Source organism: Parasteatoda tepidariorum, chromosome 4 (genome assembly GCF_982258835.1).
Source record: "Parasteatoda tepidariorum strain Cologne lab strain chromosome 4, Ptep-v5.0, whole genome shotgun sequence".
In the NCBI taxonomy this organism is placed as follows: domain Eukaryota; kingdom Metazoa; phylum Arthropoda; class Arachnida; order Araneae; family Theridiidae; genus Parasteatoda; species Parasteatoda tepidariorum.
The window spans coordinates 18,611,744-18,683,832 of NC_141758.1; the positions used below are offsets into that span (position 1 = coordinate 18,611,744).

Here is a 72,089-nt window from a genome sequence, read left to right on the forward strand (position 1 = left end):
TTGATTTTTCCTGCATTCACACGAGATTCTTTTTCATCTTAAATCTCTGAGTAATGAATGAAAATATCGTGAAATTCGCAAATCTAAGCTTCAAAGAAATCCTTTTTTCTCCAAAATATATCTTTTTATATATGTTGTTAAGATGAATAAAAAAGAAAAGCATAAAATAAGGTATATTAAAAGAAATATGATATCCCCGAGGGTTTGTAAAACAAGGATAAACAATGTTGGTAAGGTTAAGCGGCTTCTCCGTATGAAGTTGTAAAAAAAGAGATTTTTTTGATTGCCATTTTAACACAATGTAGACCAGTTAAAAATGTTGAATTATAAGAATTTAGAACAAAATATTTATTATATTATCATTTAACTGAGACAGACCCTCTTAGACTCTAGTTAATCATAGTATTCGAAGTGTGCTTAATCATAGTATTCGAAGAGTGCTGGTTCAGGGAGCCAGATTCGTGTGACCCAGATTCGAATCCCAACGTGGGTTGGTCGATACAAATTTTGCTCTCGACTCACACCGACCACAGTGCAGACAGAAAATTAACCTCAGTGGACAGACAGATCATGAACAAGAATCCTTTATAAATCGGGCTAACCGTGGAAGTTTTTCGTGTTTTACCATTCCATGTATTGCAAATGCAGTTTAACTCCCTCAAAACGCCCTCCATGAAGGCTAGTTTATCCCAATGCTTTTTTCTGGACTTACGTTATCTTTTGGATTGGGTCAAAGTTACAAGGCTACGGAAATAAACATTGACAGTCGTAGCAGGATGCCAAGGGTGACTAAAACTGAAGGAAGTGGTAGAAACTCAATTCATCTTTATTTATTTATTTAATAGTTTAATTGTAACTACCACCATGATGTACAATTCAAATTATCTATATTTAAAAGGAGTATCTAAAAATTAGCTTGATATACTAAACTGCAATGTTTCTTGACAATGGAGAAATATGCTGAGGGCAAACGAAGAAAATAGTTCCCGGCGCGATGTCTGTATTTCGAGGTAAATTACGCATTTCACAATTGAAATATGATAAGTTATCTTAACCCACACATATATAGCGTTAATTTGCTATAATTTTCTTAAAATTTTATATATTTTCAAATTTACGAGCGGCGCATCGCGGAATGGTATCCTTATTTAGTTTTATTTCTTCTATATAACGACTGAACTTATTTCTCCTTCTTCCTCCGCCAGCCGTGACGTCATTGTCAAGAAACTTTGCATTCTAGTATAGTAGAAGTACACTTATAACACAAATACAATATAAATAAACATAGCGGCAGATAGTCATGAAAATAAGTGTATAAATTTGTAAATATTTCTTAGTGCCCATTTCATAACATTATTTTATAATACTTTTACTATTCTATATCTCATATATTATACTCCATTTCATTTATTATATTAGACAAGCAGAATTAGTTAATGTGCTCAATTTCATTACTCTAAAATTAGGAGCTTGTTCCGACCCAATTTTCTTTATTATATGTCTTCATGTTTTATTTTATGTCTCTTAGACTAGACTAGACTTCATATACTAGAATACGACGAATCGGTTTTAAATCAGCAGTGGGGACAAGTGAGGGAATGACATATTGATATATTTTAATTACCTAAAATAAATAAAAAATAAAAATTCATAATTTTATTTTTATTCTTTTGTTAGCTTGCATTCTGAAGGACACTTTCCCTGAATTTTTTTTCTTCGTAAGCTGTAAAACAAACATAAAATATACTGGGGACATGAAAATGACTGTTTTTGTGAGAATGACCCATATATATATATATATATATATATATATATATATATATATATATATATATATATATATATATATATATATATATATATATATATATATATATATATATATATATATATATATATATATATATATATATATATATATATATATATATATATATATATATATATATATATATATATATATATATATATATATATATATATATATATATATATATATGAAACGCAAAGAAACACAAAATAATTAAATAAATGAGAAGAGAGACTAATAAGGAAGCTGCTCGTCCATAAAACCTATAAAAATAAAATAAAGTAGGAAAGAAAACAATACTTTATTAAGAGAAGAGGAAAAATTATTAATAAATAAAAATTTTCCAATAATTAAAATTTTTAAAAAGGTGTCGGAAAAACTTTCATTAAAAAGTATAGTTGCTGGCCGTTATTGTTTCGTTGTTCATTTTTCATAGTTTTACGTAACATATATTAAACATATTATATATCTATGAATTAAATATTAGAGTTTAAGAATGATAAATATTTTATGCTTGGGAAGCACGTCTTAAACAACGTTTAGAACACTTAAATCTAATATTTAAAATTAGGATAGCTTCCACTTCATGAAATATATTTATCTTTTTATTAATTTAAAATTTTTTCCAATTAAGTGAATAGGAGAATTTTAATTGCATTTTATCTAAGTATTTACTGATTATAAAAATAATTGGTGAATACCAACATTATAAGTATAAGTTAATTTAAATGCTTAAGAGCATACTTTTTACTGTGCGTTTCTCGTGAAAAAAATCTATCGTAATTCGAATATTTTGTATTACCGGCGTTCAACAGCCAATCCAATTTTTGGGATTAAGACTACTAATATTTAACTTCCTAGCCTTGTAATTTTCATCCCCATCCGGAGGATAAGGGAACTTTTGGATTAAGCGCTAGGAGAAATTTGACTTCCTGAAGGACTTTTTGATGGAAGTAAACCGCCTTTGCGACAGATGGAGAGGAAAACCACAGAAACCTCCCACGGTTAGCCTAATGGCAAGAGGTCTTTTACCTATGATCCGTCTACCACGGAGGATATTTTACATCAGCACTGTGGTCGGTGGACGCCGGATGCGAAATTCTTATCGACCAGCCATTGAGTAGGATTCGAACCCTGTTCACCTCATTGGAAAACGAACGTTCTATCCTCTGAGCATATATGGCAGTACTTTTACTTTCGTTACTTGTACCGCCGGTACAAGTAAAAAGTACGTACTTTTACTTGTACTTCGTTACTTTTTAAATTTAGTACTTTTACTTGTACTTTCGTTACTTTTTTAGGGAAAAAGTGCAAGTATTTGTAACGGAAATGTCGAATGAAATCGTTACTTTTTTCTAAAACTCGATAAGCTTTCTAAAATAAAAAAAAATAAAAAAATTAAATTAAAAGAAAATGCTTATGTTTTTTTAATTTATTGATTAATTAACGGATTTATTTTTAATTAACGGAAAGCATATCAATTTTGAATCGATATCCAATCGTAAAAAAATTATATGTGAAATATAATACTGCAGTACCTTCTAGTGCTCCCGTGGAGCGCTTATTCAGCGTGGCTAAGTACGTTCTGAGAAATTCTCAGTGACACCACTTTCGAAATGCAATTATTTTGCAAAATGAATAAAAATATTAATTAGCAAATTATTTTCATTCATTTTCGAGTTTTATGCATTTATTTAATACATTTCAAATAAAAAAATTTCGGATTTTGTTATTACGTTTTTCAATTTTCTTTTTGTACTCACTAATAATACATTTTTGTGTTAATACATTTTTTACTAAATACATTTTTACCTACTACATTTTATACTAAAATTATGTTTATGCCCGACTTTGTCAAACAACGCCCAGTCAAATCTCTAGGAACTTCAGAACTATTTGTGCTATTGAAAATTATTATAATTACTATTTTAACTCTTGAAAACTCGAAGGTATTAATTTAGCCGCTGATACTAAAATTCGTTTACAAATTTTAATTATTCCGTTAGGCAGAAATGTTCGGAAAATGATTTTCTCGTACGACTTTAGCATAAGCCATTGTTACGAATAAAACTGTAGACTGTTCTGTTTCAACTTATACTGCACATTCAATTATTTTTTACTAGCTCAAAGATCACAAAGCTATCTGAAACCCCGTGTTTGCTTTGTTTATGTTTGTGCTTTTAAAACGCGCTTCTATAGAATAAAACAATTTTAAATTAATGGTAATTTAAATAAATAAAAATAATAAACTAAAAATTAAAATAGATAAAATTTCTTCCATGAAAAGTTTGATATTAAAATTATATTTGATTTTAAAATCATATTATACGATTATATTATAAAATTATATTATAATATTCCTCCGAATTTAAAAATAAAGTAATGTCCATAACTTTCAAAATTAAGAATAATTAAATAAATAACAACAATTTTGCAAAAACATTAAAGAATATTATTCAATAAAATTTTATGTTACTTTGAATTTTCGATTTCATAGAAATGTACTTTTAAATCGTTACTTTTTTTGTTTAGTACTTGTACTTTTACTTATACTTTTCACTCGTTACTTTTTAAAATAAGAACTTTTTACTTTTTACTATTTTTAAAAATACTTGTACTTTTACTCGTTACTTTTTAAAAGTAACGTTGCCATATATGCCTCTGAGATAATATAATTTCTTTAATATTATTTTATACCTGTCATTGGACATCCGACCCAGTTTTTTGGTTTACGGCTACTATATATATCTATATTCTTATTTGCCAATCAGGCTGAAATTCGCTGTCGTAAGGAATAGTATGCTTTTATATATTTGTTGTAATTACTTATATGTAGTGGTGGTCAAAGTGATTTCAAATTATTATTATAATTCAAAAAGTTTAGAGAAATAACATGAATTTCGCTAGCGCTTTAAATATGAAAATAAAATCTTCCGGGAAAACCGGAAGAGTAGGCAGCTATGTATATTTTATTGTTATCGATGAAACTTTGATTATGCCGTGATCAATAAATGAACTTTGGTAACAGTTACCCAGGTTCTCTCTCAAATAAATGCTAGAATGAAATGTCTGATTTTAGCTACCATTACATTTAAAACATATACATACCCTCCAACTGCTACGGAATTTCCGTAGCTTCAGAAATCTTCTTTTCAGACGGTAGCAAAATTAATGTCTTAATATTTAAAAAAAATTAATTTTAGCGTAACTTGTCCACTATTACTTATAAAAGTGCAGGCCATATGGCTAGATTCTTAAGTTCTGATAAAAGTTTTATGAGAGATCCATTTGCTTTAAAAATTTCTACTTTGGTTCGCTACCACTAGAAAGAATTATTTTCAAAATCTTCATAAGTTGGAGGGTATGCATATATAACAAGTAAGACTATTAAATCGCTTGGGCTGTTTATTTGCGCTGACTAAATTATAAGGAACAGCTCTTAATCTATATTGAAATAGAGGTTTCGCTAACTATTACGTTTGTTGCTAAATATTATTTAGAATGCTAATCGTTTAAAAGCAAACACTTTCTTTTTTTTGTTGGTAATTATGCTAATATTTTAGAAGTCTCAACACCAAAGTGGCGTAGTGTATGGATTTTTTAATTGCGTGGAAAGGAAGTTTAAATTAGTAAAAAATAATATATGAACTTGTACCACTAGAATAAATGTTTTCAAAAAGGGTAGAAAGTTGGCAACTTTAAAAATGGCATTTCCCTACCACTAGGGAGATACTTTTGTATAAAGAGTAAAAGTTGCCATGTAAGACTGCTTATGGTATTATAAAAATATGGCTACTTACTTAGCCTCCAACTACTACAAAAGTTTCGTATAAACAGAATTTTTTTCTTCCTGAAATCTTTCCCTACGATCTGAGTGAGAGCGAGCATTTTTAAATTTTAAATTAAAGATTTTCTTTTCAGTAATTCCATGTTCTCAATATTTAGCAGTTTTATATTTTCCTTGAAAAGTAATCACTGTTTAACATAATAGTTGAACTTTTTTGTTCATTTTCCCTAAGTAATTCTCGAGATATTATTTTATTAAATATTTCTAAGTAAATAATTTTATTGTAAGTAATTGATATTTGATTCTTTTAAATAATTTTAACTTTTGACTTAACATATAAAAGCATATTTAGTTCATATTTTTATTTTAAAAAAATAATAACTTTCCATTTTGAGAAATTTTGTCTAACTCACTTTGCCAAATTTGTATTGTTTTTGATAAACTTTTTTCCAGTGGTAACAAAGGTTATATTTTTTTTGTTTTAATTTTTAGCTCATTTAAACTTATTTTTCGCAGCATTAAATGTAAATTATCTAAAAGTGTATAGTGAGGCTCTTTCAATGTTGGAAAAATTAACAAAAACTACGAAAGCTCACGTTTACGTCAGCCACACCATTAAATATTTCGCGAAAAGCCCAGCTGGTGCGGTCGGCCCGTCATTGTTAATTTTAAAATTTGTTAATAGCAACAATATCTAAGGGATTAACTAGATTAAAAACTTCATTTAGTTCAGAAATACACAATTTGGAAAAAATAGTTGAAATGTTACAAGCGAGCAAAAATAGACAACAATTTTCAAGATTTGCTAAACGTGTGTCAGAAGAATCAAAAGTGAAATGAAATATAAAACGTAAAGTTGCCAACAAAAAATGGTACAGTAAAGGTTATAAACAAAAATAGAAAGAAACAAAGCAGACGAGAAATAAGAAAAGATGAAAAACAGAACAAAACAAAAAACCATAATGGCCGAGAGGAGCAAATCAAGGTAAAATACATTTGCACGCGCTACGGTGAGGTGGAATGGAGAGATTCATCAATTTAACAGATGTTATTTTGTTTTCCAATTTCTTGCTGGCAACTTTACATTTCAAATTTCAAATCATTTTTTTTTTCTTTATACAAGTCTTGAAAATGGGCCCCTATTTTGAGAGTTTAAAAAATGTCGACCCTTATTTTTGAAGTTCATAGTCAACTTATAACTAATCGCTTCAGTTTTTTGAAATTATTTATTTAATCTTAGGGTGTTGTTTTAAATCCAATTATGTCTATTCTTTAAGTAGTATTACTTCAATGATTTCTTTCACTTATGGGTGCAACATACATTTGCAGGCTTGTGTGCTCCATTTAAGGCTTATAAACCTTAGTCATGCAGAAGGACAGATAGCATAATACCGAAAAGGATAGCATAATACCGAAAACGGCAGCACGAAGATGCATCCAGGGTGGCTGCAGGATTCGAACCAGCTACCTCTACGCTTTGCACAGTGTTAAGCGGGCGATACAGTCTGGTAAGGAAGGACCCTAAATGATTGCATTTTGCTTCAGTTGACTTTGAAAAATCTTTTGATGAAGAAGGCTGTTTAACCCTTTAGAAGGCCGTAGGAAGTATACTTCATACCACTTTTAGTTTAGGTTTCCATTTGTTTACATCAGTTTTCTTGAAGTGGGTTTGAATAAAATTGGTAACCATTTGTTAGTCTAAAAAAACGTATAAGAGTTATAAAACACATAATTGCTTTTGAAGTTTGTAGCATTTATAAAATTTATTTTTATTCTTAATTTTATAAATAAATAAAAATAAAAATCAATAAGTTCTTTATAGGTCGTGTTAAATATATTTATCACCAAAAAAATGGCATTTTCATAAACTAAATGATTTTTTTTTCTTATATCAAATACTATTCTTAAAACAATTTCAATTCCACATATATTTTAATTTATCTTTACTAGAAATAAATGGCCCATGAAAGGGTAAAGGCAAAAATTTAAATTTCCTTATTTTATAACGATTTTGGATTTTTAATAAACAAATCGAAACATATAATTGGCTGTTCTTGCTATGGAAAATTTTCCAAGCCAAAAGGCGAAGTTAAAAAACTACCATTTAAAAGATGGACGCTACTTAAAAATATTTATTACTAAAAACTGAAAGTTCCACATTACAGTTGTTTTTGATTTAAAAAAAATTTTATCATTACATTTTTGCCCATTGTTTCACTAAAATATACACTTATCTTTTAAAGATCATTTTTAAATTTCTATCCTAATATATCAGATTTTGCATTTTTTCACCCGAATTAGGTAAGATCAAGTACTTGCCTAATTGTATAAAATAAAATTTTCACCCCTTTAATTAACTGTTTATTTGGTAAATTTGAAGAAAACTGATGCTGTTCACCGCTATGCATAAAGATTTCAAACATTTATGTGGAATGTTGATTGATTTTATTTATATCGGAATGAGGCTTCAAAAGAATTAGCAAAATAAAAAAAAAACTCTGAGCAGTATTTTAGAGTAAATATCTTTTTAATCACAAAATATTTGCAGAGAGCAGTAAAGTTAGATTTAGAGGTAGGATTGGAATTATGATTTAGCGGTTAATGTGGCCTTTACTTGCTCACATTTCTACAAAGATAATGACCTTACATCTAATTTACAAATGGCTATTCTTTGTTACAGGTGGCAAAGACAACTAAAAAAGCAGAAAGTTGTGAGTAAGAAAATTTTAATAACAGAGATAAAATTATTCAATTTTTCAATCATATTCGCTATTAAAATAGCATGCAAAAAAATTTTTTTATTGCTTCAAGGATGAAAAATTTAAAATGTAAGTTTTTATTTTATAGTAACTAGAAATAAACATATGTTTATTTGGTATATTTATCGTATTTTCTCAAGATCTATTCTTTGTTTTATATATATATATATATATATATATATATATATATATATATATATATATATATATATATATATATATATATATATATATATATATATATATATATATATATATATATATAAACAAAAAATAACGAAAAGTGGTGAAAATGAAACGGATGTCGATATTTTAATTTCTGAGGAACCATTACTAAAAATTGCTTTCTACAGAAAGTACATATGCATGAAATTCGTGCTTTCTAAACCACCTAACGATTGAGTGGTAACAGTAAAGTAAGAATGAAGCCTTAAAAGAATTAGGATAATAAAAAAAAATAAAAAAAAAAACTCAGAGGAAGATTCAGCGTAAATACCTTTTTAATCACAAAATATTTTTCTGATAGCAGTAAAGTTGGATTTAGCGGTTAACTTGGCCTTCACTTGCTGATATTTTTATGAAGATAATGCCCTTACATATAATTTACAAATGAATATTCTTGCTATTTCTCAAGAAACACCTTTACGAAGATAAAAAACCAATTATCAACAGCTCACTGACTTTGTACGTGGCAGTATAATACGGCAGCGAGAAGGTGGATTTTCTTTCCGCGATATTGTGCATTAACACAGGAGAGAATCGTATTCAAATTGCATGATGTTTAATAACAGTCGTTGACATACCTGCCAACTTTTACGCATTTGGCGTAAAATTTTATTTTTATATTTAAAGTGGTAGTAAATATATAAAATTTTTCTTTTAAAAACATAATTTTTAAATGATTTTGATCACCACTACTTTTAAAAAAACTTACGCATATATATTATTATGCGTTACTCTCAATTATTTTAGCTCAAGTTTTTTCAATTACAACGTGTTTCGTTGCTTAAAATTGAAATTTTAATTCCGTTTTAATACCACTGGGAAAAGCATAATTGGAAGAATTAAAAGTTGGCAGGTATGGAATAGTCGACCCAATCTTTCGGGTTCACGACTACTAATGTTTAGATCCCTTGAAACTAATTGTAAAATTAAGACAGCTGCCACTTTATGAAATATATTTATCTTTATATTAATTTAATTTTTTTTGTCTATTCAGCGCAGTTTGAAACATAGTTAATAATTTTAGCAAAGTATTCACTAATTATAAAAATAGTTGGTAAGTACAAGCAATTACGAATAAGATTTAACTTAAAAGCTTAAGAACGTAGTTTACACTGTACGTTTCTTTACACGTACGAAGCTTTCTACGGTTATCCCGTGATCCGCCTACCACTGAAGATATTTTAAGTCAGCATTGTCGTCGGTGGAAGCCAGGTGCGAAATTCGTATCGACCAGCCAGTGAATGGAATTCGAACTCGGTTCACCTCATTGGAAAGCACGTATCAATTTTTTCTTATTATTTTATACCTGCCATGGAACAGCCGACACAGTTTTTGGGTTCACGAATGATCAACTCCATAGACTTTCAATTTTGAACAAATCCAGAAGACCAGGAAACTCCTGGATCACTACCCCCAGAGTTGTGATTTGAACATGTAGGAATTTGTGACTCTACAGATATAACTTGCATCAGTCAGCATTTACTACACTGGGAGTCTTCGGTCGGCGGAGATCGAAATTCAAGGATCCCACATCAAAACATTAAATATAGGTACTACCTTGAAAAGTATCGCCGACAAAGCGTAACAGGTTGGCATCGCCGTGATCGTTTGCTTGACAAGTGATGGTAAGCCGTCTTTGTAATGAGTACACAAGCCTGCATATGCATGCGTAACAACAAATAAGTAAATTATTCAGAACGCAAGTCAAATCTTGCTCCTTCTATGTCTCATGAACATGATCTCTGTCAGGCCTGAAAGCGAGACGGAAACGAGAATATACTGGTAAGAGAACTATTTCAATATTAGATAATATTCGGGAGGAGTTAATCTATTCTCAACAATAAACAATTCACTGAAATTAATTTTGTCTCGGCGATGATTCAATTCAATATAAAACAGTTGGTAGTTATGGATTTTTATTATTTCCGAAAAAAAGCTCAAAAATGAAATTTATTTGTTACCACTTTTTACTCTTTTCCGTCCTGATATATATAGGCTTTCAGCCCTGATCTCGGTCATGATATTCTGAATTCTTGATGTTCGATATTTAAAAGAACCATTTTTAATTTTGAAAATAAGCAAGATAATAATTACTTATCAACTTAATATAACACTTTCAGGCAGTTTTCGGAGTTTTTTTCTGAAATTAACACTTCGAGTTGAAAACCACATGTCTAATTGCATTACTATTTTCTTTTCTTTGCTAAGAGCCACAATGGTTAAAAAAGATCGGTATTTCTTGATTACAGAGAGGCGTAACAGGATGCTACAGCTACGCTGCTCTCTCCTTACTTTTATGCTACCGCAGGAAGCTTAACGTCAATGGGTTCAGCATACCTGGCAACATTCACTCTTTTCGAGAATAGATTATCCAAGTGGTAGTAAAACAATTACCGAAAAACTATTTTCCTCAAAAATATATTTTTATTTCAATCAGGATGAAATTCGCTCTTGTAAGGACTAATCTGCTTTTATATATTTGTTGTAATTATTTATATGTAGTGGTGGTCAAACTGATTTAAAATTATTATTATAATTCAAAAAGTTTAGTGATACAACATGAATTTCGCTAGTACTCGTGTTTGCAAGAAGACCTGTGGTTTGCTTCCAGTTGACTTCTGCCAATTGGAAGAGACAGCTTACATAATGTACATACAGAATACATAAGGAAATAACGTACCACGTTTGTCACGGCAACTTTTTTGCATATTGGACTAATTCCCTCTTTTTGGAATATAGTAATATCACTAATAATATTGAGCTAAAATTTGTGAAATTTAATATGCAAACTAAAACTATTTGATATGTGAACTAAAATTCAAGTTAAATGATTATCAGATCTATTTCCGATCAATTAAGAAACATTTATTTTCTTCTCAAAAGTTAGAAACTAATTCACGTTGACGTCGATTCAATTTCAAAACTTCAAACTTTTTTCAAACACAACGTATTTTTTGCTTACAATTAAAATTTTAATTCCATTTTACTACCATTGGGAAAAATCATAAAGGAAGGCACTAGAAGTAGGCAGGTATGCATTTGATAGGCTACGGTTGACATAGTTAGAAACAAGCTATGCTAAAGGTTTCTAAAATATAAAACGCATGTAATAAAAAATAAAAAATAATAATAAAAAATTTAAAAAATCCGAGAATGTTAAAAATTATTCAAAATATTTCTGAAGTACTGCGAAAGGTTTCTGGATATTACAGAAAGAGGTTTCTAAAATTAAAAAAAAACTGTTTTAAAATTTACATGCTCCGTATATACTCAGAAACGTTTAAGGATGTTTTTACAGTGTACCATGATGTTCAAAGTTAAAAGAATTTCCATGCATATTTGGCTGAATTTCCTGAAAGCCGAAATTTAATGGGTCCCGTTTCCAGGTGGCATTACAATAGCGAGGTGTTTGGAAGAAGATCTGCTGTTTGCATTCCATTGATTTCTGCCAGTCAGAAGAGTCCACTTAGCATTGTTCACAGATTGGAGCTTGCATGGTCGGAAGTTCTCTTCACTGATTCGTTTCCTCACTTCAGATTCACCACTGATTCTCGACATACTTTCACAAGGAGAACTGTGACCCATGTCCGAGAAATCCACCGCTATGGGGCGAAAGTTTAATGCTCTCGGAAGGCATAATGCCAGAATCCCGCTCACCCCTTCTAGTCTTTAAAGGAGGTATTGTGACTAGTGTGAAAAATAGGAAGGAAATCTTTGAGTCCTATGTTTCTGCCTTTTAAGAGATACAGAGGATCCTGATTTCACTTTTATTGAATTTACACTTTTATTGAATTTACAGTAAAAGAAGAGCTGCTAAAAAATATTGGCCATGAAAGGACAGACAACAGCTGAGGATATTTATACGACGTTTGTAACATATGCAAGTTTGATAAATATGCCTCTCTGGAAATTGTCTCAGTTAACCACTAATGAGGCACCAGCAATGGTGGAAAACGTGAATGGTTTTATTGCTCTCTGTATAAAAGATGGGTCATTTCCACATTTTATGCCGTATCACTGCATTATTTTGTGCAGTAAATTACTACCATTTGGACGCGTAATGAAAATTATTACCAAAATAATCAACTTAATTCAAGCAGCTCCTTTGCAGCATCGACTTTTCAAGGCCATTTTTCAAAATCCTGATGATGCTGACCTCATTTTACATACTGAAATACGCTGGCTCAGTATAGATAAAGTACTTGATAGATTTATACATTTTAGTTGAAGAAATAAAAACTTATCTGGCAGCCAAAACTCAAATATTTTTAGAACTAAGAGATCTTCTTTGGCTAGCAGAATTGTCTTTCGTAACAGACATAATGGAAAAACTAAATAATTTAAATTTGGGGCTGCTGGGAAAGGACAAGCATATAGCAAGAATGATAGTGGCTATAAACTCGCATTTGTTATCAAACTCCAATTGCTTTGCAAACTCCAAATTTGTTATCAAACTCCAATTTTAAAAAATTCAATTTAGTAGATTTCAAATCACCACTATTTCTATAAAATTCGTAGGCTAATATAATTCACTACTTCAGAGATATAAGTCAGGGCTGTCCAACTGGCGGGCCGCATCTGGCCCACCACCACATAATGCGCGGCCCGCCAACTTCTTATTCAGGCTGATCGCCCTCAGTTTTCCCATTAAAATGTAAGCAAATTGTTTTATAACTAATAGTTCAACTATTAATTGTTATTGTATAAGAGGTTATTGTTCAACTTTTTCAAACTGCGGCCCGCCAGGTGATCAGTGACCGGAATTCTGGCCCGTGGGCTCTTTGCAGTTGGACTGCCCTGATATAAGTTATGCTAGAGCATTTAAAAAGCAATAAAAAATTGTCAAGTAATTGCAATATTTAGTTTGTAGTTATTTACCGTTTTTTCTATTATTTTGGTGTGTCTGCGTTTTAAATCTTGAAAGACGAAGATCTTTATATATGAGCAATAGAGTTTAGTTACTTCGTTCTTAACATATATGGCAGTACTTTTACTTTCGTTACTTGTACCGCCGGTACAAGTAAAAAGTACATACTTTTACTTGTACTTCGTTACTTTTTAAATTTAGTACTTTTACTTGTACTTTCGTTACTTTTTTAGGGAAAAAGTACAAGTATTTGTAACGGAAATGTCAAATGAAATCGTTACTTTTTTCTAAAACTCGGTAAGCATTCTAAAAACGAAAAAGAAAAAAAAATTAAATTTAAAAAAAAATTCTTATGTTTTTTTAATTGCATCTTGTACCTTGCATTTTAATTGTACCTTGCATCAAATTTAATTGGTTGGAAGAGAAAGCTAGGGAGGAGGCTACAAAAAAATTTGAAAGATTTGTCCAAGCTGAACACCCTGCTATAACTAATAATGTAACAGAAAAAAAACCAGGGATTTTAAATTTTCTAAAGCTTAAAACATCATGCCAATGACCAACGACAGAAGAATATATGGCATACATGAGCTCAAATGTCGAAACGGAAAGCATATCAATTTTGAATCGATATCCAATTGTAAAAAAATTATATGTGAAATATAATACTGCTGTACCTTCTAGTGCTCCCGTAGAGTGCTTATTCAGCGTAGCTAAGCACGTTCTAAGAAATTCTCGCAGCAGGCTCAGTGACACCACTTTCGAAATGCAATTATTTTTCAAAATGAATAAAAATATTAATTAGCAAGTTATTTTCATTCATTTTCGAGTTTTATGCATTTATTTAATACATTTTAAATCAAAAATCATGGATTTTGTTATTACGTTTTTCAATTTTCTTTTTGAACTCACTAATAATACATTTTTGTCTTAATACATTTTTAGCTAAATACATTTTTACCTAGCACATTTTTTACTAAAATTATGTTTATGTTTACCTTGTTAAGTAACGCCCAGTCAAATCTCTAAGAACTTCAGAACTATTTGTGCTATTGAAAACTATTATAATTACTATTTTAACTCTTGAAAACTCGAAGGTATTAATTTAGCCGCTGACTAAAATTCGTTTACAAATTTTAATTATTCCGTTAGGCAGAAATGTTCGGAAAATGATGTTCTCGCATGACTTCAGCATTAGCCATTGTTACAAATAAAACTGTAGACTGTTATGTTTCAACTTATACTGCACATTCAATTATTTTTTACTAGCTCAAAGATCACAAAGCTATTTGAAACCCCGTGTTTGCTTTGTTTATGTTTGTTTGTGCTTTTAAAACGCATTTCTGTAGAGTAAAACAATTTTAAATCAATGGTAATTTAAATAAATAAAAATAATAAACTAAAAATTACAATCAATAGGTAAAATTTCTTTTTCGTGCAAATCCATAAAAAGTTTGGTATTAAAATTACATTTGATTTTTAAATTATATTATACGATTATATTATAAAATTATATTATAAAATTATATTATAATATTCTTCCGAATTTAAAAATAAATTAATGTCCAAAGCTTTCAAAATTAAAAATAATTAAATAAATAACAACAATTTTGAAAAAACATTAAAGAACATAAGAATATTATTCAATAAAATTTTATGTTACTTTGAATTTTCGATTTCCTAAAAATGTACTTTTCAATCGTTACTTTTTTTGTTTAGTACTTGTACTTTTACTTGTACTTTTTACTCGTTACTTTTCAAAATACGAACTTTTTACTTTTTACTCGTTACTTTTTTTAAAAATACTTGTACTTTTACTCGTTACTTTTTAAAAGTAACGTTGCCATATATGGTTCTTAAAATATAATTATTAAAAAATACTAGCTATTTTTTACAAATTTTTTAAATCATCATAAATTAAAATAATCGAAAAGGCTAAAAAAAAATTAGCGACATATTGAAATAGAAATGTTATTAATTTAGTCATTATTTTTTTTTTTGCTCTTCTACGAATCTGAGTTGAAAGTTTGTTAAATTTTATTTTTTTGATCCGCATAAGTCTGTTTAGTCTGTATGGAGAAATCTTATGTTCTCTTATAATCTGATAATGAGTAACATCACAATAACCTGACACATTTCTATTTTTTTCTTAAGCAGTTTTGCATAATTGAAAGAACTGATCACTGTAAAAATATTCTTTGTATATATGTATATATAATTGAAGATTCGAAATAGTTTCAGTATATTAAGTTTATTGGTCTCCATTTTACTGAAATTCATTCATATAATCATGAAATAATAAGGATTTTGTTTTTTACTTTATTTTCCGGCGCTTTGGACGTGGGTCCGGTTCATTTCATCGACAATCGCTTCATTGACAGGCCATTTCATCGACACCACTTCATTGACAGGCCATTTCGACACCACTTCATCGACAGGCCATTGCATCGACTAGGTCATTTCGTCGACAGACCGTTTCTTCGACAGGGTTGTTTCCTCGACAGGGTTGTTTCGTCGACAGGTCATTTCGTCGACAGGGTCATTTCGTCGACAAGTCATTTCGTCGACAGGGTTATTTCATCGACAGGGTCGTTTCGTCGACAGGGTCATTTCGTCGACAAGTCATTTCATCGACAAGGTCATTTCATCGACAGGGTTATTTCGTCGACAGGGTCATTTCGTCGACAAGTCATTTCGTCGACAGGGTCATTTCGTTGATAGCGTCATGCGTAATTCTGAAACTATTTTAGAGATTTAATCTAAATATTTCTATTATTAATTAGAAAAATGTAATTATTTAATTTTTATACTAAAGTAAAATTCTTTATGGCTGCGTATTGTTCCAATTGCACTAAAGAAGTTCGCTTTTTAAATTAATTAATAGGTAGTTGAGAAGCGTTTAAACGGTTGATGTATCGAAATCTACTTTTCTATATCTAAATCGTAATAGCTTGACACTTATTTTCAGGATAGGTAAGGATTGTCTTCAGAACATTAGCAAGCATGATATCCGGACCGTGGCCAACAGTTAATATAGTGTGAAGTTAGCAATCAAATTGTTTTTAATATCAAATCAAATTAATAAAATATATTTTCAGATTTAAAAGTAATAAAAATATATTACAATGAAAATTTAGACATTATTTCAAGAAGGGGGAAGCTGAATTTATTGCTGTAAAAATGTTCAATATTTTCACATAAATTTTAACAAAAACATAGACTTCAGTCGAATTTTCACAGTTCTTTTTGTTCAGCATCTTTAACATTAGGGCAGGAATACGCTTATTCGAACAATCGAACTGAGTCTTAGTTTCGTTACTAGTATTAAAGATTTCGAAGAACAATAGGAACGCAAACTTGATGTTTAGGTATTTACCGAGGCGGTTGTAGATTCCTACAATATTTAAAGTGCTACTCACCTTACCAAAAATTTTTAGAAGCTCAGGCGTAACGTTGCAAGCGTGTTAGTGTTTGCTTTTCACAAAATGTGTTTTTTCTATGAATAGAGAATTTAATAATAGTACTAATTATTAAATTCTAATCTAATACTATCAAATTATACTATTCTTGAATTATACTATTATTATAATTAAGTAGAAATAGTATATTTTAATGAAGGTAATAATAGTAGTAAATAAATGATGAATTAATTCAATTTTTACTTGCAGGAAGAAAGAAAATTAACAAAAAGTCAAACCTAGAATTTAAACGTAAGAATAAATAACTCTTACTCTACAAAAAAGAAAAAAAAATCTTGCAATTAAAATTTGACCAATTTTTTACTAGTATAATTGCTGACATTTTTAACTGATTTTCTGTACAGGATGAAAACACAATTTTCAAATGCTTACTGACCATTATTAGACTTGTCGAAGAAATGATCCTGTCGACTAAATGACCCTGTCCTCGAAATGACTTGTCGACTAAAAGACCCTGTCGTCGAAATGACTTGTCGACGAAATGACCCTGTCGACAAAATAACCCTGTCGACGAAATGATTTGTCGATGAAATGACCCTGTCGATGAAACGATCATGTCGATGAAATAACCCTGTCGTAACCTTGGCAAAGATTTGACCCTGTCGACGAAATGATCCTGTCGACGAAATGACTAGTCGATGAAATGAACCTGTCGATGAAATGACCCTGTCGACGAAATGACCCGGTCGACGAAATGACTTGTCGATGAAATGATCCTGTCGACGAAATGACCCTGTCGACTAAATGACTTGTCGACGAAATGACCTTGTCGACGAAATGTCCTGTCGACGAAACGACACTTTCGACGAAACGGCCTGTCGACGAAATGACCTAGTCGATGAAATGGTCTGTCGATGAAGTGGTGTCGATGAAATGGCCTGTCGATGAAGTGACTGTCGATGAAATGAATGCGACCCTTGGACGTACAGTGCGCCAAAAAATAAACGGTCCACCCTAAAAACCTTTTGATCTAATGATTGAATCTTCACGTTCTAGGACTAAATCTTAATGGTTTAAGGGGGTGACCTCAAATAAGCTAATGCAAACGATATTTTAAAGAACGAAATCAGACAGGATTAGGAACCTTTTCAGAATAAATATACTTTTCGTGGGATGGATTTGGATTTCTGAGCTGGATTTCTGGGGTTGCCGCAATCAGAAAAATATGCTCCCAATCAATATGGACAGGTCAGCGAGCCAAAGTTTGGACCCTTTAATGTTAATTTCCCTTTTTGCGTATTTCGAATTTTATTACGTGAATTGAAAATTTCTTTGCACGAAATTAGAAAATTCGCTTAGCCACAGATAATTCCATGCGAAGAATAAATTTTAGTGCTTATATATTATGTTTTATTTGATATCAGTCGAAAACATTTTCTATCAAAAATTGCAAAATTTTCATATCATTTTAAAGAATGTAATTTTAAATTACAAAATTTGAGCGAAATCGGTCGAATAGTTAGTGAGAAATCGTATTTTTAAAAATTCGATCTTTCAGGAACTTTCCGACAGATTTTGCTCAAATTTTGTATTTTGCCATGTAACAATACATTTTTTGAAATGATGTTTAAAAATTGTTTACCTTGCAAAGAAAGCAAAGAACACTTGTAGCTGTTTTGAAGTTGATAGAAACAAAAACATAAGCAACCAGCTTAGATAAGTGTGTTTTGAGTTGACAGTTTATTTTATTTTTCAACACTTCAAGCAAATAAGTAGATTTGAGGTGTGATTAATTTTACCGAATTTCAATTTAAAGTATTTTTGAGCTATATATGAAGTTGATTTTATGAAATGTAAATATGTGGAATTAAGTTTTATTGATTTTTTTTTTGGTGCAAAACATATCCCAATAATATAGTTCGAATAATATACATTAAATATTTACATGATCGAGTAAGAGGCTTAACTGTAACAAAGTGGTGTATTAAATAAGCCTTTGAATTATTTAGAAATATTGGTGATTATTATTTACTCTGTAAGTCGAATTTACAAAGCCAAAAATAATACATTAAAAGACTACCATTCGAAAAGATGTGTCCGCTGTCCGGAGCAAGTTCTCTGCATCCCTGCAAGTGTGTTTTTTCAGCCTTAAAACAATCTCAAAAACAACTTTTTTTGTTAGGAGATTTACATTTCTCGAGATATTTGACCGCTTCCGAATCTTTTTCACACACTCTATATACTTTATGCGCTATGCTAAATCTAATATAGGAGAAATTTTAAAATTTTTCTTTGCTTTCTTAAACAAAAATAAACTAAATAAATAAAACAAAAAAGAAAAGACATAACTTTTTTGTTTTATTTATTTAGTTTATTTTTGTTTTATTTATTTTTGCGTTGCATACTACGTTACATTACATATTACATATAATATGCTACATATTAAGATGTTGCATAGTATGTTATATATTTTGTTCTATTAATTTATTAGTTAGTTTCGTTTTATTTATTTTTACGTCTAAAGAATATTACTTATTTTTTTGGGCCGGGATAGCCTGGTAGGTAGAGTGTTTGATCCATGTCTAAGTGGTCGTGAGTTCGAGCCACGCGGCTGAATGTCGATAAATGGGGACTGGTGCGCGTTAAATCTGTCGTGTAACAAAGTCGTCCATGTTGTCATAACAAGTCATTTTTCAGGGGGTACTGATTTGAAGATTGATCATTCTCTGGTTTAGATTAAAATTAAGATATGTTGATGAATTATATATGGATGGGTCCGCCCCCTGAAATGGGCTCTGACATGCGTGTGACTGAAATCATGTACTTGGTCACAGTTGGCATCACTGAAAAACAAGAAACGCATCATCTGCCTTAAATTCGCTTGGTTTCACTAACGTATCGACAGGTCTTAAAAAAAAACAATAACACTTATTTTTTTAATTCGATTATCGTTTTTTTGTGTTATTCTCTTTTTTTTCTCCTTATTTGAAAAATTGAATTTTTGTTATTTCTGTTATTCTCACGCTTTCTATTTCTTTTTTAAATAACTTAAAAGAATGTATTTTTTCTTTTTGAGTTTCAAATAGGTTTTACTAGATGATTATTAAATACATTCTTGTTGTGGTCTTAACTGGTAGGTGCATGAATTTAGACTCACTTTAAATCTAGTTTACTCAACTAAAGGTCAATCGTCGAATTTCAAATATCAGAAAAACTTCAATAAAAGCCATAGTTGCTGTCCGTTATTATGTCGTTATTTATTTTTCACAGTTTCACATAGTTTCCCTTATGGTTCCACTTTAATATAAAAAACCGGGATAAAACGGGTTAAATATTAATACTTAAAACTGAGAAATATTGTATGTCTGGGAGCCACGACTTAAAAAATTTTTAGAACAGTTGAAAATAATATTTAAAATTGAGATAGCTACCACTTTAATAATTATATTTATCTTTTTAAACATTTAATAATTTTGGAAAAGTATTACATTTTTAAATTATCAGTTTAAAAGTTTATCTAAGTATTTGCTAATTTTAAAAATAATTGGTGAGTACCAGCCTTTACAAATATAAGTTAACTTAATTGCTTAACCCGTTTTGTCCCGAATTTATATATTGAAATGATACAAGAAGTGGTTTTATATAATTATATTATAAAGGTGGTATAATATATTATCGAAATTAATTGGTTTTTTGACTGTTAGGGCAATCAAAAAGTCATTGATAGATCAAAAAGTACTTGCTCCTTATAATTCTAGATCTAATCAGAAATAACTAAATCATTGTGGTATCTGAGAATCTTTTAATTCACCCAGATAAATGAAAATGCTGAAAAAAATTTCCCACCACAATGAATGTCTTTGAAAAAAGGAACTGTCCTAAATATATGACGCTGGGCGTTAACTGGTTAAGATCGTTGTTTTTACGGTACGTTTCTTGTGAAAAAAATCTATCCTAATGTGAATAATTGGGGTTCAACAGCCGGTCCAATTTTTTAGGTTTGTTACTACCAATGTTTAACTTCCAAAACATGTACTTTTGAACACCATTAAGAAGATAAGGGAACTCTTGGATCAAACGTTGAGAGAAATTTGAATCCGTGGAGGACTTTTTAATGGAACTAACCCGCATTTGCGTGCATGGTGAGGAAACCCTAAAACGGTTAGTCTGACGACTAGGGGTCTCTAACAAATCATCCGTCTATCACCGAGGACAATTTACGTCGGCACTATGGTCAGTGCGAGCCGTATCGTGATTCGTATTGAACAGCGACATTTTTTGGCTGAAAAGTTTGTTTCCATTTTTTTTGCAACCATTTTAACCTATTCTCTTAATTTTATTTCAAGCAACAAAACTGAGTAAAATTTAACTTCTAATTGATTGTGAAGATATTTGAAGCAGGTCAGTCTCAAATACAGATTTTATTTTATATTTTACGACTGTCGTTGAACAGCCAATCCAATTTTGAATTTACGACTACCGATATTCAACTCCGTAACCTTGTAAATTTTGAATCAAATCTTGAAGGCAAGGGAACTCCTGGATAAAGTATTGGACGAAAAATTCCTTCGATCAGGATTTTTCTTCGGAACTTACCAGCAATAGCTTTATATGTAGAGGAAAAGACCCTAAAACCTGCCACGATTAGCCAAATGGTAACGGGACTCTAACATATGATCCGTCTACCACTGAGGATATTTTCCGTCAACCCTGTAATCGGTGCGAGTCGAGTGCGTAGTTCGATTCGTATCGAACAGTGGTAAAGGAAGATCGGTATTTCCTGATTACAGAGAGGCGAAACAGGATACTACATCTACTCAGCAATTTTGCTACTTTTATGCGGCCACAGGAAACTGAACTTCAATGAGTCCTGTTTCCAAGTGGCATCACGATAGAGAGGTGCTTGCAAAAGGACCTGGTGTTTACATCCGGTTGACTTCTTCCAATCAAAAGAGTCCGATTAGGATGGTTCACAGATCATACAGATAGAAGCTTACATCAATGGTCGAAGGCTCTCCTCACTGATTCGCTTCCTCACTTCAAATTCTCCACAGATTCTCGACATACTTTCATAAGGAGAACACGTCCGAGAAATCCACCACTAGGTCGCCGGAAGTTTAATGCTCTGGGAAGACATAATGCCAGAATTCCGCACACCCCTTCCAGACTTTAAAGAAGGTACTGTGACTAGTGTGAAATATAGGAACGAAATCTTTGAGTCCCATGTTCTGCCTTTTAAGAGGTGCAGATGATCCTGACTTCACTATAATGGGAGACAGAGAACTTCTGATGATCGATCATTTTCTGGAAAAAGAAGATATTTACTAGACCTCAAACCTAAAGAACGTGCCTGGGACGCTTCGATAAGCCAATCGTAACATATAACACATTCCGAGAACCATCCACAGGACAGTCAACTATGCGTTTTGAAACATTTTTTTCCAGAGGTACCTTAGTAAATGTTGTAATGTATTATTTTATTATTGACCTAAACTTATTTTTGACACCACTATTTATAATTGTTTTTAAAAACTGATATAAGAGTTTATTTTACTAATTTTATACTCTATAATCAATAGAAAACTCACCTGGAATGATAACATCAAACGCACAATAGATAAAGCAAATGCTGCAATAATAGCCATACAACCATTAATATATAATCAGAATATGTCACTTAAACTAAAGAAGCTACTATATACAGCAATGATCCGCCCAATACTTACCTATGCCTCACCTGCCTGGACAACGATACCTCAACATCTACTGAAGAAATTAAACCCATGCCAAAACAAGATCCTTAGAAAAATAACCTGTGCAAGATGGTTCATCCGGAATACCAATATACATGCAGACCAAAAAATACCAACTCTATCACAGCATATATACAAGCTAAATGCAGATTTTTTCGATAAAGCCATAGAATGTAAAACAGCAAATTTTAATTAAATCTTTAAATTTGAAAATTATATCAAAGATAAAAACTACAGACCAATAGCTGCACATTTCACCGCCGACTCCTCATATCATAACTATCAAAACAAATAATTTCATCAACCTTTCTGAAAATAACGTTTACTCATGCTGATACAATTCTGAACAACTCCAAAATCAAACAAACACAGTTTAGAGCAAGCTGCTCAACTTATTTTTGATTCCTATTTAGTTATTCAAGCAAAGAGCTTGAAACATTCATAAAAGCAACTCCTTTGCCTGCTTACCTCATTGCTCAACCAAAACTGTTCTAAAATTCCAGATGAATGGGATAGGGGCCGCTTCGCGGACCAGGTGCCCAATAAAATCAAAACACTAGGACTAGAATTTTATACTCTTCTCGTTCGATTTCCCGTTTTCTCACGTTTTTTAATGTACACTTAGCTAATACCCTATCTCGCTTCTGATTGACCGTCACTCATTCAACTCAACGAAACAAACGCTGTAAATAATTTTTATATATATCTTTTGATATCAGCACCTACAACTGTATATATTATTAGGACTTTATTTTGTAAATAATATTTATTCGGATCCCTTTTTTAATCGGACTTTATTTTTCACAGTATATATTTTTTGTTTTTATTTTTTCTTGTATATATTAGAACAACTTTTGTATAATCAAATTACGATTAATACGCTCGTTGCTTACGCAAATAAATTATGATGAAGTGGCAAGTGCCGAAAGGCAGGTACAGTGTTTATAACCATTACATTAAAGCATTAAACATTAAATTTTATACAGAGGAAAAAATAAACTTGTTCGAGAGAATCTCTTTTCTCTTAAGCTTTTTGATACAATACGACCTTGAAAGTGATATGCACGAACATCCGCATTTATTATAACTGTTTCTTGGTAATTATTGTTAAATCATAATAATGTTCTTAACACATTACATGCGAATTAATATTCCGAAAGAGTTAGAGGTTCTGTATCTATCAATACAGAACCTCCAACTGAAACCGTTATGCACAATTTGTCTCAGTTGTAATGAAGCAGAAATTCATGAAAGAAACAGATATATATATTTATATGAAATGTAAAGAAACAAAAAAATAATTAAAGAAAAGTAAAGAGAGATTAAAAAGGAAGCTGTTCGTCCATAGATCCCATAAAATAAGATAAAATAGGAAAGAAAACAATATTTTTTTAAGTGAAGAAGAAAAATTATTAATAAATAAAATTTTCTCAATAATTTAAACTTTTAAAAAAGATTTAAATAAAAATTAAAAAGCCGACAAACAAAATAAGTAAAATATACAATATCATCGTCAGTTCACATGATTATATCAACTAAAAAGCACTTTTTAATGTTTTATTAATTTGCCAAAGCAAAATATATCAATACAATAGTGTAGTAACGTTGCGATTATACCTTTTCAATATTTCTAAGGATTTTTATTAAAAATATTAATCATGAATAATTTTTCTTCGTTTCGTTAAAAAAAAAAATATTTTTGACTTATATATATATATATATATATATGTAAGCAAACAATAAATTATTAACTATTCTTGTAATTCTAGGAATTATAAATGTTTCATGACAACAATAAGTTTCATACTATAAAAACTATTTTTTTTTTACTTCCATAAAAGATTCCCATTGATCTGACCCTCTAGAATTTAGACTCGCTCTAAACCAAGTTTATTTAACTAATGGCTGTGTAATACAGCTGCGAGAAGGAGGTTTTTATTCCGCGATATTGTGCATAAAAACAGGGGAGAATTGTATCCAATGTGCTTGATTTTTTATAACCGGTGTTCACACAATATAATTATATAACCACACAATAAAGTATTCATAAATTATGTTTGTAAATTCAAAAATTCTTTAGCAATTTACTTCTGATCGGGGTTATAATTGTATGATTTATTTAATTCTTCATTATTGTAGTTCAAAATAAAATTATTTAGTTATACTTTGAGCTAACATTGATTACGTATATGATTAAACTAACAATAATTCAAATAAAAGCAAAGTAAGTCTGTCAAATTAGCAACGACTACGTTTAAGTTACCGTTTTTTATTTAATTACATCCTAATTCTGATTTAGTACGAATGCTTTTCTGAATCACCTGTCCCCAAGAGGTTAAACGTTTCTAAATATATGCGGTACCTACTGAGCTTGAAAATTTTATAACATTTTTTAAATATTTAGGGAACCTCTTTCTGTAATATCCAGAGACATTTCGCAATACCTCAGATAAATTTTAAATATTTTTTAACATTTTCGGATTTTTTTTACTGTTAATAACAGTATTATGCGTTTAATATTTAAGAAATTTCAGCATGGCTTTTTTCTGAGTATGCCAATCTTGACCAATCAAAAGGTATCACGAAATAGAAAGAGTAGACAAAAAGATGTGACACTAATTTTTTAGTTTCGGTTCAGTTGATTTTCATTCTTTATGTACTCGTAAATTAAAATTTAACAATTTTAGTGGTAGCTTTACTTTCAAATTGAATCGGCTTCAATGCGATTTAGTTTTTCATTTTTGAAAAGAAAAAGGAATGTTTCTTAATTGATCGTCAATGGAGTATTAAACTAAGTTTTCTAATATTTTCGAAAACCTTTTTACCGGGTCAAAAATTAGTTACTGAAAGTTTTTACAATACATGTCGCAAGAAAGAATAACTAAAAATGAATAAGACTGCACATATTCCATTTAAGATAAATATATGTATTAAAAACTAGAAAAGAAAATGCAATTAGACATGTAATTTTTAATTAGACATGTTATATTCAGAAAAAAATCCGAAAACTGCATGAAAGTGCTATATTAAGTTGATAAGTTATTCTTATATTGCTTATTTTCGAAATAAAAAAATGGTTCTTTCAAGTATCGAGCATCAGGAATTCAGAATATCAGGACAGAGATCATGTTCATGAGAGATCGAAGGAGCATGATTTGACTTGCGTTTTGAATAATTTATTTATTTGTTGTTATGCATGCATATACAGGCTTGTGTACTCATTACAAAGACGCCTTACCATCACTTCTCAAGTAGAAGATCACGGTAATGCCAACCTGTTCCGCTTTGCCTGTGATAGTATTCAGGTAGTACCAATATTTAATGTTTTGATGTAGGATCCTTGAATTTCGATCCCCGCCGATCGAAGACACCCTGTGTAGTAAATTGTGACTGATGCAAATTAAATCTGTAGAGTCACAAAGTCCTTCATGTTCAAATCATACGTCAGGGGGTACTGATCCAGGAGTTTCCTTGTCTTCAGGATTGGTAAAAAATTACAAGGTTATGGAGTTGAACATTAGTTGTCGTAAACCCAGAGACTGTGTCGGTTGTTCCATGACAATTATAAAATAATATTAAAAAGTTGGACATGCTTTCCAATGAGGTGAACCGGGTTCGAATGCCACTCAGTGGCAGGTCGATACGAATTTCGCATCCGGCTTCCACCGACAGGAATGCTGACTTAAAATATCCTCATTGGTAGACGGATCACGGGATAGAGTACCCTAATCGTCAGACTAACCGTGGAAGGCTCATTATGTAACGCAAATGCGGGTTAAGGCCTGGTTTCTTAGGACAGGACGCCGTCAGCTGGAAATCAGCGCTACCCTCCGATTGGTCCATTTGTGAGTTTGATAGTATACGTCATCGAGTTCAAGATGAGCGTTCGATGACGTATACTATCAAACTCACAAATGGACCAATCAGAGGTTAGCGCTGATTTTCAGCTGACGGCGTCCTGTCCTAAGAAAACCAGGCCTTTAGTTCCATCAAAAAGTCCTCCGCGAAATCAAATTTCTACCCATCGTTTGATTCAAGAGTTTCTTTATCCTCTGGATGTGGTTCGAAATTACAAGGCTAGGAAGTTAACCCTCTGACGGTTAAGAACGAGTTCGGCTCGCAATCAAATCGTGCTTCATAGTGCGAGCAAACGAGTTCCGCTCGGTTGAGAGATTTATGGTTAGTAACGAGCACTACTCGCGTAGGGAAATTTTTCCCCGATGCGAGCTGGCGAGCTGAGCTCGTTCGCTATTATTATTCTGCATTGACTGTGCTTAAAACGAATCCGACTCGCGAAACATAGTTTGTTTACTCCCTACAGATGACAGTACGGGTTCCATAAATTTCTTTTCATAATGAAGGGGGAATTTATTTTTTTACCTTGTTCTTTTCATGCGTATTTTGGGGCTTTTTTTAGGGTGTTTGTAAAGTAAAATGGTGGAAAAGCGAAAGTAAGATAATTTTGATGATGATTATGATAAAGAAAGCATATCAAGTTTTGAGTCTGATGAACTGTCCTTCTCTAACGACCACCACTTTATTATAACAATTCCAGGAAGTGTAGCAGTTGGCATCGCCAGAGACGGGTGACATTTTCGGAAGAACAGCGGGGAAAAACAGATGCCACTTTCAACTATCCTCTTTATACTCGTTCTACTGCGCGAATTAATGAAACGAAAACTGCTCATTTTCCTAACCGTCAAAGGGTTAAACATTAGTAGTCGTAAACCTAAAAATTGAATCGGCTGTTGAACGCTGGTTATACAAAGTACTCACATTATGAGAGTTTTTTTCACGAGAAAAGTACAAAAAAATCATAGGTCTTAAGGCTTTAAGTCAACTGATATTTGTAAATGCTGGTACTCACCAATTATTTTTATAACTAGCGAATACTTAGGTAAGCCATTTCACATGTTGTAAAACACAGTAGACTGGGTGAAAAAATTAAATTAATCAAATGATAAATATAATTCATAAAGTGGTAGCTGACTTAATTTTAAAAATTAGTTTCAAGGGTTCTAAACATTATTAGACGTTAACCCGAAAAATTAGGTCTGCTGTTCAACTGCAGTTATAAAAAATGCACATTCAATACAATTCTCCCCTGCATTTATACACAATATCGAGGAAAGAAAATCCACCTTCTTGCAGTCGTATTACACGACTAAGTTCGAAGTCAGTGAAATCCGGATAATTGGTCATCTTGGCCATCCGGTCTCATCTTGGCAGCGCACCGGAATAAAAACTGGTAACAAGAAATTTCATTTTTCAAGTTTTTTTTCCGGGAATAATAAAAATCCATAACTACCAATTGTTTTTAACGCATGCAATTTTTATATTGAATTGCTTCTTCGCCATAGTAAATTTCCTTACAGTAAATTGTTATTGTTGAGAATAGATTAACTCCTCCCGAATATTATCTAATATTTAAATAGTTCTTCTATCAGTATTTTCACTTTTCCCGGCGTGAGCGTGTTAAAGCAACCCTGATTTGAACGTTCGCAGTGGTGCTTCTACTGCCGAACTTTCATGTCAAGCGCAAAATTTGAATAAACATCATCTTTTAGTCGTCTTTTCATTATCTTTTAGTCGCCAACCAAATTTGGAGTAAATTGTTGTGAATCTTAGTTTTCCTAATTTTTTTTTGTTTTTGTCACTTTTCTTTTTTGCATTTACAGAGTTCAGCGGTCCTTGAAAAGTCTTAGTAGTGGTAGTAAATTTAGGATAATGCTAGAGGATATTTCATACTTTACTGTACCACTTAATCGTTAGGGGGCCGTTCAAAAAGTACGTACACAAAAATGGAGAAATTTTAAACCCCTCCCCCCCTTCGTACATTACCGTACATAAGGTCTTACTCCCTCCCCTTAGAGTACGTACATTTTATTAGTCTACCCCCCTTTTTCATAAAAATTAAAATAATTATTCTAATATATCAAAACTGCTCTATTGAAAGAGTTCGGTATCAACCCTTTGCTTACGACTGCCACAATAATTGGACCAGAATGGTTGCATCATACTAAGCGCCATAAACAAAGGATTATGCAAATAGACTTAACAACTTGCAACTGAATACTAAGGTAACTTTACTAAATTAAATCCTTAAATCAAACTGCCGCTGCAATAGAAAATCTACATTTCAAGTATTTTTAATTTATTCTATAATATTCAGAGAAAGATATTTTCATCGACTGATTTGAATTTTTGTATACTGTTGATGTCAATGAAAACTAAAACTAATTAAGATCTAGTAAAATCAACTAAAACTAGATAAAATTAATTTCCTACCTCCATCTTGATTTTTTCAGCATTCACACGAGATTCTTTTTCATCTTAAATCTCTGAGTAATGAATGAAAATATCGTGAAATTCGCAAATCTAAGCTACAAAGAAATCTTTTTTCTCCAAAATATATCTTTTCATATTTGTTGTTAAGATGAATAAAAAAGAATAGCATAAAATAAGGTATATGAAAAGAAATATGATATCCACTAGGGTTTGTGAAACAAGGCTAAACAATGTTGGTGAGGTTAAGCAGGATCTCCATAAGACGTTGTAAAAAAAGAGATTTTTTTGATTGCCACTTTAACACCATGTAAACCAGCTAAAAATGCTGAATTATAAGAATTTAGAGCAAAATATTTATTATATTATCATTTAACTGAGACAGACCCTCTTAGACTCTAGTTAATCATAGTATTCGAAGAATGCTGGTTCAGGGAAATAGAGCTCCCGCCTCCCAATGATGTGACCCAGATTCGAATCCCAACGTGGGTTGGTCGATACAAATTTTGCTCTCGACTCACACCGACCACAGTGCAGACAGAAAATTATCCCCAGTGGACAGACAGATCATGAACAAGAATCCTTTATCAGTCGGGCTAACCGGGGAAGTTTTTCGTGTTTTACCATTCCATGTATTGCTAATGCAGTTTAACTCCCTCAAAAAATCCTACATGAAGGCTAGTTTATCCCAATGCTTTTTTCTGGACTTACGTTATCTTTTGGATTGGGTTCAAAGTTACAAGGCAACGGAAATAAACATTGACAGTCGTAGCAGGATGCAAAGGGTGACTAAAATTGAAGGAAGTGGTAAAAACTCAATTCATCATTATTTATTTAATAGTTAAATTATAACTACCACCATGATTTACAATTCAAATTATGTATATTTAAAACGAATATCTATGTAGTAGCTTCAACCACCACAAAGATCGCTGGTTCTACCCCAACAGAAGTCACTTTTTCCAAACAGCTTCAGAATTCCAAACAGCTTCAGAATCATCCTTTCTTCCAAAATTACAGCAGAATCATCGCAGTGAATAAAATCATCGACGTCAGAAAAAATCACCAACATCCTCAAAGCAACCTGAACTTCATCAACCATAGCCATTCTGCAGCTCATCCAAATCATTTGTGAAAAATCAAAAATATAAACTATGAACTCTATAGAACACTAAAAATAATATAATATAATAAATCAATAGAAATATCCTGCTACAAATTATATCACTATGTAAATAAAAATCACAATCATAATTTCACATAATGTAAATAATCAAATTTTAATATCTATGTTAATTTTTTTTTCTTTTTTTACTTTTATCATTGCATACCATAATGTTGCAAAATCAAAATGTTATCACACAATGTTTTTAATTCATGATGTATGGGATAGGGGCCGCTGCGCGGCCCAGGTACCCAATTTTCTGTTAATAAATGAAATGAATGTAGTAGCTTCAGAGGTACCGGTCTCGAAAAAAGATGTTTAATCCTTTTGTTGATTTATGTTTAATCCTTTTGGTGAGTAGTTCTTAATAATTCTCTCGAAATTATGTCTGGACGTGGCAAAGTTTGAAGCTCTTAGTTTAAAGAAAGTACAAATATTAAGTTTAAGTTTATTCAATTCAATTTTTAAAGTACTGCATAATGAGTCTTCGACGTTGCGGACGTGGTGGAAAGACAAGCACGCCTACCGGGCGTCAAAACCTCAGTGACTCTACGACGGATGAGGAATCCACAGAATTTGACAACAAAATCAAATCCAGCAATATGGCTACATATCAAAATCATCCACGTGGCGGAAAATGGCAAACCGAAAAGACTTCACGAGAACCAACGGTAAATGTGGAAAGCTTGAGTCCAGGTGAACGAAAGTTATAAGAAGAATGGATGGAAATGATAAGGATGACCAACGAAGAAATTGAAACAACAGCGAAAGTGCTCTAGGATTGCTCGCAACTCAAAGCTCAACTTATGGAAACTCAAGATGCTGGCCAAAATTTAGAACAGAAAAGCGAAATGACAACCGATACAGAAAATACAGCTAAAAATAATACAGAGCCCCCTACAAAAAAGCAAAAAAGGAAGAAGAAAAAGCCAAACAAAGCCAAAAATATTGAGGATACACAAATCATGGTTACAGAAAGCACCTCTTCTTCACCAATAGATGCCGCCACCTCCTTGCCACTACCTGATGCAATAGTCAACTCCTACATAGCTCCACCTATAGAGGATGAGATTGAAGCCGCAGTTCTGCCCACATCTTCAGAAACCGTTCAACCAGTCAAGCACATAAAAGTTCTGGTACGTGGACTTCCAGAGGGTTTCCCTACAGATTATATCTACCCTGAATTGGACAAGAAAGGCATTAAATCACAGAAAGTAATTCAGTTCAAGAGAAAAGTGGGCGAGACCTATCGGCTCCTCCCACTTTTTCTCATAATACTAATAGAATCTGAAAATAACCGACAAATCTACTCAATTAACAGCATATGCGATGTCCCGGTGAAAATGGAAAGGTTCCGCGGAGGGAACAGTCCAACTCAATGTTTCAAATGCCAAAACTTTGGTCACACTCAAAGAAATTGCTGTTCTCCTCCCAGATGTGTTAAATGTGCCGCGGATCACCGATCCTATTTGTGCCATAAGGACATCAACATACCTCCAAAATGCTGTAACTGTGGAGAAGCACACACTGCTAAGTACACGGGATGCAGCTTCCGTCCCCCCAGGAGGGGCCATCGTGTCACTCCAGCTATAGTTCCCACTTCAAAAGCAGGCAAAGCTCGTAGACTGGTCTCAATTTTAAAAAAACTACAAGAACTATTAAAAGACAGAGAAGTTTTCCAACTACTGCAAACAATCATGTCCACTTCTGAATAATGTCTCCCTCTGACTTTTTTTCACTCAACATAGAACTCTATTCTACAGAACTTATGAACTGGTAAATTCAACACTAAATTTAATACTGCTTATTGCCACGCTAGATGGGGCCACTAAGGAAATGCAAAACTTATGCTAAAACTTCATGATTTTGTTTCATTTCACATTTGTCTTACAAATCACGTAATTCTAACTTGATTCAATGCCAAAATGTCAATTGTATTTGTATATATCTTGATTCTATATCTTTAATGCTCATATTCAATTTTCTGTACATATTTATGGCAATTAATGCAAATATCTCTGTTCAAGTTGTAATTTTTTCTGATCAAGGTTATATTTTCTGTACATTTTTTCATGGCAACTACTGTAAATATCTCTGTTCAAGTTAGTATTTTCTCTAATCATGGTAATATTATTGTAAAGCTACCACAACGACTGCTTGTATTCAAAATGTTTAACTCATTGTTGTAATTTCATGATGAATGGGATAGGGGCCGCTGCGCGGCCCAGGTGCCCAGTTGTTTTAAATAAAGTAAGTAAAGTGTAGTAGCTTCTAATATATAATCAGAATATGTCACTTAAACTAAAGAAGCTACTATATACAGCAATGATCCGCCCAATACTTACCTATGCCTCACCTGCCTGGACAACGATACCTCAACATCTACTGAAGAAATTAAACCAATGCCAAAACAAGATCCTTAGAAAAATAACCTGTGCAAGATGGTTCATTCGGATTACCAATATACATGCAGACCTAAAAATACCAACTCTATCACAGCATATATACAAGCTAAACGCAGATTTTTTCGATAAAGCCATAGAATGTAAAACAGCAAATTTTAATGAAATCTTTAAATTTGAAAATTATATCAAAGATAAAAACTACAGACTAATAGCTGCACATTTCACCTCCGACGCCTCATATCATAACTATCAAAACAAATAATTTCATCAACCTTTCTGAAAATAACGTTTACTCATGCTGATACAATTCTGAACAACTCCAAAATCAAACAAACACAGTTTAGAGCAAGCTGCTCAATTTATTTTTGATTCCTTTTTAGTTATTCAAGCAAAGAGCTTGAAACATTCATAAAAGCAACTCCATTGCCTGCTTACCTCATTGCTCAACCAAAACTGTTCAAAAATTCCAGATGAATGGGATAGGGGCCGCTTCGCGTCCCTGGTGCCCAGTAAAATCTAAACACTAGGACTAGGATGTAGTAGCTTCTTCCTCTCCAAGGAGCGGAAAAGTGTCTGAAACAACATCATCGATTCCTGAATAGCGACGAATCGGTTAAAGCCGCTACGCGGCTGTGCACCGAGATACTTCTAATTTCTAATGTTCTAATGTAGTAGCTTGCATTGAGAAACGAAAAAAAGTCTTGAAAAAGTTACTAATTTAAGTCTTTTTTAAAGATTTTTCCTATTTCCCACATTCATCGGTAGGCTGGTTAAACCCAGGTATGAAAAGAATTGTTGATTAGTTAATTATAAAATATTTCATGATAATAATAAAAGCTCGAAAAATCTTGTGAGCGATTAATGTATTGAAAACAAATATTTTAGGAAAAAGAATAACAGCTGTTTTACATTAAAAATGGTAGGCAAGATTTCATAACTTGTCACTGTTGCTACAACTTCAATGTAAAAAACTTACTACGAGCGATTGTACATATATACTGAATCATTTATGTTTGTCCAAATCACGAATGGATAAGTTTTTTAAAAAACGGAACTTAAGCAAAGTAGTTTTGCTACTACTTTTTAAACTTTTGAAGGAATCGAAGAAAGATCTAAAATGTATTTTTACGTGATCCGCCTTCAATGTGTTAAATAATAAGAAGGTGACCGTACTGTTTTGTGATTTTTTTACACATAATTACTGCTAACTGGATGATTTTGCCCAGTTTTAAAGTTATATTTAATTCTCTTTTCAAAGAACTCTAAAATAGATAGCTAGTTATTTCATAATTATTTTTTACCAGAGAATGTCAATCAACTATGATTTTAACATATTATTTGAACAAATGTAATATTTATTAATATTTAAACAACTTTTAGGCTATAAAAAAATATGATTTAACACTTAATTAATTAATGAAATTATCATGGGCTAACAAAATAATTACTAACTTAATTTGAGCATCAATGGAGAACCATTTTTTGTATACCAGCCATTCTCATTGCAATAATTATTATTCTTAGGAGCAATTTTTTTTTTCATTTTCTGTTGCATAAGATTTTGAGCAGATCTTAAACATTTCGTGACGCCAATTACAAATCTGCAATTAGTTTTTTTTTCTACAAGATGCAGTAGTTTTTATGCAATTTAATAATGTATTTCAAACCAGAAACTTCCAAAATTTCTTACGTGTGACTGCTAAGTGTCCCTACTTCTCGACTAAGTAAGGAATAGCTTGAAGAAAAGTGATAATGCATTTCAGTTTATGATGCGTTATGTTATCGTTCTCTTTTTCTTGCTTTAACCCTTTGGCGCAGATGGACACTAGTGTTCCTTTTATATGTTTCTTTTTCTAACGTTCTAATTACAAGCAAAAATATGTTTTGGTATTTTTTAGATACAAAAAAAAAAATCCAATAGTTGCTAAAAAGTTGATCAGGTGTGGCAGCTGGGTATGTAATCTAGGTCAATCGTTGAGCAATCATGGACCACATGTTTTCTATCGGCGAAAGATCCGGAGAACGAGCTGGTCAGGGAAGCAATTCAATCTGGCGATTGACGTAGAATCCTTGGACAATGCGTGCGCCGTGTGTTTGCGCAATATTCTGGGGAAGGACAATTGGCTCCAGCCCCTCGGAGATGTAGCGTTGGTTGTTTAAAGTACCGGCAATGCGTACTAGAGAAGTGCGAGAGTGATATCCAATACAGCCCCGTACCATAATACCCGGTGCAAGACCAGTGTGGCGGACCATATTGCAGGCCTTAAATAGTGTTTTGAAATGGCGCTACAAGCGCGTGTAATGTGCGTCTGCGTTAATATACACACCAGGGGTGAAAGCGAGACGGAAAAGAGGAAAGGCTGGTAGTAAAACCATTTCAGTTATTGCTAGTTTTGGAGAGGAGTTTACTTATTCTATTTTTAAATTTTTCAACAATATCTACTTTATCTTGGAAAAGAAGCAGTTTTATATATATGCCAGAATTATAAAAGAAATCTTGATAGTTACAGATATTTCATTTTTTTCGAAAAAAATGCTGGAATGAAATGTTTCACGTACCAGGTTTTTCTCTTTTCCGTCTTGCTATATAAGGGCTTTCACCCATGATACACACGTAAATAAACACAAAATAATTAAATAAAGGAGAAGAGAGACTAATGAGGAAGCTGTTCGTCCATAGAACCTGTAAAAATAAGATAAAATAGGAAAGAAAGCAATATTTTATTAAGACAAGAAGAAAAATTATTAGTAAATGAAAATTTCCCAATAATTAAAATTTTTAAAAAGGTGTCGGAAAAAACCTTCATTAAAAAGTATAGTTGCTGGCCGTTATTGTTTGGTTGTTCATTTTTCATAGTTTCACGTAACATATATGAAACATTTTATATATCAGTGAAATAAATATTAAAGTTTCAGATATATTAGAAGTATTTTATGCTTGGGTGGCACGACTTAAAAAAATTTCGAACACTTGAATCTAATATTTAAAATTAAGATAGCTACCACTTCATGAAATATATTTATCTTTTAATTAATCTAAAATTTTTTGGATTAATTGCATCGCTAGCAATTCAAAAGCATATTTATCTAAGTATTTACTGATTATAAAAATAATTGGTGAATACAAGCATTACAAATATAAGTTAACTTACACGCTTAATAGCATATTTTTTACTGTACGTTTCTCGTGAAAAAAATTTATCGTAAATTGAATATTTTGTATAACCGGCATTGAACAGCCGATCCAATTTTTGCGTTTAAGACTACTAATATTTAACTTCCTAGCCTTGTAATTTTGAACTCCATCCAGAGGATAAGGGAACTCTTGGATTACGCGCTAGGAGAAATTTGTCTTCCTGGAGGACTTTTTGATGGAAGTAAACCTCCTTTGCGTTAGATGGAGAGGAAAATCACTGAAACCTCCCAAGGCAAGGGTTCTTTTACCTATGATCCGTCATTGGAACCACCTCATTGGAAAGCGAACGTTCTATCCTCTGAGATAATATTAATTTTTTATTAATTATTTTATATCTGTCATCGGACAGCCGACCCAGTTTTTGGGTTTACGGCTACTATATATATATATATATATATATATATATATATATATATATATATATATATATATATATATATATATATATATATATATATATATATATATATATATATATATATATATATATATATATATATATATATATATATGTATATATATATAGTAGCCGTAACTTTGGTAACAGTTAACCAAGCTCTCTCTCAAAAAAATGCTAGAATGAAAAGTCTGATTTTAGCTACCATTACATTTAAAACATGTGTATCTAGTAAGACTATTGCATCGCTCGGACTGTTTATATGCGCTGACTAAATTGTAATGAACAGCTCTTAGTCTACATTCAAATAGAGGTTTGCTAATTATTACGTTTCTTGCTAAATATTTTTTAGAGTAGTAATTAAGAGCAAAAACTTTCTTTTTTGTATATTTTAAGCTAATATTTCAAATATGCTAATATTTGCTAATATTATGCTAATATTTTAAAAGTCTCAACACCAAAGAGCTCCAACAAAGCGGCGTAGTATATGGATTTTTTAGTAGCGTGGAAAATAGTTTTAAATTAGTAAAAAAAAATATATTAACTTCGGTACCGCTAGAATAAATGTTTTCAAAAAGGGTAGAAAGTTGGCAACCCTAAAAATAGCATTTCCCTATCACTAGGGAAAAACTTTTATATAAAGAGTAAAAGTTGCCATCAAAGACTGCTTATGGTATTATAAAAATATGGCTACTTACATATCCTCCAACTACTACAAAAGTTTCGTATAAACAGAATTTTTTTTTCCTGAAACCTTTCCCTACGATCTGAGTGAGAGCGAGCATTTTTAAATTTTAAATTAAAGATTTTCTTTTCTGTAATACTATGTTTTCAATATTTAGCAGTTTTATATTTTCCTTGAAAAGTAATCGCTATTTAACATAATAGTTGAACTTTTTTGCTCATTTTCCCTGAGTAATTCTCGAGATATTATTTTATTAAATATTTCTAAGTAAAATATTTTATTGTAAGTAATTGATAACTGATTCTTTTAAATAATTTTAACTTTCAACTAAACATATAAAAGCATATTAAATTCATATTTTTATTTTAAAAAAAACTAACTTTCAATTTTATGAAATCTTGACTAACCAACTTTGCCACTCAGCCACTCCATTAAATATTTTGCGAAAAGCCCAGAAGGTGCGGACGGCCTGTCATCGTTAATTTTAAAATTTGTTACTTGTAACAATATCTAAGGGATTAACTTGATTAAAAACTTCATTTTGTTCTAAAATATACAATTTGGAAATAACAGTCGAAATGTTACAAGCGGGCAAAAATAGACAACAATTTTCAAGATTTGGCAAAAGTGAGTGAAAAGAATCAAAAGTGAATTGAAATATAAAACGTAAATTTGTCAACAAAAAACGGAAAAGTAAAAGTTAGAAACAAAAATAGAAGGAAACAAAGCAGACGATAAATAAGAAAAGATGCAAAATTGAACAAAAAAACCATAATAGCGGAGAGGAGCAAATCAAAATAAAATACATTAGCACGTGCTACGGTGAGGCGGTATGGAGAGGTTCCTCACTTTAATATTTTGTTTTTCAATTTTTTGATGTAAACTTTACATTTCAAATTTCAAATCATTTTTGTTTTTCTTTGTACAAGTCTTGAAATGTGGCCCCTATTTCGAGGGCTAAAAAAATTTCGACCCTTATTTTTAAAGCTTATAGTCAACTAATTACTAACCGCTTCAGTTTTTTGGAATTATTTATTTAATCTTAGGGTGTTGTTTTAAATCCAATTATGTTTATTGTTTAAATAGTATTACTTCAATGATTTCATTTATTTATGGGTACAACATACATTTGCAGGCTCTTGTGCTCAATTTAAGGCTTAAAAGCCTTAGTCATGTAGAAGGACAGATAGCATACCGAAAAGGACAGCACGAAGATTCATCCAGGGTATCAGCGGGATTCCAACCCGCTACCTCTACGCTTTGCACAGTGTTAAGCGGGTTTGAATAAAATTGGTAACCATTTGTTAGTTTAAAAAAACTTTAAAATTTATAAAATACATAGTTGCTTTTGAAGTTTGTAGCTGTTAATTCCCATTAAACATATAGATGGCGCTGTAAGCGTAAATTGAATTGAATTGAAGAACTGAGTGCTGGAAGCAGCAGTGTATGTGTATGTGTAATGTGTAACGGGCTCACGAGCGAGTCTGTAATGCTGGTACAAAATAAATGAGTAAAAAATAAATACAGTCCTATTATTGTGTGTGAGCTATTGATCTGACCAAACTGGTCAAATGGTCCTCCGAGAACGGAGGTGAGTTAAAACCTATGGATTAAAATACGAATTTCATCACTTAAAAGATATGTACCAGTTTTGAAATTTGATTGAGATAAATTGTGCATTGACTTTATATTGACTATATATAAATATAAACTATGTTTAAAGGAGCGAAAAAGGAGGATTTAAGGCAAATTGCCATTGAGTTAGGTGAAAATGTTACTGAGACTATGACTATTATTGAGCTAACGAACTTAATAAAAAACAACGAAACATTTGTTAAAGAGCCAGAACTTGCTACTGACATAGCAAATACTATAATTAATGATAGAAAAGCAGAAAAGGAATCGTTGTTACAGTTAGAAAAATTTAAGTTTGAGAGAACAAAAGCAGAATTAGAACTAGCTAAACTGCGAAACGAAAACAAATTTGAGAACTCCGAAAGTACTGAATCGCTGGATTCACTCGTCAAAAGTGTCCGGACTCTAACAGTTAAAGTTCCTAGTAGACCTGAAGGTTGGAGTTATTTTTTCTCATCCTTAGAAAGAGCATTTAACTCTAAAAGTGTACCCGAGAAATACAAGGCGGAAATTCTGCTAAATTTATTAGGAGAAAAGGCCACAAACGTGATTACATATATAAAAGATAACGAGTTAAATGATTATTCTAAAGTAAAATCAATCGTAATAAGAGAATTTGAGCCCACCCCTCAATCGTGTTTAGAACATTTCAAAAATACATTCCGACAACCAAACGAAACACACGTACAATACGCGTCTCGATTGATAACAAATTATGATTATTATTTGAAATTAAGGAAGGTGTCGGATTTCGAAACATTAAAAGAGTTAATCGTATCCGACAAAATCTATCAAACACTTGACAAAGATACCGCATACCATATAAGTATGAAACAGGGAGACGATTGGTTCAAACAATTATCGAAAGAGATCGATCTATACTATACATCGCGTGGGAAAAAATTAGTCAATAGTTTAGAAAACGTAAAAAATCCCCACTCAAAAAATGCTTCGCGAGTATTCTTGTCAGATGCTAAAATTTCTAAATGTGTTTTATCGTGTAGTGAAAATCATCCATTATATAACTGCCCTGCTTATAAAAACTTATCCATAAATGATCGAGTAGAAGTTGTTAAAACTAATAAATTATGCTTTAATTGCTTAGGAAATAACCACAGAGTATCAAATTGCAAAGCTAAGTATTCTTGCCTGAATTGTAAAAGGCGTCATCACGTGACTTTGCATTTCTCTCCTGAGAAAAAACCGTATGAGGCATCGGCGACTGCTAGTCGAAGCGTGCTTTCCCCCACCGCAGCTGAATTTATTACCAATCCTTCTAGAAGTGCGGAAGTTAATCAAAACAAAAACGAAGAATATTTTGCGGCTGCGAGTTTCGATTTGAATTCAATACAATCAAAATGTGTTTTGCTTAGTACGATTATTTGTTACATAAAAGATAATGTAAACAATTTAATTCCTTGCCGGGGTTTGCTTGATGTGGGTGCGAATTCGAATTTTATCAGCAAAAGATTATCTGATAGACTCAATTTAAGGAAAGAAAAAATAAATGCCTCTGTGTCAGGATTAAATGAATTGTCATTAGAAATAAAATCACGAGTGAGTACTACCATTACAAATGAGGAGGGAAATTTTAATTTAGATTTAAACTTTTTAGTTGTTCCAAGAATAATGGATTTTACCCCATCTAAACCAATTCAATGCAGTTTCCCAGAATTGAGAGATGTGAAATTGGCGGATTTAAGTTTTAACATGCCAGGTCCTATTGATATACTTATAGGCGCGGAACATTTTTATGAAATTATGAGGATAGGGCAAATACAACCTCCTAATACAAAGTTAATTTTACAAAATACGGTATTCGGTTACGTTGTAAGTGGGAGCATACCAACAAAAAATTATGATAGGGTTCACTGCGGATTAATAAAGGATAACACGGAATTAGAGAAGTCCATTAGTAGATTTTGGGAGCTAGAGTCCATTGGCATTAATGACGAGAATGAAAACAGCAACGAAAACGAAGCCCTTAAGAACTTTAATGACACGGTGAGCTTTAAAAACAAGCGGTACGAGGTAACCTTACCTTGGAAGAGGAACTGGCAGGAGTTAGATGATAATTTCAGCATTGCAAAGAAGAGACTTGACTCCCTGATTAAAAGAATGAATCGTGATAATTCACTATACTTAGAATATTGCGAAACTTTAAAAATTTATTTGAGAGAAGGAATAATTGAGAGAGTATTGGATCATTCAAAACCAAATGATAAGCCTGTGTTTTACCTGCCTCATTTGATTGTCAATAAAAAGGAGAGGCTAACCACCAAAATGAGAATAGTCTTCGATGCTAGTGCACATGGAATCGGACAATTATCTCTGAATGATTGTTTGTTTCAAGGGGTTAATCTGAATCCAAATATTTTTTATCTTCTGATCCATTTTCGTTTAAATAGAATTGCATTTCTGGCTGATATCGAGAAAGCATTCCTCCAGATATCCTTGAGTGATAGAGACAGAGACGCTGTGAGATTTCTTTTTGGGAAGGATCTAAAACATATAGAGATCTACAGATTCAAGCGAGTAATATTTGGAGTGAATTCTAGTCCATTTTTGTTGGCAGCTACCATTAAAAAGCATATAGAAAAATACCGTAAAGAGTTTCCATCCACAGTACAAGTACTTGATGACTGTTTATACGTTGACGATTTGATAGCTGGAGAGGACAGTGAAGAAGCAGCCTTTGAAATTTCTAAAAGAGCGAAACAAATCATGGGAGATGCTGGAATGAACCTAAGAAAGTGGATTTCGAATTATGAAAATCTTATGAAAAAATTGAATGAAGAAGGATTTGATCTACTACACCCAGAGGACCTCGAAGGAAATCTGCATAGAGTCCTAGGCCTTTCTTGGAATCCACTTAGTGACTTTATCACCGTGGAGATAGATAGCTTGCTTGAATTTCTTCAACAGGATAAAAATACCAAACGATTTTTGCTAATGGCTGCAGGAAGAATATTTGACCCTTTAGGTCTTCTCACTCCCTTCACCATCAGATTTAAATGTTTATTTCAAGAGATCTGGCAGAGGAAAATCACCTGGGATGAAGAGTTGCCACCCGACATTGCAAAAACGTGGAAGAAGTGGTGTACAGAAGTTTCTCAACTAAAAGATCTTAAAATTCCTAGACATGTGATGAGTCCTACAGGTGATGAGAATTTATGTGTCGAAATCCACACATTTTCAGACGCTAGTATCAAGGCCTGTGCTAGCAGCAAGATTAGCTAAAGAGGTGAAGAAAGTAATCGACCAAAAACATCAATCAACAAGCTTTTTCTGGACTGATGCTAAAATCGTACTCTACTGGATTCAGAGTTCAACCAAACGATGGAAACCTTTTGTGGCGAACCGTGTAAAAGAGATTCAAGCATTGACAGCCCAGACATCATGGCACCACTGTGCTAGTAGAGACAATCCCGCTGACATGCTAAGCAGAGGTGTGACTGTTGACGTTCTTCTTGGCAGTGCGAAATGGTGGTCTGGTCCTGACTTCCTGAAAGAGAACATTCCTGACGCTTATGAGGAGCAAACTGTTCATGAAGAAGAGTACCAAGTTGAACTTAAAAAGAACTGTGATTCCCATTTAGTGACATTAATTTCTATAGATAATGCTTCCCTTTTTGAGAAAATTCTTACCTTATCTAACAATTATACTAAAATTATTCATGTATTGAGTTTTCTTTTCAGATTCATTTACAATTGTAAAAATCCAGATGCAAGAAAAATTGGTCCCTTGTTAGTAAGTGAATTAAATGCAGCTGAAATTTGGTTGTTAAAATGTTTACAACGAAGTGAGTTCCCAGAGGAAATTAAAAGCTTGGAAAAAGGTAAGCCTGTTCCGAGGAACAGTAAGTTGTCTTCATTGTGCGTTTTTCTAGATGAAAATAAGCTGATGAGAGTTGGTGGTAGATTATCTCTGTCTGACTTGCCTGTTAATTCTAAGTTCCCCATCATTTTACCGGGTAAGAATTCTTTAACCACCATAATTTTGAGATATTGTCATTTAAAATATTTGCACTTGGGACCACAAGCATTATTATATCAAGTTCGACAAAAGTTCTGGCCTCTTAACGGTAGAAATAATTGTAGGAAAATTGTACATAGCTGTATCACATGTTTTAAAAACAAACCGGTTATGAGTAATCAAATAATGGCTGATCTACCAAAGGAGCGTACAAGACCTAATTATCCATTTAACATCACGGGAATTGATTTTTGTGGCCCATTTTCTATTAAGTTCAAAAACCAGAGAAAGGGAGTCACAAATAAGGCTTATGTTGCTGTTTATATTTGCTTGTGTACCAAGGCAATACACTTAGATTTTGTAACTGATTTAACGTCTCAATCGTTCATTGCCAGTCTAAAACGTTTTTTTGGGAGACGGGGCAAGTGTTCAAAAATTATGACCGATAATGCAAAAACATTTATCGGTGCTAACATTGAGATTAAGAAGTTAAGGAAATTGATAAATTGCCCAGATGAGACGTTAGCCAGTTATTTTACTAACGAAGGGATTGATTGGAAATTTATCCCACCAAGGTCACCAAACTTCGGGGGAATTTGGGAGGCTGGTGTGAAGTCGTTTAAGTTCCACCTAAAAAGAGTAATTGGCAATCAAAATTTAACTTTAGAAGAATTCTTGACAATTTTGACTGAAATCGAAGGTGTTTTGAACTCCAGACCTCTCACTCCACTATCACCGGAGTTTGATGAATTTGAAACTCTATCACCTGGTCATTTCTTGATAGGTAGGCCCATCACCTCACTCGCTGAACCCCAACTAATAGATATAACTCAGAATAGGCTTTCTAACTGGCAAAAGATTAATAAGTATAGTCAGAGAATATGGAAGTTGTGGAAAAGGGATTACCTTAATAATTTACAGGAACGTAATAAATGGAAATTTGAAAAGAATAATGTAGAAATAGGAACCCTGTGTTTGATAAAGGAAGAGAATTTACCATCTACGCAATGGTTAGTAGGACGAATTGTTGAGGTGATGCCTGGCCGTGACAGAAAAATAAGAGTAGTGAAGTTAAGTTTACCTAATGGCAAACAACTTCAAAGAAATATTCGTGACATTTGTATTCTTCCCATAGAGTAATTGTGCAAATAGAAAATTAGCTTTAGTCTTATATCTCAATGTCTGCTTTATGTCACAATGTTATTTGTATGATTCATATATATATATTTTTTTTTCTCTGTATAACATTATATTGCTAATTGTGTAAAATTTATTGAAATTTGCAATTTCAATCGTGGGGAGTGTTAATTCCCATTAAACATATAGATGGCGCTGTAAGCGTAAATTGAATTGAATTGAAGAACTGAGTGCTGGAAGCAGCAGTGTATGTGTATGTGTAATGTGTAACGGGCTCACGAGCGAGTCTGTAATGCTGGTACAAAATAAATGAGTAAAAAATAAATACAGTCCTATTATTGTGTGTGAGCTATTGATCTGACCAAACTGTTCAGTAGCATTTGTAAAATTTATTTTTATTTCTAATTTTATAAATAAAGAAAAATAAAAGTCAATAAGTTCCTAATAGGTCGTGTTCAATATATTTATTAACAAAAATATGGCATTTTCATAAACTAAATGATTTCTTTTTCTTACATCAATTACCATTCTTAAAATAATTTCAATTCCAAAAATATTTTAATTTATCTTTACTAGAAATGAATGGCCCATGAAAGAGTAAAGGCAAAAATTTAAATTTCCTTTTTTCTACAACGATTTTGGATTTTTAAACGAATCAAAGCATATTATAGGCCGTTCTTGCTATGGAAAAATTTTCAAACCAAAAAGCAATGCTAAAGAACTACCATTTAAAAGATGAACGCCACTTAAAAATAATTATTACAAAAAGCTGAAAGTTCCACATTGTAATTGTTTTCTTATTTAAAAAAATTGTATCATTACATTTTAACCCATTATTTCACTAAAATATACACTTATATTTAATAGATCATTTTTAAATTTCTATCCTAATAGATCAGATTTTGTATCCTTTCACCCGAATTAGGTAAGATCAAGTACTTGTACAATTGCAAAAAATAAAAATTTCAACCCTCTAATTAATTCTTTATTTGGTAAATGTGATTTGGTAAAGAAAACTAATGTTGCTATGCATAAAGATTTCAATCATTTATGTGGAATGTTGATTGATTTTATTTATATCGGAATGAGGCTTCAAAAGGAGTCAAAAGGACTCTGAGGAGTATTTTAGAGTAAATATCTTTTTAATCACAAAATATTTGCAGAGAGCGGTAAAGTTGGATTTAGAGGTAGGATTGAAATTATGATTTAGCGGTTAATGTGGCCTTTACTTGCTCACATTTCTAAAAAGATAATGCTCTTACATCTAATTTACAAATGGATATTCTTTATTACAGGAGGCAAAGACAACTAAAAAAACAGGAAGTGGTGAGTAAAAAATTCAAAATGTTAATAAAAGAGGTAAAAATATTCACTTTTTCAAACCTATTTTTTCAGTTCGCTATTGAAACAGCATGCAAAAATTATTTTTTTGCTTCAAGGATGAATAATTTAAATTGTAAGTCCTAGTTGTAGTAGGATTGAATAACTAAAGAGAAAATAAAGAAATAAAAAAATAATTGAGTTTCCACCTCTTTTTAAATTTTTAGTCTTGTTATTAAAAATTTTACTACCACTTTAAATATAGAAATAAAAATTTACGACAAATGTGTAAAAGTTGGTAAGTAAACAATATTAAAAATTGCAATCTAACGAAAGTATATATGCATGAAAATTCGTGCGTGCTAAACCACCTAACGATTAAGTGTTACAGTGAAGTAAGAAATATCCTCTAGCATAATCCTAAATTTATTACCACTGCTAAAACTTTTCAAGGACTGCTGAACCATCACCTCCTACATCAAAAAGCCTCCACACGATCTTTTATAAGTAGTCCGCGCAAACTGTTTAAGAAGTGAACCAGTTGTGCGCATGAACCCAAAACCTTTTATAAAAGTAATTGAGAGAAATTTATCTTATATATTAGAGAATTGAATCTGTAGTGGTTGACAAGTGAATAAGGCAAACCAATAATATTCATAAATAAAATAAATTTTTAGTCATATATTTGCTACCACTTTCTTATATTCATTATATTCTGTATTAAATGACTCGTTCGGTAAGTGGATATCCTTCACAGTGGTCAGATTGAACTACCTATTAAAAACCGTGTGGAGGCTTTCAGTTATAGGAGGCGTTGGTTGAACCCCGTAAAGGCAAAAAAGAAAAGTGATAAGATTCACAACAATTTACTCCAAATTTGGTAGGCGATTGAAAGATTAAAGTTGATGAAAAGACGACAAAAAGATGATATATATTCAAATTTTGCACTTGACATGTAAGTTTGGCGGTCGAAGCACCACTGCGAACATTCAAATCAGGGTTGCTTTCAATGCATGTTCTACTGTTTGTTAGCGTTATTTTCCGTAAAATATTGACATAGTGAGTTGCTATTTCTCAAGGAACACCTTTAATAAGATAAAAAACCAATCATCAACAGCCCACTGACTTTGAACTTGGTAGTGTAATACGGCTGCGAGAAGGTGGATTTTCTTTCCGCGATATTGTGCATAAAAACAGGGGAGAATCGTATTCAATGGGCATGATTTTTTATAACTGCCGTTGAACAGTCGACCCAATCTTCCGGGTTCACGTCTACTAATGTTTAGAACCCTTGAAACTAATTTTAAAATTGAGACAGCTACCACTTTATAAAATATATTTATCTTTTTATTAATTAAATTTTTTAACATACTCATGTGCGTTTGAATGCCGATCAAAAGTTTTAAAAAGTATTCACTAATTATAAAAATAATTGGTGAGTACAAGCAATTACAAATAAAAGTTAACTTAAATGTTTAAGAACGCAGTTTACACTGTATGTTTTTTTGCACGAACGAAGCTTTCTACGGTTAGAAAGTATAATTTCTTTAAAAAAAAAGAGAGGAAACGAAATAGTTTTGCAACCACTTTTTTAAGTTTATGGATGGGTCGAAGAATGTTACGAAATTATATTTTAACTTAAGCCACTCGAATTGGATTAATTTTGAACACTAGTCTGTATCTATCAATACAGAACCTCCAACTACTTGAGGCTGTTATGCAATATTTGTCTCAGTGGTAATAAATCAGAAATTCACGAAACAAACAGATCTGTCAAACCTGTTCCCCCATAGAACTCATACAGATTTAGGAAATGAGATTCACTGAGAAAAAAAGTATGGCAAAAACAATTTAAATATGAGGAGTTTACAGTGTTAATTTACCGACATTTACCAAAGAAGCTCATTAATCTTCACAGAAGCGCTTTGCATACCTGCCAACATTTACTCTTTTCGAGAATAGATTTTCCAAGTGTTCGTAAAATAATTATCGAAGAACTATCTTCTTCATAAATATATTTATGATTTAATCAGGTTGAAATTCGCAAGTGTAAAGACTAATATGCTTTTAAATATTTGTCGTAATTATTTGTATGTAGTGGTAGTCAAACTCATTTATAATTATTATTATAATTCAAAACTTTTAGCGGTATAACATGAATTTCGCTACCACTTTCAATACGGAAATAAAATCTTCCTGGAAAACCGGAAGAGTTGGCAGCTATGGCTTCGGTAACAATTTCGGTTAAAATTAACAATAAAATCAGGTTTTATAATATGTGATAAAACTTGGTAACTTTATCCACGAGACTTTAGAGCACATTATAAAAACCATTTATCTGGTTAAATTTACATTTCAGTTTTGTATTTTTTTACGAAATAGGTGGTAATGAGAACTATATATATGTGAAAATCAGAATTTCTTTAAGCCGTATTAGCACACTAATTAAAAAAAAACAGGTCTATATTTATATCAAGCGTAAAGAAGCAAAAAATAGTTTAAGAAAAGAAAGGAGAGGTTAATAATAAAGCTGTTCATCCTTAGAACCCATAAAATAACATAAAATAGGAGAGAAAACAATATTTTATTAAGAGAAGAAGAAAAATTATTTATAAATAAAATTTTCTCCATAATTCAAACTTTTAATAAAATTTAAATAAAAATTAAAAAGTCGATAAACAAAACAAGGAAAATATACAATATCATCGTCAGCTCACACGATTATATCTGCTAAAAAGTGTTTTCTAATATTGCATTAATCTAAGCAAAGCAAAGTATATCAATACAATAGTGTGAGTTGTTAGTCACATTATGAGTATATCTTTTCAATATTTTTAAGGCTTTTTAATAAAAATATTAATTATGAATAATTTTTCTTCTTTTCGTTAAAAAAAAATTATTTCTTGCTTATATATATGCTATCAAACAATAAAATATTCATTATTCTAGTAATTCTAGGAATTATAAATTCTTCATGACAACAATAAGATACATACTATGATTTATTTTTTACTTTCATAAACGATTCCCATAGATCTGACCTTCTTGAATTTTAACTCGCTCTAAATCAAGTTTACTTAACTAAAGGTCACCAGTCAAATTTTGAGTGTCAGAAAAAACTTCGTGAAAAAGCATAGTTGCTGTGGCTGTTATAATTTTGCTGTTCATTTTTCATAGTTTCACATAACATATATGAAGCATATTATATATCTATGAATTAAATATTCTATGATTCAGAAATATTGTATGTTTGGAGCTACACACGATTTAAATAACGTTTAGAGCACTTAAAACTAATATTCAAAATTATGATATCTACCACTTTATGAAATATGTCTCCTTATGCATTATGTCTCCTTATGCATTTTAATTATTTTGGAGAAACATGATATAAGTAGAAACAATTTAGATTTTCTAAGTATTTACTAATTATAAAAATAATTGGTGAATACAAACCTTTACGAACATAAGTTAAACGTAGCAATTATAATCGGTTGTCAGTTTCATATTTAAAAAGACTAAGATCTTCATATATGAGCAATAAAGTTTAGCAGGAAGTAACTAAAAAAGCAGGAAGTGGTGAGTAAAAAATTCAAAATTTTAATAAAAGAGATAAAAATATTCACTTTTTCAAACCTATTTTATTTGTTTGCTACTGAAACAGCATGCAAAAAAGATTTTTTTGCTTCAAGGATGAATAATTTAAAATGTAAGTCCTAGTAGTAGTAGGATTGAATAACTAAAGATAAAATATTGAATAACTAAAGATAAAATAAAATAAAAATAATTGAGTTTCTACCTCTTTTCTCTTGAAACTAATTTTAAAATTAAGACAGTTACCACTTTATAATATATATTTATCTTTATATTTCTTTAATTTTTCTTGGACACTCTTGTTAGTTCGAGTATTGATCAAAAGTTTATGAAAGTATTGACTAATTATAAAACTAATTGGTAAGTACAAGCAATTACGAATAAAAGTTAACTTAAATTTTTAAGAACGTAGTTTACACTGTACGTTTCTTTTCACATACGAAGTTTTCTACGGTTAGTCTGATGATTAGGGGACTCCATCCCGTGATCCGTCTACCACTGAGGACATTTTAAGTCAGCATTGTCGTCGGTGGAAGCCGGATGCGAAATTCGTATCGACCAGCCAGTCAGTGGGATTCGAACCCGGTTCACCTCATTGGAAAGCACTTAGCAATTTTTTCTTAATATTTTATACCTTTCATGGAAGAGCCGACACAGTTTTTGGGTTTACGTCTACGAATGATAAACTCCATAGACTTTCAATTTCAAACAAATCCAGAAGACAAGGAAGCTCCTGGATCACTACAACCAGAGCTGTGATTTGAACATGAAGGACTTAACTCTACAGATTTAACTTGCATCTGTCAGCATGTACTACACGGGGAGTCTTTGATCGGCGGGGATTGAAATCCAAGGATCCCACATTAAACATCACCGTGATATTCTACTTGACAAGTGATGGTAAGCTTTCTTTGTAATGAGTACACAAGCCTGCATATGCATGCGTAACAACAAATAAGTAAATTATTAAGAACGCAAGTCAAATCTTGCTCCTTCTATCTCTCATGAACATGATCTCTGTTATGATATTCTGAATTCTTGATGTTCGATACTTAAAAGAAACCTTTTTTTTATTTCGAAAATAAGCAAGATAATAATAACTTATCAACATAACTAATATAACTTTATTAATGTAGCACTTTCAGGCAGTTTTCGGAATTTTTCTGAAAATAACATGTCTACTTGAAAACCACTTGTCTAATTGCATTACTATTTTCTTTTCTTTTATAAGAGCCACAATGGTTAAAAATGAATCGTTATTTCTTGATTACATAGAGGCGTAACAGGATGCTACAGCTACGCTGCTCTCTCCTTACTTTAATGCGGCCACAGGTAGCCAAATTTCAATTTGTTCTGTTTCCAGGAGTCATCACGATAGAGAGGTGTGAGCAAGAAGTCGTGCGGTTTGCATCCAGTTGACTTCTGCCAATTGGAAGAGACAGCTTACATAATGTACCTACAGAATACATAAGGAAATAACGTACCACGTTTGTCATGGCAATTTTTTTGCATAGCGGATTAAATTCCCGTTTTTGGAATATAGTAATATCACTAATAATATTGAGCTAAAATTTGTTAAATTTAATATGCAAACTAAAACTATTTGATATGTGAACTAAAATTCAAGTCAAATGATTATCAGATCTATTTCCGATCAATTAAGAAACATTTTTTTCCTCTCAAAAGATAGAATCTAATTCACGTTGACGTCGATTCAATTTAAAAACTTTAAACTGTTCCTTAAAAAACTATCATTTCTTTTTTTTTCTTCCACTGTTTATCTTGAAGTACCTTTTTGCATACCTGCAAACTTTTGAGCATTTGGTGTAAAATTGTATTTTTATATTTAAAGTAATAGTAAATGTATACTATATTTTCTTTTATAAACTTAATTTTTAAATGATTTTGACTCCCACTATCTTTAAAAAAATTAAGAATATATTTTTATATGCGTTACTGTTTTGTTGTCTGCTATCAAATCATGTTTTATCTTTATTTTTAATTTAAGTCTACCATCTATATTTCTAGCGTTATGTAAAAACGCCAATTCGTCATATTGAATTTTTTCATTGTTTTATTATTTCACAAGCAAACGGCTTGATTTTTTTATGGCTACCACAAATCATTATGACATGCTAGATGGCGCCACTAAAGGCTTAGCAAAATTTATGTAGAATCTTCATGATTTTGAATCCCGATTTTCTGTATATATGCTATCATCAATTTTTAATGCTCAATTCCAAATTTCTACTGCAATTAATGTAAATGTCATAGATTAAGCTCGTATTTCATGTATATCCATCTAATCATGGCTGTATTCATTTTTCAAAGGCAATTAATGTAAATCTCCGATTAAGTTTGTACATACTTCTAATCATGGTTACTTTATTATAATGTTACCACATTGTTACATAATTCAGAATGTTTTATTCACTGTATATAATTTTCATGATGAATGGGGTAGGGGCAGCTGCGCGGCCTAGGCACCCAGTTTTGTTTAAATGAAGAAAAAGAAAGTCTTGTTGTCTGCTGACGTTTTTTTCAAATACAACGTATTTTTTGCTTACAATTGAAATCATAGTTTCATTTTACTACCACTGGGAAAAATCTTAAAGGAAGGGACTACAATGCATGCCAACTCTTCCGGATTTTCCGGAAGATTTTATTTTCATATTTAAAGTGGTAGCAATACTCGGGTTATTCCAATTAACTTTTTGAATTATAATGATAATTATAAATGAGTTTGACCACCACTACATATAAATAATTACAATAAATATATGAAAGCACAATAATCCTTGCGCAAGCGAATTTCAACGGGATCAAAATATAAATATATTTTTGAGTCAAATTGTTTTTCGTTTATTGTTTTACAACCACTCTGAAAACCCATATTCGGAAAGAGTGAAAGTTGGCAGGTATGCATTTGATAGGCTACGGTTGACATAGTTAGAAACAAGCTATGCTAAAGGTTTCTAAAATATAAAACGCATGTAATAATAATAATAATAAAAAATTTTGAAAAATCGGAGAATGTTAAAAATTATTCAAAATATTTATCCACCGCTATGGGGCGAAAGTTTAATGCTCTGGGAAGGCATAATGCCAGAATCCCGAACACCCCTTCTAGACTTTAAAGGAGGTATTGTGACTAGTGTGAAAAATAGGAAGGAAATCTCTGAGTCCTATGTTTCTGCCTTTTAAGAGATACAGAGGATCCTGATTTCACTATTATCAGAGATAACAACTTACTCCGGACTGCTAATAAATATTTTAAAGTGGTAGTTTATCAATTGTGATTCTTGGTTTAATAAATTTAATTTAATAGATTTTTATCCACCACTATTTATAATTAATTCGTAACTATATATGATTCAATACTTTAAAGTGGGTCTTTTGAAAGACGAGAAAATCATCTCATTACTCATCTCCCTGCTCCCAGCCCTAAAGACATAGATGAGGAGCCTCACCATCAAGCCTGCTATATACTTCATGATGCCTTTCTTTATTTTATCGCATTTCAGGTTCTTTTCCGAACCACCAATACAACTTTCTTATGTATGTTCCTTTGGGATATTTCATGATGAATGGGATAAGGGCCATTTAGGCCTCAGATACCCAGTTCTAAAACAACGAACGAACGAATAGTTTCGCGACTTAGGTGTCCAATAAAATCAAAACACTAGGAATAGGACTAGTTTCGTCATGCTGTAACTAGTAAAAAGCATGCAAAAATAGTCATACATTTGCAAAATTTACTTTGTTGTTATTTACAGTTTTTTTTAATTATATTGGCATGTCTGTATAATGGAAGATAATGTGGCACAATAAAATATTTACCTCGCTTAACATGCCTGGGACGCTTTGATAGGCCAATCGTAACATAAAACCCATTTCGAAGACCATCCACAGGGAAGTGAACTTTCTATGCGTTTTGAAGAAAATTGTTCTAAAGGTAGCTTAGTCAAGTTGTAATCCAGGGGTTCCTTACCGTATGCCCGCAGGCAGAATGGCGAACGTCGATCGGTCTAGGTGTGCCCGCTGCTTGTGCCCAACGAGAAAATATTTCAGTTTCTCATTTTCCAATAAAATGTTATGCAATTTTTTTTGCTCTTTCAATATTGAAGTTAAACGCAAGAAGAAGCCTTTCCAGGATGGTGAGTTGTTAATGAAGCATTTTTTAATAAAGCTGATTGCTTATTTGAAGGATTTTCCAAGAAACGTGGGATTATGTCAGCAATACAAGACTTACAGTTATCTGATAATACTGTTACAAGAAGAATAGGAGCCATTTCAAAAGATATGCAAACGCAGTTGAAAAGTGATTTGGAATTATGTGAGTGGCTCTCGCTACAATTTGACGAGTCTACAGAGGTAGCAGACACAGCACAGTTAGCAGGTGAGAATGCTATTTATTGAATTTACAGTAAAAGAAGATCTACTAAACATATTGCCCATGGAAGGACAGACAACAGTTGAGGATATTTATAAAATGTTTGTAACATATACAAGTTTGATAAATATGCCTCTCCAGAAATTGTCTCAGTTAACCACTAATGAGGCACCAGCAATGGTGGAAAACGTGAATGGTTTTATTGCTCTCTGTATAAAAGAGGAGTCATTTCCAGATTTTATGCCGTATCACTACATTATTCGCCGGGAAGTTTTGTGCAGCAAATTACTACCATTTGGACGCGTAATGAAAATTATTACCAAAATAATCAACTTAATTCAAGCAGCTCCTTTGCAGCATCGACTTTTCAAGGCCATTTTACAAAATCCTGATGATGCTGACCTCATTTTACATACTGAAATACGCTGGCTCAGTATAGATAAAGTACTTGATAGATTTATACATTTTAGTTGAAGAAATAAAAACTTATCTGGCAGCCAAAACTCAAATATTTTTAGAACTAAGAGATCTTCTTTGGCTAGCAGATTTGTCTTTCGTAACAGACATAATGGAAAAACTAAATAATTTAAATTTGGGGCTGCTGGGAAAGGACAAGCATATAGCAAGAATGATAGTGGCTATAAACTCGTATTTGTTATCAAACTCCAATTGCTTCAAGATCAATTTGAAAAGCGCTTTCAACAATTTAATATCATCGAGCCTATGGTCACCTTTTTTATATAAATCCTTTTACCAACCAAATAAAAGCAACCGAAATAGCTATATATATTTCAGAATATCTTCAAGTAAGGCGAGAAGAAGTGTAGACAGAAATTTGTGGATCTTCAGAATGACATTATCCACAAAATGTATCAGATTAAAAATTCTGGAATACAGTTGACATTGATAAATTTCCATTCTTAAAAAGAGCAGCATATAAAATAAAGTCGATTTTTGGTTCCAAATACTTGAGTGAATCATTGTTTTCGACAATGAATATCATAAAATAAAAATATAGATCTTGACTTACAGATTAACACATTGACGATTGCTTACGAGCAGGAATTTCTTCATATTCTCCCAATTGTGAAGCGCTGGCCAGTGAAATGCAATGGCAAAGATCACATTGACTGTATTTTATATATTTTATAAATAATTTTAATACTTCGTATGTTTTGTAAGCAATTTATTAATAATTATTTTACACAAGAAAATTATATTCATAAGATAAATTATTTTTAAAATTAAATTTTTTGCGCTTTATATGTAGTGTTTATTATAACCCATGTCTACCAACTATAAATTTATCTTAAAAATTTAACTTAAACTTAAAACTTAAGCCACTCGCAATGGATTAATTTTGAACACTAGTCTGCAGACATCAATACAGAACCTCCAACTACTTGAGACTGTTATGCAATATTTGTCTCAGTGGTAATAAATCAGAAATTCATGAAACAAACAGATGTATCAAAGCTGTTCCTCCATAGAACCAATACAGATTTAGGAAATGTGATTCATTGAGAAAAAAAGTAGGGCAGAAACAACTTAAATATTGTGAAATTTACTGTGTTGCTGGTTCTTTGGGAACTCCGCTTTGGTAACGATTTCGGTTAAAATTAGCAATAAAATCAGGTTTTATAATATGTGATAAAGCTTGGTAACTTTATCCATGAGATTTAAGAGCATGTTATAAAAATCATTTATCTGGTTAAATTTACCATTCAGTTATGTATTTTTTTACTTAATAGGTTGTAATAAGAACTATATAAGTGAAAATCAGAATTTCTTTAAGCCGTATTAGCAAACCAAAAGAAAAAAAAACAGATCTATATTTATATGAAGCGTAAAGTAGCAAAAAATAGTTAATGAAATGAAAAGAGAGATTTATAAGAAAGCTGTTCGTCCATAGAACCCATAAAATAACATAAAATGGGAAAGAAAACAATATTTTATTAAGAGAAGAAGAAAAAATATTAATAAATAAAATTTTCTCCATAATTCATACTTTTAATAAGATTTAAAAAGAAATTTAAAAGCCGATTAACAAAATAAGGAAAATATACAATATCATCGTCAGCTCACACGATTATATCCGCTAAAAAGTGTTTTCTAATATTGCATTAATCTAAGCAAAGCAAAGTATATCAATACAGTAGTGTGAGTTGTTAGTCACATTATGAGTATATCTTGTCAATATTTTTAAGGCTTTTTAATAAAAATATTAATTATGTATAATTTTTCTTCTTTTCGTTAAAAAAAATTAATTTTTACTTATATATATGCTATCAAACAATAAATTATTCATTATTCTTGTAATTCTAGGAATTAGTAATGTTTCATGACAACAATATGATTCATACTATGATTTATTTTTTACTTTCATAAACGATTCCCATAGATCTGACACTCTTGAATTTAAACTCGCTCTAAATAATACTTAACTAAAAGTCAACAGTCAAATTTTGAGTGTCGGAAAAAACTTCATGAAAAAGAATAGTTGCCTTGGCCGTTATAATTTTGTTGTTCATTTTTCATAGTTTTACATAACATATATGAAACATACTATATATCTATGAATTAAATATTCTATGACTCAGAAATATTGTATGTTTGGGAGCTACACACGACTTAAATAATGTTTAGAGCATTTGAAACTAATATTCAAAATTATGCTACCACTTTATGAAATATATTTGTCTCGTTATGATTTTTAATTTTTTCATTGTTAATCTGACTGTAACTGTGCGTAAAAGGTTATCTAAGTATTTACTAATTATAAAAATAATTGGTGAATACAAGCGTTTACGAATATAAGTTAATCGTAGCAATTATAATCGGTTGTCCGTTTTCAGATATCCCAACTTGCTCCGGTCTACAAATTAATATTTTAAAGTGGTAGTTCATCATTTGTGATTCTTATTTTAAAAAATTCAATTTAGTAGATTTCAAATCACCACTATTTCTAAAAAATTCGTAGGCTAATATAATTCACTACTTAAGTGATATAAGTTATGCTAGAGCATTTAAAAAGCAATAAAAAATTGTCAAGTAATTGCAATATTTAGTTTGTAGTTATTTACCGTTTTTTCTATTATTTTGGCGTGTCTGCGTTTTATATCTTGAAAGACGAAGATCTTTATATATGAGCAATAGAGTTTAGTTACTTCGTTCTTAAAATATAATTATTAAAAAATACTAGCTAATTTTTACAAATTTTTTAAATCATCATAAATTAAAATAATCGAAAAGGCTAAAAAAAAATTAGCGAATTAACGAAAAAAATTAACAAAAAAGAAGAAAAAAAAATTGCAATTAAAATTTGACCAATTTTTTAATAGTATAATTGCTGAAATTTTTAACTGATTTTCAGTACAGGATGAAAACACAATTTTCAAATGCTTACTGACCATTATTAGCACTACTTATTGCCAATCAAAATTTTGATTATTTTCGGCCTGAACAAGAAAAAAGACTAAAAACTAAAAAGCAGAATAATAAAAATAAAAAATTCATATATATTTAAAATATCAAGTTTTTTCAGTAGACTACAAATGAGAAAAAATTTTCACGCACAGCAAAAACCACAAGAGCAAAAATTCACAAAAAATTCTATCAACATTGAAAATTCCACATTTTTAGTTTTAGTAACAAAAATTCACATTTCTTTTTCAGAACACATATCAAACATGATATGTATTTAAAAACATTTCCATTTCCGATTACACTTTTTAAAGGACTTTCCTTAGTGCTCGCCTTTAAAATATATACTCTCACTGCAAATTTTATTTATTTAAATAAATTTTTATTCTCTTGCAAATCGAAGAGAAAAACATTTTAATATTTGAGTAAAAAAATAAGTTTCCTAAACTGATTTTAATAAAACATTAATGAGAATAAAATCAGATGCATATGGATAACTCTCCTTTATTATAAACTCAAAAATCAATTTATTTGTTATATCGTAATAAATTGCGTTTTTTCCCAAATGTCGACGAAATGACCCTGTCGAAGAAATGACCCTGTCGACGAAATGACTTGTCGAAGAAATGATCCTGTAGACGAAATGACCATGCGACTAAATGACCCTGTCCTCGAAATGACTTGTCGACGAAATGACCCTGTCGACGAAATGACTCTGTCGACAAAATAACCCTGTCGACGAAATGATTTGTCGATGAAATGACCCTGTCGATGAAACGATCATGTCGATGAAATAACCCTGTCGACGTTAATACCCTTGGCAAAGATTTGACCCTGTCGACGAAATGATCCTGTCGACGAAATGGTCTGTCGATGAAATGATTCTGTCGATGAAGTGGTGTCGATGAAATGATCCTGTCGACAAAATGACCCTGTCGACGAAATGACTTGTCGACGAAATGACCCTGTCGACGAAATGTCCTGTCGACAAAGCGACCCTGTCGACGAAACGGACTGTCGACGAAATGACCTAGTCGATGATATGAATGCGACCCTTGGACGTACAGTGCGCCAAAAAATAAACGGTCCACCCTAAAAAACTTTTGATCTAATGATTGAATCTTCACGTTTTAGGACTAAATCTTAATGGTTTAAGGGGGTGAACTCAAATAAGCTAATGCAAACGATATTTTAAGGAACGAAATCAGACAGGATTAGGAACGTTTTCAGAATAAATATACTAGATATACTTTTCGTGGGATGGATTCGGATTTCTGATCCCAAGATATTGGGGTAACCGCAATCTGAAAAATATGCTCCCAATATGGTCAGGTCAGCGAGCCAAAGTTTGGACCCTTTAATGTCAATTTCACTTTATGCGTATTTCGAATTTTATTACGTGAAATGAAAATTTCTTTGCACACAATTGGAAAATTCGCTTAGTCACAGATAATTCCATGCGAAGAATAAATTTTAGTGCTTATATATTATGTTTTATTTAATATCAGTCGAAAACATTTTCTATCGAAAATTACAAAATTTTCACATAATTTTAAAGAATTAAATTTTAAATTACAAAATTTGAGCGAAATCGGTCGAATATTTAGTGAGAAATCGTATTTTTAAAAATTCGATTTCTCAGAAACATTTCGACAGATTTTCCTCAAATTTTGTATTTCGCCATGTAAAAATACATTTTTCAAAATGATGTTTAAAAATTGTTTACCTTGCAAATGAATGCAAAGAATACTTGAAGCTGTTTTGAAGTTGATAGAAATCTACAAAAAAGCAACCAGCTTAGATAAGTGTGTTTTGAATTGACAGTTTATTTTTTTCTTTCTACACTTCAAGCAAATAAGTAGATTTAAGGTGTGATTAATTTCACCGAATTTCAATTTAAAGTATTTTTGAGCTATATATGAAGTTGATTTTATGAAATGTAAATATGTGGAATTAAGTTTTATTGATTTTTTTTTGGTGCAAAACATATCCCAATAATATAGTTCGAATAATATACATTAAATATTTACATGATCGAGTAAGAGGCTTAACTGTAACAAAGTGGTGTATTAAATAAGCCTTTGAATTATTTAGAAATATTGGTGATTATTATTTACTCTGTAAGTCGAATTTACAAAGCCAAAAATAATACATTAAAAGACTACCATTCGAAAATATGTGTCCGCTGTCCGGAGCAAGTTCTCTGCATCCCTGCAAGTGTATTTTTTTCAGCCTTAAAACAATCTCAAAAACAACTTTTTTTGTTAGGAGATTTACATTTCTCGAGATATTTGACTGCTTCCGAATCTTTATCACACACTATATATACTTTATGCGCTATGCTAAATCTAATATAGGAGGAATTTTAAAATTTTTCTTTCCTTTTTAAACAAAAATAAACTAAATAAATACAACAAAAAAGAAAAGACATAACTTTTTTGTTTTATTTATTTTTGTTTTATTTATTTTTACGTTGCATACTACGTTATATTACATATTACATATAATATGCTACATATTAAGATGTTGCATAGTACGTTATATATTTTGTTCTATTAATTTATTAGTTAGTTTTGTTTCATTTATTTTTACGTCAAAAGAATATTACTTATTTTTTTGGGCCGGGATAGCCTGGTAGGTAGAGTGTTGGATCCATGTCCAAGTGGTCGTGAGTTCGAGCCCCACGACTGAAATACTCCCCGTGTCGATAAATGGGGACTGGTGCGCGTTAAATCTGTCGTGTAACAAAGTCCTCCATGCTGTCATTACAAATCATTTTTCAGGGGGTACTGAATTGAAGCTTGATCATTCTCTGGTTCAGATTAAATTTAAGATATGTGGATGAATTATATATGGATGGGTCCGCCCCCAAAAATGGGCTCTGACGTGCGTGTGACTGAAGTCATGTACTTGGTCACAGATGGCATCACTGAAAAACAAGAAGCGCATCATCTGCCTTAAATTCGCTTGGTTTCACTAATGAATCGATAAGTCGTAAAAGAAACAATAGCACTTATTTTTTTTAAATTCGATTATCGTTTTTTTGTGTTATATTCTTTTTTTTTTTCTCCTTATTTGAAAAATTAAATTTTTGTTCTTTCTGTTATTCTCACGTTTTCTATTTCTTTTTTAAATAACTTAAAAGAAAGTATTTTTTCTTCTTGAGTTTCATATAAGTTTTACTAGATGATTATTAAATACATTCTTGTAGTGGTCTTAACTGGTAGGTGCATGACTTTTAAACGAGATGAATTGCTCCCTTAAAATTTGCATCTAAATTAAAGTGTAAGAGAATTAAGTTTTAAAGACGGAATACTGATTACGACTTTTTTTGTGAATAGTTCTGGAGGTAGTTGGTAAATAAGAGCAAATGCTCTATATCATTCTTTAATACTGAAAATAAGTTTACAAGCTGAGATTTTGTAAAGCTAAATAGGATAAAGCTGTTATCTGAAGAGAACTGACGAAAGTTCTAAACGTTGTTGAGTAAAGATGCTGTACCCCGTAACATATTTGAAAAGAAATCCAGGTGTTTTTTTTTTTTTTACTTCCTTAAACGATCTGATCCTCTAGCATTTCGACTCGCTTTAAATTATGTTTACTCATCTAAAGGTCAGCCGTCAAATTTCAAGTGTCAGAAAAAACTTTCATTAAAAGGCATAGTTACTGTCCGTTATTATGTCGTTGTTTATTTTTTATAGTTTCACTTTTTGACCCACTTCAATCTAAAAAATCGGGATAAAACAGGTTAAATATTAATGTTTAAAAATGAGAAATATTGTATGTCTGGGAGCCACGACTTAGAAAATACTTAGAACAGTTGAAAATAATATTTAAAATTAAGATAGCTACCACCAAATATATTTATCCTTTCATAAATTAATATATTCATAAATTATTCATAAATTATTAAATATATTTATACTTACCAAAAAATATATTTATCCTTTCATAAATTTAATATTTTTATTAAATCGAAGACTGCAATGGACATTTTAATGTTTATCTAAGTATTTACTAATTATAAAAATAATTGGTGAGTACCAGCATTTACAAATATAAGTTCACATAAATGCCTACGATCGTTGGTTTTACTGTACGTTTCTCGTGAAAAAATCTATCCTAATGCGAATACTTTGAATAATTGGCGTTCAACAGCCGGTGCTCTTTTTTGGGTTTGTGACTACCAATGTTTAACTTCCTAACCTTGTAATTTTGAACACCATTAAGAAGATAAGGGAACTCTTGGATCAATCGCTGAAAGAAATTTGAATTCGTGGAGGACTTATTCATGGAACTAACCCGCATTTGCGTGCATGGTGAGAAAAACCTGAAACGGTTAGTCTGACAACTAGGGGGCTCTAACAAATTATCCGTCTATCAATGAGGGTAATTTGCGTCGGCACTATGGTCAGTGCGAGCCGTATCCTCATTCGTAAACAGCGATCTCTGTGATTGAAATCCGATTCACCTCATTGGAAAGCGATTGCTCTATTTACTGATGCTCCACTGTTCATGAGTTATAACAGTCTTTGGGTTTCTTTAAATTATGGGTTTACGACTACTAATGTTCAACTCAGTAGCATTCTATTTTTGAACACAATCCTAAAGACAAGGGTACTTCTGGATAGAGTATTGGGACAAATTTGCCTTCGTGGAGGACTTTTTGACGGAGCTAAGCCGATTTGCGTTACATGGAGAGTAAAACTACGAAGACCTCCCATGGTCAGCATGAGGGCAAGGGAACTTTCACCCATGATCCGTCTGCCACTGAGGATATTTTACGTCAGCACTGTGGTCGGTGAAAGCAGGATGCGAAATGTGTATCAACCAGCCACTGAGTGTTATTCGAACCTGATTCACATAGTTTTAAAGCGAACACTCTATCCCCTGAGATACGTATAAATTTTTATTAATATTATTTTATATCCGTCATTGAACAGCCGACAAAATTTTCGGGATTGCGACTACTAATGTTCAACTCCATAGACTTGACATTTTGAGTCAATCCAGAAGACAAGGAAACTCCTGTATCAGTATCCGCCTGAGGTATGATTTGTTATGGAAACATGGAGGACTTTGTGACTCTTAAGAATTAACGTGAACCAGTCACCATTTACTACACGTAGAGTCTTCGGCCTTTGGAGATCGAAATCCAAGGTTCCCACTTTAAAATATTAATTATTGGTAGTACCTGAAAAGTATCGAACGCAAAGCGGAAGAGGTGGGCATCGCCGTGATCTTCTACTTGACGAGTGTTGGTAAGCCGTCTTTATAATGAGTACACAAGCCTGCGTATGCATGTGTAACAACAAATAAATAAATTATCCAGAACGGAAGTCAAATATTGCTCCTTTCTATCTCTCATAAACATGATATCTGTTTTGATATTATGAATTCTTAATGTTCGATACTTAAAAGAACCATTTTTTATTTCGAAAAAAAAACCTGAAAATAATTGTATTCTTACGAACATTTATTTGATAAATCAATTCCATTACATTCAATGTTATAATATAAAATATTAAATATTCATATTTGAATAGAACGTGAACGACTTTTATAAAATTAAGATTGTCTGTAGTTGTAACTGGTTACATAGTACATAAGACAATATTGTGCCACGTTTATCCTGGTAGCAGTTTTGCATAGCGGACTAATCTCTTTTTGGAATATAGAAATTTCACTAATAAGACTGAGCTAAAATTTGTGCAATTTAATATGTGAACTGAAACTATTTGTTTTGTGAACTAAAATTCAAATCAAATGGTTATCATACCTGCTACATAATGTGAATAAAAATTTCTATTTAGTAACTAACAAAAGAAATCAAAAATTAATGTTCTGTAAATTTAATGTGTTTAGTCATGGGTTTTTCTTCTTGAAAAATCACATGTCTAATTTCATTTTCTTTTCTAGTTTTTACTACATATATTTATCTTTAATGTAATATGTGTAGTCTTATTCATTTTTACATATGCCTTCTTGCGATATGTATTGTAAAAAATTCCAGTAACTGACTTTGACCCGACAAAAATATCTTAGAGAACTTAGCTTAATATCCGATCAATTAAGAAAATTTCCGATCAATTAAGAAAATTGTTTCTCCTCTTAAAAGTTAGAAACTAATTCACATTGACGTCGATTCAATTTAAAAACTTTAAATTGTATATTAAAAAATATCGTTAAATTTTTTTTTCTTTTACGATCAACTAAGAAACATTTCTTTTTCTTTTTAAAAAGGAAAAAAGGAATTCTTTTTAAAAAGGAATTAAGTTTTAAAAGTCTAGCAAAGCTACCACTAAAATCGTAAAATTTTATTTAAATTGTATATAAAACATAAGAATGTTTTCTGAACTGATCCAAAAAAACTTGTTTTACATCTTTTTCTCTATCACTGTTTATCTTAAGTTACCTTTTAACCCGTTTTGTCCCGAATTTTTTTATTGAAATGATACAAAAAGTGGTATAATATATTATCGAAATTAATTGGTTTTTCTACTGTTAGGGCATTCAAAAAATCATTGATAGATCAAAAAGTACTTGTTCTTTAGAATTCTAGATCTAATCAGAAATAACTAAATCATTGTGGTATCTGAGAATCCTTTAATTCCCCCAGATAAATGAAAATACTGAAAAAAGTTTCCCACCACAATGAATGTTATTGAAAAAAGGAACTGTCCTATATATATGACGCTGGGCGTTAACCGGTTAATAGGTCACATTTGACATACTTAGAAACAAGTCATTGTAAAGTTTCTTAAATATTAAACGCATAATATTAATAATAATAAAAAAAATCCGAGATTGTTAAAAATTATTCAAAATATTTCTGAGGTACTGCGAAAGGTTTCTGGATATTACAGAAAGAGGTTTCCAAAATATTCCAAAAGTTTTCATGCTCAGTAGGTACCGCATATACTCTGGTGGAAAAAATTAAGAGATGGAAAGCATTTTTGCGTATGCAAGATACCCGCACACCACTCCATGTGTTTGACAATGGTTCCGTGAATGCCCAGAGGTACGGGCAGGAGGTCCTAGAGCCCTATGTGCGTCTTTTCAGGGGCGCTGTTGGCCCTGAGTTCATTTTTATGGACGTCAATGCACGACCACATAGGGCTCTCATGGTTGATGAGTATCTGGAAAGCGAGGATATTAAACGAATGGATTGGTCAGCCAAATCCCCTGACCTGAATCCTATTGAACATGCTTGGGATGCTCTTGGGAGAGCTATTGCGATGCTCCAACCTCCCCCCCCCCAGAACCATTCTGGAGTTAAAAATTGCTCTGGTGTAAGATTGGGAGGGTCTTCCGCAAGTCCTCCTTAACTCCCTTATTAACAACATGCATACTCATTGTGCATGCTGTCTGTCTGTCAGGGGTGACCATACACCATACTAGAGGCAACACACACTGTACAAGCCTCACTTTTATTGTTATCTTTTATCCTTAAGTTCAGACTACATTGGATTTATTGGCAATAGGTCTTGCCAGTGAATGGCACTTTCATTTTTGTTTTGCATACTTTATTATCATGGAATAAGCTACATCCATACCAAAGTTCATTTATTTACATTCAGTATTTTTTGAGATATTTGGGAAAATGTCTTCCATCTCTTAATTTTGTCCACCAGTTTATTTAGAAACGTTTAACCTACTCCTGGGGACGAGTAATTAAGAAAATCATTAGTACTAAATCAGAATCAGGATGTAAATATATATAAAAAAAACGGTATTTTTTAATGTATTCGTTGCTAATTTGACAGACTTACTTTGCTTTTACTTTAATTTTTGTTAGTTTAATCATATATATAATCAATGCTAGCTCAAAATATAACTAAGTAATTTTATTTTGAACTAAAGTAATGGTGAATTAAATAAATCAAACAATTATAACCCCGAACACAAATAAACTGCTGAAGAACTCAACTTTGGTTACCTGTTTTATCTTTTACCCTGATTGATACGGTTTTATGCTAACACGTATTTGTGACAGTCGGCAAGAAAGGGATAAGAATGTTTTAACAGTGTACCATGGTGTTCAAAATTAAAAGAATTTCCATGCATAATTTGTTGAATTTTCTAAAATGATTTAGCGAAATTTAAAACTATTACCCATTAGGAAAATGGGTCTTTGTTTGGAATTCTGGAGTCCGCATTTTTCAACTACAATAATCAAGAATAATAGTAACCGAGCGCATACGTTGCTATGACGACCGCTGCTGTTTAGTAATTTATTTAGAATTCGTTTTTTTCGCTTTTAATTTTGTTTTGCATTAAGTTGGAGAGTTTATTTTTGAGATTTGGGACCAGAGAGATCCCATAAATACTTCTTAAGCTGTAAATAGAAGAGAATTTCATTATTTGACGATATTTTTGTTTTTATTGTTTTAATTAAGAATCAGAAATTCTAAGATGCAGTTCAAACTAGATCATTTTCAATACTTATTCAGGTGATTATCACAAATAAAAAGGGTCCAAGCTGGTTGACACGGTCCCAAAAGCTGAAAGAGCCAAAGCAAAAGAACGTAGACGGGTATACGACCTTAAGTGATTCACACAAGTGGAAAAACCAAAGGATTCCGTGCACAAACGCAAGCACGAAACCCGTCCCTCACAAAAGCGGTTGTGAGAATTGAATCCTACCGAGGAGCGAATGGTGACTCTCCGAACCTCTTTCATACAAATACGAGAACTGGGTGTTGGTCACCAGTTAGGGATAAAAGGGTCCATTGTCAACTTACCCAATAACTTGCCAAAGACCATAGACAGTCTTTCACGCAATATAAATGATTCATTCACTATTAACACGTTCACGCCGGGAAAAGTGAAAATGCTGGTACGGGAAAGGAGAAAATACTGGTAGAAGAACTATTTCAATGTTAGATAATATTCGGGAGGAGTTAGTCTATTCTCAACAATAACAATTTGCTGTAAAGAAATTAATCACGGCGCAGAAGCAGTTCAATATGAGAATTGCATCCGTTAAAAACAATTGGTAGTTATGGATTTTTATTATTCCCGGAAAAAAATTAAAAAATGAAATTTATTGTTACGAGTTTTTACTGCGGTGCGCTGCAAAGATGAGAAAATCTAGCGTGACCCACCGGTGGGTCACCCCAGCTTGAACGCGCTAATGTAAAATTTTAGCTTTAAAAACATATTTCATATATGAACTTTTAAATCCAAAACGGGTGTATGATGCAGCTTACAATCTCCATCAAACACTGTTGTACCAATCCGAAAATGTTAATATTGATCTTGATTGGCTGTTCAATGTCTATTCAGTCATCAAAAGAATTTACTCAGAATGTTTATGAGTTGCATTTAAATATATCAGCGAAATTGTATACCGAGCTGTTCAAAATTAACAGTTAAAGATATCCAATATGAAAACACAATAATGTTGCTTTTAAAAAAAATAGACAACAGCCATTTTGCGATTGGGAAACCCGTGTTTTTTTTATTTTGTAGGGAATCGGATTTTCAATCATTGTTATTTCAATAGTTTTCCATATAATTACTAAATTAAGTTTTACTATTTATTATAAGATCTTAAGAGACAAAATTATATAATTTTTTGTGTTTTTTTTTCAACAGTATTAACAAATTCTTTTAATTTAATTTCAAGCCACAAAACTGAGTAACGTTCAACCTCTAGTTGATTGTTGTGCGAATTGTGGGGAGACTTGAAGTAGGTCAATCTCAAATTCAGATTTTCTTTTCATATTTCATAACTGTCGTTGAACTGCCGATAAATTTTGAATTTACAAATATCGATGTCCATCTTCTTATACTTGTAAATTTTGAACTAAATCCTGAAGGCAAGGGAACTCCTGGATCAAGTATCGGGAGAAAATTTCCTTCATTCAGGACTTTTTGATGAAACTTCCCACAATTGCGTTACATGCAGAGGAAAAGCCCGAAAACCTCCCACGATTAGCTAAAAGGTAAGGAGACTCTAACACATAATCCGTCTACCACTGAGAACATTTTACGTCAGCACTGTAATCGGTGCAAGACGAATGTGGAATTCAATTCGTATCAACCAGCCATCGCTAGGATTCAAATCCGGTTCACCTCATGCAGAGGCGAACGCTCTATCCCTTGAGCCACCGTGGGTCTCCAATCCAGATTTGTAGTGAATTCAATTTAACGCTCCATGTCGAGTTCAATTTATGAAAACAATTTCAATGTTCCTGACTAATTGAGAAGAAGCCTTTCGAAGAGCCACAATGGGTAACGAAGATCGATGCTTCTTGATAACGTTACAGGCGTTACAAGATGCTACAGCTACATTGCTCTCTCCTTACTTTTATGCGGCAACAGGAAGCCGAACTTCAATGGGTGCTGTTTCCAGATAGTATCACGATAGAGAGATGTTTGGATCTAGTTGACTTCTGCCAATTAGAAGAGTCCGCTTAGGAGGGTTCGCAGATCATACAAATTGGAGCTTGCATCAATGGTCGGAGGTTCTCTTCACTGATTCGCTTCCTCACTTCATATTCACCACAGATTCTCAGCACACTTTCATAAGGAGAACAGGTCCGAGAAAACCACCACTAGGTCGGAGGAAGTTCAATGCTCTGGGAAGGCATAATGCCAGAATCTCGCGCACCCCTTCTGAACTTTAAAGAAGGTACTGTGACTAGTGTGAAATATTGGAACAAAATTTTTGAGTCTTATGTTCTGCCTTTTAAGAGGTGCAGAGGATCCTGATTTCACTATAATGGAAGACAATGCGGCCTTATACAGAGCACTTCTGGCGATCGATCATTTTCTGGAAAAAGAAGATATTTACTAGACCTTTAACCTAGAGAACATGCCTGGGACGCTTTGATAAGCCAATCGTAACATATAACACATTCCGAGGACCATCCTCAGGGCAGTCAACTTTCTATGCGTTTTGAAATTTTTTTTTCTAGCGGCAGCTTAGTCAATGTTATAATGTATTATTTTATTATTGACCTAAGCTTATTTTTCGCATCACTATTTATAAATGTTTTAAAAGCTGATATATAACACTTTATTTTAAAAATTATATTACAGGGGGAAAAATTTACTTGTTCCAGAATTATCATTACTCTTAAGCTTTTTGATAAAATACGACCTTGAAAAGTAATATGCACGAACATCCGCATTTATTATAACTGTTTTCTGGTAATTATTGTTAAATCACAATAATGCTCATAATTCACATTGGATGCGAATAAATATTCTGAAAAAAATCTCTTAAATTTGGTATAATTTGAAATTTTAAAAACGTCGTATGCAAGACTTGTTGGAGGTTCTGTATCGAACCTCCAACTACTTGAAACCGTTATGCATTATTTTTCCCAGATGTAATGAAACAGAAATTCATGAAACAAACAGATCTATATTTGCATGAAATGTAAAGAAGCAAAGAAATATTTAAAGAAAAGTAAGGAGAGATTAAAAAGGAAGCTGTTCGTCCATAGGACCCTTAAAATAAGATAAAATAGGAGAGAAAACAATATTTTATTGAGAGAAGAGGAAAAATTATTAATAAATAAAATTTTCTCCATAATTCAAACTTTGCAACAATATGATTCATACAATGAAAACTATTTTTTTTTTACTTCCATAAAAGATTCACATCGATCTGACCCTCTAGAACAGTGATTCTCAACCACTGTGCCGCGGCACTTTTGTGTGCCGCCAAATATTAGAAATGATACAATAAAAATTATAATGCTTTTTTTTATTATGAGTAAAGTTTAAAATAAAGAAAAGTGTATATGTATATACTTTTCATAATTTTCCCACGCTTTAACAGCGTGATAGCATCTTCGTCGGCGATTTTATTGTCTCTGACAATCTTAAAATAAGATGGAAGTGTTTAGCACACAATTTTAAAAAATGTTGTAAGAGCTGATCATTAAAGTAAGCTATGCAATTAGTAAGCAAACTAACAAAGAATAACTAAAAAAACAAATATATAAAAAACAAATTAACAAAGGATAATTAACAAAAATTAAGCTAACAATTAATAATTAGCAAAAAAACTGGTCAACAGGAAATAAAAAAAAACAGTTAATAATTATAGAAAACAAGCTAACAATGTATAACTAGCAAAAAAATAAATAACTGTTACTAACTAATAAAAAATTGGTCGAAAGAAATAATTAATCACTTAATAAATGTGATTTTGTAGTGCATATTATTTTATTCCACATTCAAAATTATTATCACAAACTATTTAACACAGTGTAAAATAGGTAATTAAACAACTTTTAATCTAATTTTTTCATTGTGTGCCGTCAAATTTCGAAATCGTTAAAAGTGTGCTGCAACGAAAAAAAGGTTGAGAATCACTGCTCTAGAATTTATACTCGCTCTGAATCAAGTTTACTAAACTAAGGTCAACAGTGAAATTTTGAGTGTCGGAAAAACCTTCATTAAAAAGCAAAGTTGCTGAGCGTTATTATTGTGTTGTTCATTTTTCACAGTTTTATATATAACATGTATGAAACATACTATATATCTACGAATTAAATATTAATGCTTAAGAATGAGAAAAATTTTATATTTGGGAGCCATACACGACTAAAATAAAATACTCGAAACTAATATTTAAAATTATGACAGCTACCACTTTATAAAATATATTTACCTTGTTATGTGTTTAAATTTTTAGGAAATTGCATCAAATATTAATATGTATGAAATAAATTATCCAAGTATTTACTAATTATAAAAATAATTGGTGAATACCAGCATTTATGAATTTAGGTTAATCATAGCAAATGTACTGGTTGTCGGTTTCACATTTTAGTAACTAAGCTCTTCATTTAAAAGTAATATAGATTCTAATTATTTATTTCTTAAAATTTATTTTGTAAAAACTAGATATTATTTACAAAATTATAAAATCATCATAAATTAATATAATCGAATAGACTAAGACACTTTTAGCTACATATTGAAATGGAAGTGTTATTGATTTAGTCATTATTTTTTTGTTGTTTTTTTACGAATCAGATTTGGAAGCTTGTTAAATTGGATTTTTTGAGCCGCGTAAGTCTGTTGAGTAGTCTATGCAGAAATCTAATGTTCTCTTATAACCCGACAAAGAGTAAGACATCAAATTTTTGGTTTTTCAATTTCTATTTTTTTCTCTAAATAGTTTATATTGGCGGTTTCCCATAATTAAAAGAACTGATCACTGTAAAGGTATCTCTCTGTATATATAAATGAAAATTCGAAGTAATTTCAGTATCCTTAAAATGATTGGACTTTATTTTACTGAAATTCATTCATATAATCATGAAGTAATAAGGATTTTGTTTTTTACATTATTTTTCGGCATGTTGGTCATACAGTGCGCAAAAAAATAAACGGTCCAACCTAAAAAACTAATGATTGGATCTTCACGTTCTAAGACTCAATCTTCATGGTTTAAAGTGGTGACCTCACATAAGCTAATTAGTAAATGCAGACTATATTTGAATGTACGAAATCAGACCTGAAAACTAACCTTTTCTGAATAAACATACTTCTTGTTGGATGAATTTGGATTTCTGACCCCCGAGATATTGGGGTAACCGCAATCTGAAAAATATGGTCCCAATATGGTCAGGAGAGCGATCCAAAGTTTGGATCCTGAATGTTAATTTTACTTCTTGCGTAATTCATATTTTTTAAGTGAACTGAAAACTTTTTTGCGCGCAATTAGAAAATTCGGTTAGCCGCAGATAATTCCATGCGAAGATTAAATTTTAGTTTTATATATTAGGCTTTATTTAATAACAGTCGCAAACATTTTCTATCGAAAAATACAAAATTTTTACATCATTTTTAAAGAATGTGATTTTAAATTACAAAATACTAAATTTGAGCAAAATTGATAGAATAGTTAGTGAGAAATCGTATTTTTAAAGATTCGATATCTCAGGAACTATTCGACCAATTTTGCTCCAATTTTGTATTTTGCAATGCAAAAATACATTTTTTAAAATGATGTTAAAAACTGTTTATCTTACAAATGAAAGCACAGAACACTTGAATCTGTTTTGAAGTTGATAGAAATCTACACAAATACTTAGATAGGTGTGTTTTGAGTTGCACAGGTTATTTTTTTCTACATTTCAATCAAATAAGTAGATTTAAGGAGTGATTAATATGACCAAATTTCAATTTAAAGTATTGTTGAGCTATATATAAAACTGATTTTATGAGATGAAACATGTTGAAATTAAGTTTTATTGATGGTTGAGGTGATCTGTCTACTACAACTCAAAGCTACCAGTGTGATATCCCATAGCAACGAGGAATACAAAGAAAAGAAAATTGTGTTTTCTTATTGCTTTTTGATAATTCTCCTGTTTTTATTATGTATTTTATTATTATTGCTCTAGGCCGTTTAATATATTATATTTTGTAATAAGAAGCGCGTCTACTTATTACTCAGGAAAAGTATTCCTCCACAATGTGCTTTCTTTTGGTGCAAAACATAACCTAATTTTCTACCTCAAGTGCAGAAATGCCAACTGCTCCAGATTCGACAAAATATTTTCAAAAAACGGTAGAGAATTACAATTAAAAATTTGGAGATATTCGGCTAATTTTGCTATCATTTTGAAATGCTAAACAAGGCTTAACTGTGAAAATTTAATGTTTATATGTATTATACGACACACCTGCTTTGCGGCCGTTGCCTCTTCAGCGAAAATATGATATTTGCCTAATAGGGAATGGAAAAGTGATATCGAAAAATGAAATTAAACAATAAAGTGAGTAATTTATAGAGAGAAAACAAAATCTGATTAATAATATATAAAGGTGCAATACCGAAAGCCCGAATAATATAAATAAAAATATTTACATGATCGAAATAGAGGCTTAACTTTCCTAATAAAGTGGTGTATTCCAAACTGGACAGGTGTTGAGTCGAAAAAAATGCGCCTTTGGATTATTTAGAAATGGCCGACCGGCTTGTGTAGGGGGCAGGGAACTGTGCTTGCATCAGAAAGGTTCTGGGTTCGAATCCCGGGCAAGGCACGAATGTTTCTTTCTCTCTATCTGTGTTCTATGTCCTTTCTCCTTTGAGTGTGAATGTGACCCGCCCTATAAACGGGTTGTGGTAGTGTGACGTGGGCGACGCTGCTCCACAGCCGTGGCTTCGCCACAGGTGTCCACTGGGTAACGAAAAGAGAGTTAGCAGTTCTAGCTCTTTCTGTGGCCAATGGGACAATAGTTCCAAGTGCCCGCCATTAAAATATATATATATATATATATATATATATATATATATATATATATAGAAATGTTGGTTATAGTTATTTATCCTGTAAATCGAATTTACTACGCCAAAAATGATACATTAAAAAACTACCACTCGAAAATATGTATCTGCTATCCGGGGCAAGTTGGCATCTCTGCAAGAGTACTTTTCTCAGCCTTGAAACAATCTAAAAAACAACTTTTTTTGATAGGAGATGTACATTTCTCGAGATATTTGACCGCTTCCAATCTTTTATCACACACTCTATATATTTTATGCTCTATGAATTTTTTTATGTAATCTAATATAAGAGGAATTTTAAAAGGTTACTGGTGTAAAGTATGAAGAAAGAAAAGGCATAACATTCTTGTTTTATTTAATTAGTTAAGTCATTCCATTTAAGAATATTACTTACTTTTTTGGCAGGGATAGCCTGGTTGATAAGGCGCTGGATCCATGTCCAAGTCGTAGTGAATTCGATCCCCGTGTAGTAAATGAGGGTTCGTGCACGTTAAATCTGTCGTGTAACAAAGTCCTCCGTGCTCCTATGATAAATACTTTTTCTGAGGGTACTGAACTGAAGATTGATTATTTTCTGGTTCAGATCAAAATTTCAA

The 72,089-nt window shown here is 31.7% G+C and overlaps 2 protein-coding genes across 2 annotated transcripts; both read left to right on the top strand.

Annotated features, from left to right (window-relative positions):
- The first annotated feature begins 38,463 nt into the window (after nucleotides 1-38,463).
- On the top strand, nucleotides 38,464-41,625 carry LOC147810762 (uncharacterized). The gene has a single exon (XM_087162070.1). It carries the CDS (start codon nucleotides 38,464-38,466, stop codon nucleotides 41,623-41,625), a length of 3,162 nt encoding a protein of 1,053 aa, XP_087018196.1.
- A 196-nt stretch (nucleotides 41,626-41,821) lies between these two features.
- LOC147810763 (uncharacterized) lies at nucleotides 41,822-43,501 on the top strand. The gene has a single exon (XM_087162071.1). It carries the CDS (start codon nucleotides 41,822-41,824, stop codon nucleotides 43,499-43,501), a length of 1,680 nt encoding a protein of 559 aa, XP_087018197.1.
- Nucleotides 43,502-72,089: the final 28,588 nt, after the last annotated feature.

Excerpts from the sequence above, each read along its gene's own strand:
- LOC147810763 (XM_087162071.1), top strand. The coding sequence starts at position 41,822 with ATGCTAAGCAGAGGTGTGACTGTTGACGTTCTTCTTGGCAGTGCGAAA.
- LOC147810762 (XM_087162070.1), top strand. The coding sequence starts at position 38,464 with ATGTTTAAAGGAGCGAAAAAGGAGGATTTAAGGCAAATTGCCATTGAG.